This window comes from Phalacrocorax aristotelis, chromosome 11, assembly GCF_949628215.1.
Source record: "Phalacrocorax aristotelis chromosome 11, bGulAri2.1, whole genome shotgun sequence".
In the NCBI taxonomy this organism is placed as follows: Eukaryota; Metazoa; Chordata; class Aves; order Suliformes; family Phalacrocoracidae; genus Phalacrocorax; species Phalacrocorax aristotelis.
The window spans coordinates 19,117,641-19,189,729 of record NC_134286.1 but is presented as its reverse complement, the minus strand read 5'-3'; positions in this window follow the sequence as shown (position 1 = coordinate 19,189,729).

The window sequence follows — 72,089 nt, the reverse complement described above, 5'->3', positions numbered from 1 at the left end:
TTCCTGGAGCAAAACCACCCTTCACGCCTGCCGTGTACACGCATCTTTGGGCCTCCCATAGTAGGCACTTGCTATGAAATAGTTGTGTGTTACTGCCATGGGGGCTGTGTTTTCTCTGAACAGTGTGAAGACAGCTCTGCAGCAGGATAAAACTCCCCAAGGTAGTTTCCTGAGGACACCACTCCTGAAGCAAAGTAAATTGGCTTAAGAGGAGCTTTGTGCTGCTACTTTAGGTACCTAAGTATCTAGTTTGAAAGCTCGATAACTCTTCAGTGCATGACAGGTGTATTGCAGGTTTCTTCCCCACAGTGAGTTTACAGTCTGAACTGATACATGTAGAAAGTAGTTGAGAACAAATGGGAGGAATCGTGTGTCCTGTGAATTGGCTTTATTACCATTAGCTTAGATATTTTCTGGTTTGTCTTTCCATGGGCAGTGTGGCTGAGGTGATGGAGGGAGGAGAGGAAGAGAATGCTTAAGGAACCTTCCTGTTATTCATAGTAGTGATTTTTTTTAATTATTATTATTTGAAAACATTGATGGTATAATCACAAACTATCTTCTGTGTTGTAACAGGAGAGTAATGTGTTGCGTACAATCATAGTTGTGTACGAAATTCCATATGGACAGATTTTGCCTGGATTTTAATAATACATTATCATTATAATTTCAATTTTGACAGGAAAAACTATAAAGAAATCAGTTTACTTTCAGGACTGTCACTCCTGAAATGTTTGTACTTGAGTCCCTTTTCTCTCAGAGTAGCAAAGACATGAAGAGATTGTACTAGAGATAACTTCTATAAAATTAGTATTAAAGAAGAATAGAATCAAGCTCATTATCCTGTCAGGAGGAAGAATAATATTTGGCTGGTATTTGGGTCCTTTACTCTTTGACATAGAGAGTTACACAGCTTGACACTTTTCTGAGTGATGTAAGAGCCTTTGGATAACCTGACCTGTATAAATCTTCTATTTTGTATACGGCAGGAGCCTTGAAATAATTGCAGAAGTAGTCATGTGATATCTTGCTGGCTCTTAAAGAAGGTATCCTACGGGAGGCAGAGGTAGGTCATCTAGCACAACAAACCAGATGCTAGTGTTAAATGCCATTCCCAAAGGAGTAGATAAAGTTCTAGTGTAATAACAGGGCAAACACACTTGATTTTGCAGAAAATCTTGCCATATTAAAAAAGCACTTAATTTTTTTAAGCTTAGATTATGAGAATTACTGGGTTTTAATAGGTGTCCAAAAATGTGTGTTTTAATAATGTGGTTTCACCCCAGTAAAAATATAATCCCTGTAAATAAAAACTTTTTGCTTTCAGAATCTTGTGTATGACCCAATTAATCGCAAGTTTGAAACATATGAATATTCATTGGAAATTACAAGAGTAATAGCACAGTATGTTTTTACATCCCTTGCATCACGTGTTTAATTTATTTAAAAGAACTGCTCATATTCCCTCATTCCCTAGAGAATTCTGCACACTAGCAAACAGGAAACCATAGAAAATAAATATCCAAGGAACAAAACTGAACTGTTCCTTGTGAGATCTGTAGACAGCATTATTATTTGGACCAGCTAGTAGGTCTCTCTGGACCTTCTAATGCTGCATTCTCACTCAGCCAAACAGAAATTGGCTTCTCCTAAGTCACTAATGATTTCTCTTGGTTTATTTATAAAGTGTCTTCTCCATGCTTATCTTCTTTCCTTCGCTTTTCTATAAATAATATACTGCTTTCTAACATAAAAGTTGCCTGGACGCAATAGTGTCTACACAATACACTGTGTTCAAGCAACACACTAGCTGCAAATTACAGTGCCATGTTTCAGTCTTCCATCAATGTCTGTCTTAATTCTGTTGTCTATGAGTAGTTTAAACAGCTTTTCTGGTACTCGGTCTCCATTGCTTCTTTTCTATCCCAGTCCTCTTTTGCTCTCAGAGGATCATATTCAGAATGTCTGTTGTGTTCTTCCTCCTTTTTATCATTCCTGTATGCATCCTGCACAGCCAGTGAGCTCTACACCAGTTCACCGGTCTCACAATTGGTGTGAATAAAGCTTACAGAGTTCTAGCTTTAAATGTCAGATAGTAAAGCAAAACGCTGGTAATTAATAGAGCTGAGGCCTGCAAGAAAAGGGAGTTCGTAACATCCAAAGGGAATTAATTTATCAGATATGTCTAACCTTGCATTTCTGAGAATGTCATCTGAGAATAACGCTCATCTAAACTAGAACTTGAACAAAAGTTAACAATCAATCGAATTAAGGGGCACAGATTCAAAGAGAAGATCTTATCCTTTGCAAAAGATATGACAGGGTTGCCCTTGATTGTCTCTGAAAAGCTTTCAATATTCCTAATGATAAGGACTTGTTAGGAACTTAGGATGTGAATCTCTGAATTCCTGTGTTATATTTGGCCCCCTTCTCTAAAATCCATTGGAGTAAAGTACCAAAAAACCTGAAGACACTGAAGATTTGGGAATAGCTTTTTATTTCACACCTGTTCTGTGGCTTAGGTCTGTCTTCACTGAAAGCTGACACTAACGGAACAGTCTTAGACCACGTGGACTTAGAATAAAACAAGGTTCTATGAGATCTTTCAGCAGTAGCAATGTAGAGGCAAGTCCTGACACTATGGATAGGAATTGCACCCTGTTTATGCTTTGGGATTTAGAGCTAAATAATATCTACTTTCTGTCTTTTCCAGAATGAATGATAAGGGTTGTCTGTTTTGATGAACCAGCATTATCAACCTGTTTAGTGTGGTGTGGTTGGCTTTTTCTTCATATTAATTTTGATTATGGGTTCTCATATATCTATAAAGTCTAATATTTACAAGGAATGCTTTTTCATACATAGGACAGCAAATGTCAGATTGACTTAAGGGTTGTTCTTTACTAAATTTCCTTTGGGCTCTCCTTTAAGTGAGATAGATGTGAGTTGTTTCAAATGGTATTAGATCTTCATAAATCATATTCCACCGTTTTTCCTTGTCAAAAGCAACATGCTCCCACTTGTCAAAGAGACATTCCCACTTTTGAATTAGACTTTACCCCTGAGAGAGTGCGCTTTTAACAAGAAACTAGTGCAGGTATGGCTGCAATATGCAATGCAGGAGTGAACACTGGGAGCTTTAGAATAGACTTACCTTTTTTGTGCAAAGTATATGACCGGTATATACATCTCTCTAAATCACCACTACGTGAACGTTTGCTAATACCTTTGATTTATCATAGAGTATCTCCAGGTATTTTGTCTAGCTTCACCTTTTCATTTAATCTCAAAATCTTGCTGAATTTGGAAAGTCTGTTGGTTTTTTCACCATCTAGAAACACAGGATATGACACATTGCTTTCCAAAAGGATGAATGTATTCATTGCAGACATCAAGTCCTGATCAGAAGTGATGCTTTATAGTGTACTAAGAGCTGGAGGATCAGACATCAGCATGATTTTCCTCTTATTGATGCTATAGGTAAAAGAGGGCACTGTATACATAACTTCAGGGGTTAATTTCCAAGGATCATTTCGCAGTCCTTGTTGTGGGAGTGGATAGAACATAATTTCAGTGTGTGAAAAGAAGAAGGTGCTTGAGAGAATCTCAATCTTTCTGGAGAGAACTGTAAATCTGGAGAAAACCCCAGGGGAGATGACTAGGTTATACCAATGGCCTTGGAGCATTTGACTGTCAAAGGAGGAAAGAAATGTTTCACATCGGTGTTTGCACATTTGCTTCTGCTTGTGAACATGCAGATAGTAATGCCTTCCTTCTTATTTCAGAGGGGTTTCTAAGTGAAATTCTCTGTTTGCAAAAAGTACTCATGTATATGAAAATATCAGGTGAAATTCAGACACCTGAAATGTCAAAAGGACAATTGTGTTTTATTTTTCCAGTGTGGCCATTATTTTGCTCACACTTTATTAAAAAGAAAATTGTTTCAGAAGAAACATACAGAGTACAATGAGAGCTAAGGCATTATACCTTTATGTAAAACAATCTTCTATTTTCCAAATGAGAAAGATGGAGCTTTGTATCACACGTTGATTTACAGGTACTTTAACTGTAGCCTGACCACTCCAGTAAATGTTGCATGAAAATTGATAGAAATGAGTAGAACAATTACTTATGAATAAAAAGCATATATCTTTAAATTGTAAATCTCATTTATGTTTTCTCCCTTGAGATTGCAAAGAATAGCATGTGAAGTCACGAGGAAAAGATTACTTCTTTTATCCTAGAAAATTCTTTAGTAGCTATTAATTGGCAAAATCATAAGGGCGTTAGTGTCTAAGTATTTGAGCTAAATAATGTTATGGAAACTGCAAAGTTCGTTTGGCAACTGATTTTCAGTCTTGCAGAACTGCAATAAATAACTTTACATGTAATGTTTTTAATGAGCAGGAGAGTTTTAAGTGTGCTTTTTCATTGAAGTTTATGGGCATATAGTTTTAATGAACACATCAGTTAACTCTGGATTTCTACAATGATTTCTTTTTTTTTAAAACATGTACGAATGGTCAACAAATTAAATACTAATTTCATAAATTAAAATGAAAATGCTGTGTAGACTTATCCAGCACTCATTAAAGTTAGGATAATTCCTCTGTGGTCTTTGAAAGAGTGTTCAGGATGATCGCTATTTCTCAAATGACCATTTTGATTAACAAAGAAATAAAATTGAGTTCCATGTTTAGACAGTTATTGCAAAGGGATTTCAGCTGCTAATGTCTGTGACTGGGCTGGAAAAAAAAAGACGGTTTTAAAAGGACTTTCTGATGTTTTTTTCACCTAGTTGATATCCTTAAAGGCTAGATATAAAATAGGATTTACGTGAAAAGTAGAGGCCAGAATTATAAATGCTAACAGCACCACTTAGTTGCCACTCAACATGCTACCTATCCTTTTTGCTTAAGATCTTCCCATGTAGAGTTGTCTCTGGGCAAATGATCTTAATTATATGGCTTATATAAATACTCTTATCTGGCTACCCTTAATACTAGTAGCGATCTTTTAAAAGGAAAGTGCCAGTCTGTGCAGCGCTTCAAAACAGAGGGTATGGATACCACTGTTCAACTGTTGCAGCTATCGCCAGGCAGACAGAAGTGTCCTAATGCGGCTCTTAGTAAAATATTTAATAGATCGAATTTAAGATTTATTCCTCTCTTCTGGTAAGAGGAAGCTCTCATCTGGGAAGCTGTCTCCATTTTGAAGGGTCTGTGCTCTCTTGTGTTGCATAGGAGGCCGGTGCACCTATCAGGGATATGGGCTCATCCTAGAGGGCAGGAAATCAGAAGCTTTGGTGTCTGAATGCTAGAACTCTTTTATTAGATTTGGCTCTAGAAGCCAACCGTAACTAACATTATTAAATGTATTACACTTGGTAAGCTTTTTAAACAAAGATGTATAGATACTTATGTTCAACTTTAATCAAATAACCTCTTAAATAGGTTCCATAATGAAAGGTCTGAAAAGCTGAGTCTGCTTTGTAATGTATAATTCCAATTTTGCTTGTTAACAGAGAGATCTTTATTTAACTTTTCTTATTGACTAGTCACATTTACCGTGAAAAATCTTGATCGTTATTTAGCAGGCCAGTCCCAAAGCCAAATAAATAGCGTGGTTCAATTTGGCTTGTAGATGCATTCACTTAGAATTTATATACTTGAACACAAATGTCTGATCTGAAAAGCAGCATGGTTCTGTGTATTTGTTTAGAACCCAAAGCAAACAGTGAAAAAATAATAGCCAATCACTTAGTGGTTTTCTTAGCTCTGGTGGAGAAAGAAGGGCTATGATTATATCCCCACTTACAGTGAATTGTAGTAATAAATCCTCCTTGATTGCTGTGCCATTATGGCTAATAATGGGCTAGTTTTGTGTGACCAACAGACGTATTCCCTCCATTTAGTTATAAGAATAAGATAATACAGGTCAGTTTAGGAGGAAATGTTTTGTTTGGAATGAACACAGGCCTGCTTGTGGGAGTAATCAGAAAAGGTTTTCAAAACTGGAATAATTCATGAAGAGAAGGTGATGGAGTAGTTCCTTCATTTTAATTAGTAGGTAAAAACTGTATAGAGACAAGATCTAATTTTGTATATTTGAGTTGGCTGGGGTTTTTTCTTTCCTTTCCCCAGACCTTTCCACTGAACACTGTGTATCATTTTAGATGTTCTTGTCTCTCCAATACTGCCATCAGGTGCAAAGTCCCTCAGTAAAATGCACAGAAAGACTTCAATATTTCTTAAGCTAATTAGGATTTTGTTCTTGAGGCATTTGTGCTGTATTCCAGGGATCAGAACAGCAACATACTACTCAGTTTGACTGCAAGTATTGTCTGGCACTAGCAATTTAGACTTCTTTTTTAGTCAAAATATAAAGACATGCTTTTCTCCTGGATCAATGATATGTATATTTTTAATATTTTGGAGGTTATGTTGAGTTGGCTCCAATTTGCTTCATTAACATGACAACTTAGAGTTCATGACAAGGTGAAAACAGTTTTGACAAAGAACAGTTCCTGTTAAGTCTACTTCATGCTCCTCTTTTCCCTTAGTCTCATGCCTTGATATGCTTTCTCCTTGAGAATGTCAGTACTGTTGCATGAACATGTAAGCTATGATTAAAGAAATGCTTTCTGCTCATGTGTCGGAGCCATGACAGCACCCCTCTGCTAAATCTGGCTGGGGTAACTGCCCCAGTTCACCTAGGATGTTATTAACTCTCAGTACGCGCCACTTCTTGATGGGAACTACCTCCCTAATAAAGACTGCAAAACAAATCTGGTGCCTCACATGTCACTCATAGGCCTGATATTCTAGAGCAAAATCACTTATATCAGCATCTTAAGCTGTCAGGCTGTGGCTTGGGACTGCTGAGTTGTGGACAGATATCCTGTTCAGCAGTCCTGCATAGATTTAGTGGGGGACTGCTGTTTAAACCCCAAGAAATGCCAGTTATATAAACTATCAGTAAAGTTAACAATACCGCTTCATATGACTCGTTGATAGTAAGAAACACTATTGAAATTTTTAGTGTGATGGTAAAAAGGCAGGAAATCAATGAAAAGGAGGAAGAAAATTATCAGAATCAAATTACAGATTTTTTTTAAGAAAGTTGTTATTTGTTAATGCAATGCAAAATAAAGGAAATTATATAAATATTTGTTATAAATTATTCAGTGCAGTATCATTATAATTTGTGGACCCAAAGCTTGCTTCTAGTAAAATAAGTTGATGCATGCCCTGCTGTTTTCTTTGAAGAAAAATCTGACTTGGTGATCCATAGTTCTGTTCTAACTGTGTCTAGACATGTCATGAGCTAATGCTGAATCAGTCAGGAGTTTGAGGTGGTTGTAACTGGACATTTTCCTTATAATGCACTCCCCCAAAAGACAGGAAGGCTTTTAGACTTACAGTGTTTCAATAGAGATGACACAAAATGATCAGCTCAGGATGCACGGGGAATGTGAACTGTTCTCCCGTAACTGCTGTGTCTTTCCAGGTGAGTCCTTCATTCTAGGTTTGAGTTCCATGAACTTGGTGGCTTTCTGAGTTGTGGCAAACTCTGCTTCATCCCCTCTGGTCGTTAGTAAGTTATTTCCCTCACTTTTAAGGTTTGAATGCTACTTGCAGGCTTCCTGGCCCTGCCGTGACAGTTTCCTTTCATTTCTCTGCCAACACTATGTGGAAGGCTATGGATTGATCTCGCTCAGGACAGTCTCCATGTCTTTCAGGGAACTGCCCTGATGCAGTTGTGCTTAAAGAAATGTGACATACAAACCAAGAGCATTCAAAATAACTTGAAGTCCGTGTTTTTAATACTGCAATAATTTCACTTCTAGTAAATCACCACTAAAATTGATGCTTTCTTTGTCCTACTTGGAGATAAAAATGAAAATTTCAGAGAGAACTGATATCAGCTTGTCAGAAAGTATCTGATATTTTGATACTCCTTAGCATGCCAAGTTTCAGAAGGGGTCTTTGGATAGATTAAATGATTCATTCTTTCTTAAAGAGATTTTGGAAAAAAAAAAAAGGAAATGCTGCCCTTCAGATCTTTTTCCAAATTTGGCCCCCATTCTTTCTGTCTTCCTAACAAATTTTAATCTCTTTCAAGGTATTCATCTCATTTGGTCTCCCCTAGGATACTGAAATATTCCCTCTCAATTTGTGAGGAAGCACCTAAATCACTAGCTATTGCAAGCCTGCCAATTTAATTTTTGTTCTGTTTAATTTATTAATTCCCGAGATGGAAACCATAATACAAAGAACCAGTCAGGGCTGCAGCTAAGTAATAGGGAACCAGAAGTGAAAGAAAAACAGTATGAGCTATTCTTTTATTGTGACGAGACAAATCATTTAATCTATTTTCTGACATAAAAGATAAGAAAGGAAAAGGAGAGTCTAAAAAATAACACAAAGAAGAGAATAAGCAGAATGGAGTGAGAATTTTCCAAATGTCAGAGGAAATTAAGTAGTGAACTTTAAAGGAAGCAACACCTATTTTGCTCAGGGGAGCCTTCTCACAGCTGGCATGTTGGGAAAAATGGAAAAGCTCAGAAATGCATTTTAACCCTGTTGGCGTTAAAGTTTGGATTTCTTAGACCTGTTGGCAGCAGGTGTCTTCTTTTATTAATATTCATTATTCATGTAGTCCTAAAATGCATTTCAATTTGTAAATGAAGAGGTATACAAGCCCTCTGCTGCTGCATTAAATAGATGAAATATATTACTGCCTTTGAGCTCGTAATGCCATAGCTGTATTTTGAGAGTTATTTGCCTGCTACAGCTGATAGACATGAGTTGCAAATAAGTTTTATTTTGATGAATATACAGATGAATAGAGTTCTTCCATATGTCCTCATATTTTACCAGATTGTAACGTACTTTCTTATATTATTCTGAAATAGTAGGTCTCTCTTCAAATCTGAAACAAATCAGTCAAATAGAAATATGTTTCATTTCCTTTCAATATCATTTTCCACTTAAAGTAATGTGTATGGGCCTAATCCTGCTAGTTACTGAGAGATTCAGATCACACTAGGCTGGATCTTGAGGTCCTTAATCTTTGTTCAAGCCAGGTCCCACTGACTTCCGTGCAAAACCTGCATGAGCCAGGCCTGAGGTAAAACTGAACTCCCGATTCTGTTTCTCTGAAAGCAGTACAAAGTTTTTGTCACTCATCTCCATGGGAGCTGAAGCAGGACTAAATTGTACCCTTAGAATTTTAGCCGTTAACATCAATGGAATTGGAAGGTACAGCATCTTGCGATATCTTATTAATAAACAGAGCCAAAACCAGTAAGTCATTTCTCAGTGTGAAGCACTAGAGTTCAAAAGGGGCAAACTCCTCCTGGACCTGAGCTGCTGTAACTCACATGCTGAGAGATCCCTACATGAATAAGGATAACTCGAAAGATGAAAGGTTGAAGGATTAAATTCCTAAACCATTACCATAAGAGTTTTATTTATATACATCTGTCTCCATTTTATAGTCTGATAAAGAATACTAACAGGGAAAAAAGTGGCTGCAGGCTTTTAAATATGTTCAGTTTTTGGCAATTCCTGTTCCTTTGAACAAGGGGACACAGAGCATCTTCCTAAACCCTGAGTTTTGCATAGTTAGGTTTAAATCACCTTCTCCATGAGACATATTCTGAGAGCTGCTGCAGTCATTCTGAGTACTGGGCTAGGTCCTTTTTAGCCTTTTCTCCTATTAATTTGCATGGGAGTTTGGTAACATGAGGAACAGACTTCCTATATAAGCCCAAAGACTTCACTGAGAATAATAGATTTAAAGAGAGCTGGAGCAAGCTGTGCTATCAGAATAGGCATAAGAAGTTGTTGTGCTGTTTTGTGATGAGTTTATGCCAATCTAAGTTTGTGCTGGATATTTTTCTCCAAGTTATGTGTTCTTGCTGCCTACTTGAGCAGTGGTGAGGTTGTGTGTTGAGGCATATGGACCCTGACCCTACTAAAAATGTGATTAATTTTCATCCACTTTTCATCCACAGACTTTTTCCTCTCATTGGACAAATATTTGTATTGTCAAGAGAGAGGTGTCAGCGATATGGGACATTGGTCCACTCTTTTTCTGCTACTTGAAAATGAACAAGCATAGGCAAAGCTTCCAATCCATTAGTTGAGTTTTCACTTTCTGTTCCTTCTCTATAAAAACCTCAGCAGAACATATAGTGATCTTTAAGTCTCCCTAAACACAAGCTTCTGAACACACATTTAATTTCCTTAGTATCCTTCTGTGGCTTAATTTGTACAATACTTGTATAGCCCTGGGAATGCTGCATGGAAGCACAGAGCAACCGTACATCACATTCATACTCACTGTGGATCCAGTGACTGACACCCTGCATGTGGACATGAGGTTATTATATAGAGGTACTCAAACTTGTTATAGCTTGGTTTATTCAGAAATGTAAGTCCAATTCTTCAGATCTGATGAATGTCCATGAAGCAGCTCAGTAGCCGCAGTCTGTGGGCTGCTTAGTTTCAAACTGGGATGCCAGGGCACTGCCTGAGTTACATTCAGGTACAGGACAGGTAAAGATTCAGTGAACCCTTGAACATGCAATAACATTGTTTTAATATACACCACCCTTTGTCCTGTAGGTTTATTCCCATGAGTGAAATTGCCTGTGTTCAAGTGGTCGCAAGAAGTGAATCTTTTAAATGGGACCATTTTCTAGGAGAGTATGCAGTTGTGATTAGTAACTGCTTAGAGATCCTTTATGGTTCTTCTAAAGGTACCTATTAGGCAAGGTTAGACTTGCCTATCATTTCGGTGCAAAATATGAATTCTGAAATGTTAAAAGGCTTCTGAAAACAGAAATATACATATTGCAAGAGGTAGTGAAATAATAATAATAAAGACTGTGGTTAAACAGTTGTTTATTGTAAGACCAGCAAATTAGGGATTTTGAAACTTTATTTTGAGAAAACTGAAACTGTGTTTAATTTTAAGGTACTTCAAATTGCCCTAAACCTCTCTGAGCTTGGTAGACCATGCTGCTTTTGAACCCTGAGACTGCTTATCGTTGCTGCTGGTAGACTGTTGCAGAACTGAATATATCTGAGTGCTTGAACTGCTAAGTGAACTTTCCAGAAAGGAGGCAATCTTCTGTTGGACTTAATAAAAATAATTTCATTCCTATAGAAATTTCCATTGCATTAAAGCAATGCTGATTTTCAGTTCTGATTTTAAGACTGCTGAACTGACACCACTGCTAGCTGCAGTCACTATAGTAAGCGTAAGCCTTGCTCCTGAGTCACGTTGGAGTCTGGTTTTAACACATTTTTTTTTTTTATGTGGTGTGATTGCACCATTTCAACCAGAGTAATACTTGTTTCCCGCTCAGAACGAGTTGTATGGTTTCCCTGAATTAGAACTGGAGGTGACACTGTCATCTCACAAGTTCACTTTGTTCAGTTATAATTAGGGGATTGTAAAGTAGGTGGTATTATTCTGTGTGTAAGATTAAGATTTCAGTGGAAAGTTGCAAGGCTGTTCAGTAAGGTGTGATAGAGTGTATTTTATAATAAAATTCTGCTTATAATAGCTTTGATAAGTATCTTTTTTTAAGCGTTAATGACTGTTTAATGCATCTTCCATACAGTTTTAAAGAAATATTAGAAATATTTTAGTCTATTTTTTTATTACCAAAACCACAGTTATAAGTGTTCTTTTGCTGTGTACCAAATGACAGGTTTTCTACCTTGTAAAATACACAAGCAGTTGCTATCAAATCACATGATTCAGCTAGCAGTGGTTACATTCAGAATTGTTACATTCCATATTTGTATATGAAATTTAGTCTCGAGGCGAATATTGAACAGAAACATGCGGGTTCTGATGATGAATTTTTGTGATTCAGAAAACAATGTCAGAGTTACCTATAAGGAGGTGACACACTCTGCCGCATGAGTGAAATCTGTTGAGCTAGAGTGCAGGTGATGTCTTTGATGGTATAAATCTTTTGCATCTCAAAAAAGAAAAAGAGGCCGGGGTGGAGCTGGTAGGGGTGCTAATTTATTCATGGTGATGAAGGGGAAGTTGAAACATAAATACACATGAAAGTGATGTTCTCTTGCAGTGCCATTTTGGATTGATTAGAGGAATTTAAGATCTCTGTGTATTTTCTGTTCATATGGGTTTTTTCAAGTGAACAAGTGAACCTTTTATTTTAAAACTGTTGGTTTATGTTGGTATATAGCCTTTCTAGCAACCTTTAAAACCAGACAGTTTCTATAAACAGAAGAGTTGAAGCAACACAGTGAACGGCTAAACCTCATTCGTAACACTGTGAAGAAAAAATAATTAGCTCTTGGTTAGAAGACAGAAGAAGATTAATTAGTTTGCGAAATCATGATTTTGGAGAACAAATTATCATGGAGAGTTAGTTTGCAACCATTATGCCTGTGAAACCTAGTAAATAAATATGTTGCTTTAGGTATCTCAAAACATGCAGAGAACTCAATGACCCATAGTCAGCACAGATATCATCTGTCTCTGCAAAGCGATTCTGCTTTCGGAGGCACAATACAAGTCTAGTTAAGAGCATATGTTTGCATCAGAATTGTGTAAGGGCACGTGCAGAGGGCGGAGAACTTTGTTGGAGCTCATGGCTTGTGTCCCACAGACTTTTGCAATGAAGCTCTTTGTCAGGGCTAGGAATTTCTACTGCTATATCAAAGCAAACAAAAACAGGACTTACCTTTCACCAGAAAATTTAGAATGTGTCTGATGTAACTTATTTCACACTGAACATATATTAAAATGAAGTTAGATTTTTATACAAGACCTTTTATGAAATATTGTTTATCAGTAATAAAACAGACATGAACTAGAGGACTTCAAGAGTATGATTCTAAGATGTAGAATCTTAGCTAGGCCATGCTATCCTGACTAGACAAGCTAATGTTGTGATAGAGCTAATCTAGGGCACAAGCTGAGCTGGGTTTATTGAACTGTAGACGGCTGGCATTTGTTTAGTCCGTTTGTTCCCTTTTGACTTATTTGAAAAACTAGCTTTTTAGTCTGGCCTGTATTTAAAAGAAAAACACTATTTTTTTTTATTGCCTTTTTTTAAAGTTTTTCACAAACGTCATATTTTTGGGGAGGGAGGGAAGGAGGTATTTCCTCCTACCTCCAAATACAGAACTCCTTTGAGAGCCACCTCTAAATTTAATTTTTCAAAATGATATTGATTTTGTCTGTGTGCCAGGTTTCTTGCCAGTTGTCACTTCTGATACTGATGTCCCTTGGTAGAGAACATGCACTAATGTCAGGAACAGGAAGAGGCAAATAACAAAGGCTCCCTGAAACAAGGCCTTCCTTTGGTAGGACAAGCTAAATACCTGAAGCAAAAATCTAACAGCTATTCTCTTTATTTTTAACAAGTCCCTTGATAAATAATGGGGGAGCTTAAGAGTGAAATCTCCAAATGTCAGCTTGTCTGAAATAGCATCCTGAACACTTCATCACTTTTAAAAATAAAATAGTCCCTGCAGGATAAGTAAAAGAAAGCTCTCAGTCGCCAGTGGCTTGACCTCTAAGAAGTAAAGAGCCCACCCAGTTGAAGATAGGTATATGTTATACAGTACGTTTGCTAATTTAACCCCTTAGTGTCAGAGTGTGGCAATCACCTGTCAGTGAAGGCTTTTTACTCCCTAATAACTGTGTCTTGATTCTTCAGCTGTAAGCATGGCACTTTTCAGATATGGAGGCTCTTTACTTCCCTCTTGATAAAGGTGGCTCTAATGCACTCTGTTTAGAGGGAGAAACTTCAGGCAGGACTAGTAAAAAAGACTATGGTAATACAGGGGTTAAAGGCACTAAAATATTACATTGGTTGTTCCCATGATGAAGAAAGTCACATGAGAACATCAGATTCCTTGAAAACTTCCTCGTGACCGTTCTCAGAGATAAATAAAACCCAAAGAAAAGAGCAACAGAAATAGTAAAGATTAATTTATTGTACTGTACATGGATCAGTCTTTTGAGTAGTATTTGTCACAAAGCAATATCAAGGTCCTTCCTGGCCCTTCATCTGGTTTCCTGCACTACTGCAGCATCCAGACAGTGGGCTGGCCCAGCTAGGGCCTGACTAGAAAATAAGGGCTTTTTTGTCATTCATTACTTCCGCAGCCCAAACAGAAGCAGGACTAACTCAGCTCTATGTGTATCTATTCGTGTAGATGCAGTCAACATCCCGTTTTCAAAATGGGTTTAGTCTTCTAAGTCCCTTAACTTCAAATAAGGCTTATTTCCCCAAGTATAAATGTCACCTTTGCTGATTAGGCTTGCACTCCTAAGTCATTTGAAGTATATAGTCCTGGTGTCTGTAAACTTGGCAATACTGATGTGTATTTTAGCAGAAGAAATAATAAAAGCCAGTTTGCAGGCATGTTTTTACGCTAAGCTCCCCTCCCCATGTACTACCAGAGATTTATAGAAATTATCCTCATAATAATCTACCTTTGAGGGCGGAAGGAATTAATCCAAGGGATGAGAATTTAGACCAGAATGCAGGCAATTAGTCCCTTTGTGGATTTTCTGATGGTTGCACATCTGAAATAAGATGTGCAGATCTGAAATAAGAAATCTGGATGAGACAATCACGCAATATTAAATAGACTCAGTATTTGGGAAGAGCAGTCAGAAGGTAATGACTTTCTTTGAAGTGTCCGGCTTGAAGGAAGCTTTGATACTTAATGTGTCATGTCATTTATTAAGGTGATAAAGATGATGTTAGTAATTGGCTAAGTCCTGTTTGAAGTTCTGTGCTGGTTTAAGGTATCAGCCAGCAGTTAAATGGATGTGCTGCTTTCCTCTTTCACTGTACGTGACCTTACATACAGAAAGATTACCCTGGATAGGTCCGAAACTTCTTTCCAATAACGTAAGTGACTGGATGTATTCTACGATCTTTACAGCATCACATCTTATGCTGACTGTTCTCTTTATTACAGTAAGGACTAATAATCCAAAATGCTGTATGTATTTCATATATTGAAGTTGACAATACCAGCCTTCATGCTGGGGTCATTTTCATTTCCAATAGGGAAGTAGTCCCCAATCTAGTAAACACCTAAACAAGTGATTAAATGCATTTGTGGGTTTTCCAGCTGGCTTTAGTGGCACTGCTTTTATTTTATAGCTCTGTAAGCATATCTTTACAGACTGAATTAATGCAAGCTACCTCTGCTGTGCAGAGTCCTCACTGATTTAGTACTCTGTGTATGTGTGTGCATGTTTAAACTGTTTCCAGGCACCTTGAATTGTACATAGTGACTCTTCTGTAAGAAACACACATCACTAAAACTCCATGAAATTAAAAGATAGGCATATAGGTATGCTAATGTAGTACATGATGTTTTTTCCTGAATGTTGTTGTTTAGCTTCAGTGTCATTAGCCAAGCACAGCTGATACCTTGGGCTAGATGTGAAAATGTGCATCTCTGCCATCTATATTGGAAAATAAAGAGAATGGGAAGGGAGAGAGATGTGCTTAAGCATTTATATTGCTAGTGATAAAAAAGATAGAATGCTTCAACAGTTTCCTGCTTCTTGAAGATCTTTCCATGTCTGAGTTTTCTCAGGTGGTTTCAAGGCAATGATTGGGTATGTAAACACTTAGCAAAGGCCAGCAGCAAAATGAATCCTCTTTCGTAGTGAGACAATTAAAAAAAAAAGAATCAACAAGTGGTGGAGTGTGTCTGTCTACTCTAGTTCTCCAGAGGTAACCAGTCACACAGCTTGGGCGCATGGAGGGAGAAGAGCGTAATTAGGACCGGATGCTTGAGAATCAGCTTGGAAACATTGAAGTAGGAAGTTCAGTCTATATGTGAAGAAGTACTCAGCACTTGCGTTCAACATGACAGTTTAATGGTGCACGTTCAGCTATGCCCAATGCACAGTGTATTGCCTAAATTTACTAGGCGCCTTTGGTTTGGCCTGGAAGCTCCTGAGGTGCAGTGTTGGTATGCCCCGACCCCAGATCCATTCTGAGCAATTTAGTCTTTGGGGAGGTCCTGTGACCTGGGAGAAACACATGAGGGAGTCTGATGTCCCAGTTCCTGTTTCCAGGATTGCTAATGGGTTGTATATCAGTGAATTAGAAGAGGAAGGTCTACAACATGGGATGGCCACTTCCTACCTAGTCCTGGGGCAGTCTTTCTGTGTGTTCCCTTTTGGCACTGTGAGTCTGGTATTCCTTTGGATATTGTGTTACAACCTTAACAGGAGTTTTACGTAAACAGTGTGTGGTTACTTGGAGCCCCAGAAAATCTCACAGTCTAATGGTTAGGATATTCTTGGGAAGGTAATTGGTAAGGTTTTGAATCCCCTTGGGCTATGAGGGAGGATTTGAATTAAGATCTCTAACTTTTGTGAATACTCCAGTTATTAGGCTATGATAGAAAAAGTACCATTACTATGAATTCTTGCAGTCCCTAGGTAGGAGCCTAAGTTCTGGAGGTGGGTGACCATGTGTGCCTTAGTGTGGCTCAAGGATACTCTATTCTCACGATGCAGGGTTTTCCACCTCTCAGCCCAGGGATATAACCCAGGAAGATATAATTTTGGTCTTTGTATTCTAATCCTGGGATCAATAAACTAACATCCAGAGATCACAATTTTTCTTGTACTGGAGGTTGTGGCTTTTTTCTTCCTTCTTATTTTTTTGTCACTAGCCTTTTTCAATAGTAAGTAAAAGGGCCTTGTAATAGAGAGGTGTGGATCAAAGACACTGGTCTTTTCAAAATAAATATTGGTGAATGTATTTATAGTCTCATTAGAGAAATAGAATTTGAAATCGGGAGAACATGCTTGACAGAAGGGCTCTGTTGTTAGGGTTTGATTTTTGTGAGGCAAGGAAGAAGTTTTATGTAAGGAAAGATTCTTAGAGCAAACAGAGAGCTGTGGGGATGATTATCATCTCACTGGGGCTTCATGAAGATGACAATTACGGGAAAACATCTGTTAGAAGCATGCACTAGAGACCCTTGTGAGCAAGGAACAGAAGTTTCTGTGCTAGGAAGGTAAGGAGCAGCACTCACTAAAATAAATAGCAGGACAGATGTGCCTGAGAGAACCCTGTGAGAAATTAGTTTTTATCTGTCAATTCTGATTTGATATGTTCTAGAAATTCTGGTAAAAGTTAACTATGTAAAACAGGCAAGTAAGGTCACTTTATAGGCAGCTTGAGTTTAACTCTGATTCCTTCAGAAAGAAGTAACAGATGTGCAGACAAGGATAGAGTTGTCCAAGATGCAGTTCTGATCAAAGTGGCTTGCTGAAATGTGGCTATGCAAGCAAGGAAGCTGGGAAAATAATTTCAATTCTAGGCTTTGGGAAGGGAAAGGGACCACAAATGACTATTGGTACCAGATATAAAGGACATGAGTCATAATACAAAGAAAACAGAGGGTGGGATGCACTTGCCTATTCTTGTTTAGTAGGCCTAGCTGGCCTCCATCTCCTTCTCAAGAAGGGCACAGATCACTAGCTAATCTGGCTTTGGCTTCTTTTACTGTATGCAGGTTGGGAACTTTGCATCTGGGTCCTCTTATCTCGGTGTGTGGCCAAGCAGCAGCTGGAACTTATCCCATGTTTGTGTCAGTGCTTATCTGTAGATAGAGTCAGAATCCTTTTTCTTGCTCCTGACAGTGTCTGCAGCAAACAGACTGCGAAATCAAGTTTCTGCTGCATACCATCTTAAGGTGGTTTCCATAAGACTGTATTTATATTTCAGTTTGGGGAATTTTATCTAAGGAATACTTTTGATGAATTGTATTTGCCTCCTTTTGAAACTGTACTTGACCTGTAATATAAAATATTAAACAATTATTCTCAAAGGAGGAAAGAAATATGGCAGAGAGGCTCCAGTGATTACACAAAATTAAGCCACATTTTTAAAATTTGCACTGCCTTTATCCAACCACCTTCTTAATATTCACAGAATCACACTACACAAATCTCTTCATTTCAGAATCTTACTACAATGTGTTTATTTTAAGTGAAAATTAAGCTACAGAACCCCCATAAATATTGAACAAAATTTTGCATCCAGGCACTACTGTATGAATCTGAACATTAGAGGAATTATCACATATTGGGATCCAGGGTTTTTATTTGGGAATGAGCTATTGTGGACCCTATAATACACAAATTGCATGTTAATGAAGTGGTTTTTGACAGTTTCATTGACAAAAGACTGGCAGAAGAAATGGCAGCAAGGGTAACGTTTTTTAAGATTAGATCTAGAAAATATGGCAGCAAGACAATAATAATATCTGAAAATATGAAGAACTAGCACCCAGATTTTCTAATCAACATGTTAGATAAATACAACCCCAGCATATTCGGTAGAAGGACATGAAGCAATACTGATAGATGAGTTCAGAAGCCATCCTACAGCACACTCTCTGTGGCCAAGGGAAGCTGTTCTTCACTGTGCCAAAACTGGACATTGGCTGTTTTTTGCAAGTCCTCAGAACCCATGACTCCTGAGATTGAAGTTATTGTTGGAAAATAACTTTTCCAAAGTACTGCAATGAATTCTTGACTTGAACCCCAGAGTATATGGCAGTCATGCTCTAGAAACAGGGGGAGAGAGGTCTGTGTGCATGTTACAACACACAAGGATTCAGATGGGTTTAATAGACCACACTGTAAGAGACAGTCATCATTTAAACGTGAGCTGCTTTACTGATCTTCTCTCCAATGTCTTTTTTTTTGTGTGTGTGTAAACCTGTTTTGCTCATTTTGCAGAAGGGTTTCCTTTTAGTGTGTTTTAACTGCCTGACTGCACTCTGTGCCCTTGAACATACATTTATCTTTTTATTGCCTGACTGTTTAAGAAGTTCCCCCCACCCTCCGAAAAAAAGTAGTAACTAAAGCCTTGATACATTGTGTCTTCTGTAACCACTTCAAAATATTAATGAAGTTTCTTATCACTGTTATTTTGCAATTCCATAACTGATTTGGAGTATCCCTATGTTTCTTGCTCTGCTTTGTAATAAAAACAACAGTGGTACGTTAGCACCGAAAGTTTGAGAGTTTCTGTAGGAAATTGAAAATGTAATTATGAAATTGCTGTTCTCTGATAGATCAGATTTATTCACTCTTCCCTTTCTCTTGGGAGGTGGGTGGAGAAAGTTCTCTTTCATGGCAGAATTTCTCAGGTGAGCTCGATGGCCTCTCCATCACTTTACATTCTGCATAAATCTTCAAACATCATTGTATGTACAATGCTTCAACAAACAATTCAGTTATTTCTTGCATCACTCACAATGTCCCATCTGCTTAGTTTGCCCTTTGAGTCTTCTGACTTTGACTTTAAAAGGGAGAGCAGATAGATATTTCAATGGAAATGTCTAAATCCCAGGAGACTGAAAACATTTTCTTTGATTGGCATTCCTATATAACTTCTGTAGGGAATATGCACTGACCATGGAGACCTACCCTCTTCAACAGTGTGCCAATCAACTCGGAGTTTACTCTCCCTCTGTCTCTTCCAACAACATTACTGTTTTATGTCCTATTCCATTTCACTAACATATTATTCTTCAATTAGTTCAGCTTCGATTTAACTCTTTCCAGGTGTCAGTTATTCTATCTCATCTTTTCTTTTGTGACATGTGCATACCAGAGAAACTTAGAATGAGATTTTTAACCACAATTTTGCTGTTCAGCAACTACTACAGCATGACATCGCTGTCCTCTCAGACCTCAAGAACATTCTGTTCTTGGAGGGCTGCATTTTGCAGCCATAGTTTTGTTAAAGAGGAAAAGGTGTTACTGCATTTTTTAATGAGGAGATGACATTCCAGCATGCTTAGTTTAATTCCCTATTGGTTTGATAGCAGTGGAGTGAACCACTCTTGCACTTGCCATCAGCAAATCCATGAAGTTGCTAATTAAGAGAAGATTTACAGGTAGGGGTAACATCTTTAATTAGACCAAGTATAGTTGGGAAAAAAACACATAAGCTCTCAGGCACATAAGTAGTTCTTTAGGTCTCAAAGAGAAGCAGGAAACTTCAAAGCAAAATTCAAGTTGGAAGCAACTGCTCTGAGTTAATTAAAGAATGACTTACAAAATACTTTTGAAAGATAAGTCTGGAAACTCAAGTTCATAACTTAGGAAATACCAAAAACTGTGGACTCACTGGAGATACTATTTTTCTGGTCCTTCATAACCTGCAAGTCCCGTTCCACCCCCAGCCCCTCCATTAATGTCACAGCGTTCCACAAGTTATAAATTAAATGTGGCTCTTTCTCCTGGAAGGCAACCACCTCTCACCTCTCCTCCTTACTGTGTCTCTTTGAATCCCCAGGTACACCTTCCTCTTCTCCTGGATAGTCTAATACATATCTAATGAAATCCCAAGCAGTTGTTCTTAATGTCTTAATTATAAAGCGATCTGTAATTTTCTCCTTTTCTTTCAGATCTGAAAATGGACTCATGTGCCAGGAATTTTGCCCACTTTTTCCAAACCTGCCGGTCTAATAAAGTATCACCTCAATCTTAACATTTAGTTTTGACTGTATTTTTGGACCATATATCTCTAATGACCTTGCACCCTTACTCCCCCCAACCTGCAAAAACAGATCAAGGAAATATAAGGTTAATTTCCTTTTTTAGTATTCTTTATTTTGTGCACCTTCTTCCTTTATGTAGTAAAGTGGTGCTCCATCATAAGCATTACTCTACCAATTGAATGTTCCTGCACTTTAGTGTAATATGAACAATTACTGGATTAAACAGTGGTTTCACTTCTGTCTGAAATGTAGTCTGATGAATCAAAGCACATTTCAAGAGTAAAATAAGGGTTTCAGTTTTATGGTTTTACTGCATAAATCTATATACCTGTAAATGACAAACTCAATATATTGAGGTCTTCTTATTTGTGATATGCAGTTTCTTTTTTGTCATGAAGTGACAAAAAAAGAGAGGCAGAATCATAATCATATTCATTATGATAAGACATCTGACATCCTTGCGAATCTAAAAGTAGCTTCCAAAATCCTGAAGGAATTATTTCTCATTTCTTCGCATAAGAGGTACACAGCTCCTGATTTGTCTTACTGAGCAGAGTAAAAGCCCGCATGGCAGAAATGGATATAGAGGAAAACCCATCCCAACACTGTCTTCCATGGAAAGGTACACTGATTTGAAATCATGTGAATCAAATCAAAGTCTTATTTCTAATAGGAATGTGATATGAAGATGCCTGTTATGTTTTGAAGATTAATTTTTTCCAGATTAAAAACACAGGAAGCCAAGTCCTTGTAAGAGCTGTAAAGAATATAAGGCATTTTATTTTAAAAGGGTTTTTTTATACCTGAGAATATCCACTTAAAGTAAACAAGTTTTCCTAAACTGTTTACCAGCAACAGCTAGAAAACAGTACGTGAATTTAGAGTATGATTTTCAACAGTGTTATGAACTAACTTTCAAAGAACAGGTCCATTAACCTGTTTACTATGAGACACTAATACATTCATCCCAAGTGCATTTGGTTCCATTTTTCAGTATCAGTCACGTAAATGATCCAATAGCTACACTTATTGTGAATAAAACTTACCATCAAAGCTTGAGGTATTATGTATCAGGTTACAATTTACTCTTGTAAAAGAACCTGATGTTTTCTCAAATTGCTTAGTTCTGGCTCATGTCTCTGCTATCAAAATCATTGTTGCATCATCTAAGTGAGTCAACTAAATTTAATGCCATTCTGGGAAATAAGTATTTGGACTAGTCCATCTAGCAGTCAGCTGAAGTGATAAGTCTCTCATTCGTGGGGAGTTTTTTTGTTTGGTGGGTGTTTTTTTTGATTTGTGTTTCTTTCTTTTTTTTTTTAACCACTAACCTTTGGTAAGAATGGTAAGGAAAAAAGTGTATTACCGAATACTTGAAACATATATGTATATCCTTAAATTCTTATCATTTTCAGACAGATTAGAAATTAAAATAAGATAAATAATTTGGCACATGATCTACAAGATTTCAACTGAATTATTTTTGATCTGCAGCATGCTACAAAGTAGAAGAAAGTATAACAGTGTACATATACATATGTATTCCACCGTGAAGGTACAATCTTACATGCCTACAACAGAGCAAGTTTTTCAGTCAAAAGTTTCTAGAGATTATTTGTACAATGAAAACCTGTGAAGTCCATCAGCAGTCGCTACAAAAGTTAAAAAAAGTGGAAGTAAATAATGAATTAAAAAATTAAAACTGACTGTTATTTAAAACCTCTGATACAACATACAAGAAGTCCAGCAGTCCGCCTGTCTCTCATATCCTCTCAAGCTCCCTGAATGGGACTTTCTGACACAACATTCTTACCAAAGTAAAAAATGCTATTAATAATGAATGTCTCCTTACTTTCAAAAACCTGGAGGAATATTTCTCTGTAATTCTTTGTCAAAAGTAATAACTGTCTAGGAATCAGAAGCAGAGGAGAAAATAGCTTGTGGTGCAGTGAACGTTTTGATGCTTGCTTGATTCTCTAATCGAGATTCAGTGCCTAAGGACCACCATAAAAATGCATTTTTTGACCGATTTCTAAAGGGGGGATATCTATTAGTCTAAAGTCTTTATGAAATTCATTTGCTTAACCAAAACCTAAACACAATGATAGTTCAAACATAGCTATTTAACTTCCAGGGATTTTTTTTTTAACAATTCTGTGTCCTAGGATTATTACCAGGTACAGAAAATATAAAGCAGAGCACTTTTTATACACAAGTAATAAGGTGTAGCTTATTCTTTTAAAAGACAGTATAAATAATTTCTAAAATACCACTTTAAAGCTAATATGTTGGTACTGAGACAAGGGCATTGTTGAAATGAGTATGCAGCATTCTGTACTTGTATTTTCTTTAAGGAATTAGGGTGTCAGTTCGGGGTACTGATTAGATGTTGGATGAGCTATATTCTTTATTTCCCTACCTAAAGTTTCTGTCAAGAGGAGCAGCTGAGCTGTTCTTTAATTCATGTTTCTTCTCAGTAAAATGACCAGGATAAACATCTCACAGGTTTGGGATGCGCAACTTTTAGTTTCTGTAAAACAGAATGAAGCAATGGATATTCTTAAGGAAATTCAGTATAAAATCTTTTGTGTGCATTTGTGTGTATATTTTGTATGCCATGTTGTTTGCAAAACTCAGACCTCTGACTTCTGTAAGGTTTGGGATTTCAATTTGCATGTATCATCTAAGTCTGTGTTAAAATGAGTTAGAGAGGCTGGAAACTTCTCAGGTACTAGAGAAACGGGCGTACAGGCATTACTGATGGGGTGCTCAGATTTGGCCAGTGATACTCCTTTCAAATATACACAGCTGGTCCTTCCACCAGCATTGTCCTCCAGTTAATGACAGGCCAGGGGAATGCTTCCCCAGCATGCCTGTAAGCAGTTATTCCAGCTGTAGTGATTTCTCTCACATATTCGTGACCATTTTGCTGGCATCCTTTCTTTCCATACGCTCAGTCTGCTGACTTCTGTGGGATGAACAGTCTAAAGGAACACTGGTTGCAGTGTCAGGACTTCCTTCTGAAGCAGTATCATGCTGTCCTCCATCACACTGGTCATGTGTATATTTAATTGTTAAAAGGAAACGTGCGACAAGGGCTGTGAACATTTTGATGGAGAACATTTAATAACGTGTTTTGTCTTTAGTATTATCTATGCAGTTGATGAGATACTTTATTTTCCCTGCTGTGAAAGAAAATAAGATTTTTTTATTTTTATCACTGTTTCGCCCACAAAATAGGGCGTTTCAATCACAACGTATGTATTTGGTTCTTTCACTGGTTGGCCAATTTGTTATACATGACAGAGGCTTGGAAGTGTCAAAGTGTTAAGTTCTGAATACAAGCTTCTGGGTGGAAGAGAAAGACCCTATTAATATCCTAACTTATTAACCCCAAAGCTAATTAGCTTTCCTTTTATTAAACATCAGAAGCTTCACATGGAGAATAGGAAACCGGGCTTAATTAGTTCTGCTGCTTACACATCTACTTGTTTACTTCTGGTAACAAGGAAAGGAACCTTCAGGGTTAGAAAACACAATAATTTGCAGATAAAACAGGTAGGAAATTATTTGAACTAATGATAAGAAATGAATGAGGTTCTTTGTATCAGAGTGCTGTTACATTTAAAGTAATTCAGATTCAGTCAGTTTTGAAATCGGTAGGCTGGCCGTGATATTGGTTTGGGTATCTTTATATTAGTAGGCTAAGTAAATAGTTGGAGCACAGAAATAATAGAGTCCAAGGAAATCTAAGTCTGGAGTTCAGAGGTAAATTTTTTTGTGTCATTTAATATTAATGGGAAATCTATTCCAGCAAATTTATTCTAAAGGTCAGTCACATCAGAGAGTTAAATAGAAAAACAATCCAGATTTAGCCCAGCATATCCTGAATTATAAAATCTGTCATTTATGTAGTGCATGATCTAGAACATTCAGAATTCCACTGACAACTCTGTCCTTCTTTGAAAAAGCACCTGTTTATGAAGAAGTTTGAAAAATATCTCACTAATGATGTCCAGTGTATCAACTTAATTTGAGTTTAGTTTTCTTCTCTTGTAGCCGATCTTCTCTAGCCTGAAGCCTCCCTCCCTTCGTAGCCCCAGCTTCTCTTGTCAGTCACCATAATGTGAGTACCTTTCTTTCAGCCTCGAGGTTTTCAGGTTGTCCCTATTTTAGATGCTTTTGGAGGCTTATAAATACATCTCAGATAATGCAGAGCAAGCCTTGCTTAGCCTTTTCCAACTGTAAGGAAGGATTATAATTTAGGTTCTTCCTACAATAGGTATAAAATTTTTCAAAATATTAGAGTTACATGTGTGCCAGCACACAATATGTTTGATCCCATTCTATCCTAGCCCTATTGAGTTGTTTACTGGGCAAAAGGGATGTGAAATGCTTCCAGAAGCATGACAATACATTAAATTTGCATAGGCCAGATAAAATTATCACACATGATGCAAGGCATCCTGTGACGAACCCAAAGCAGACTGATAATTTCTTTTTCATCTTGAATTTGAGTTAATGTAAGGGTACTTGAAAGATTGTCATTGAATTCTTTTTGACCCTTTAGGTGTAAAATTACTGGTGGATTTAGGTTGAAGCATAATTCAAATATTAATTCACAAGACTTGCTGCGGTTCCCACTGAAACTGCTTACCAGACGTTCTATGGCTTCTCACTTAAGAAACGTTGTCATACCAAATAAAATATAGCCTGTACCTTCTGAGTGATGAGGGTAATTCAGTGAACAGGGTATTGTCTCTCTGGGCTTTGTACAGCACCTGGCACCCTGAGCTACCCTGAGAAATCATACAGGCATATTAAGCCTGACTTTTATCTGTGTGGAGGTCTGGGGGTATTTTTTTGTTTGGGGTTTTTTGTTTGGTTGGGCTCTTTTCTAAAATTTTAGTCCTGCTTTTCCTTTCTTTTCAGCATGCTTATTACTGCAGTGAGGGTTTTTTTATACTCTGTTTCTTGCTTTCATTGCCACAGTGATGCTGAGGTAGATACTACTTTATGTATGCGTGTATGTGAATAGACTAACCTATCTGCCTACATTTGGGCTCCATGTACTTAGCTTTATAAAATGTTTCTACTTCATTTTTTCATTGGATTGTGAGACTAGTGCTTCTGAAAAGTTTCTTACTGTAATAGCTTTGTGTTAGGATGGGCTTTATGACTATTGATAGCTTAGAACTTTAAGACAAAAATAGAAGTAGACCTGTGGCTCAGAGATGATGCAGTCAAGCATCTCAAATTTGTCTCATTCCTTGGTCTGAAATACTGTAAGGCCTATAATTTTCCTGTCTTCCTTCTAGGAAATATTGAGATTCTGTTTTATTCTGTAAGAAGCATTTGTTGCACTAATTCATTATTGGGAGGAGATGTGAACATTGTCCAATTATTTTTTTTTTAATAAAAGTATATTTTGCCCCCATAGACAATAGTACATACTTCAGCAACTGTGAATGGTCATTCAGATATTCTTTAAGATATATATTATCTGCATTGCTCCTCTGGCAGAGTGAAAAATGTTTAATATAGGTTTTTCAAGGCATGAAAACAGTTTGGAATTTGCTTTCCTGTGAAGGTGTCTTTGAAGAAAGCATTTAATAAAACAGTGAAATACTTGATTTCTCCTGAAAGCTTTTCTACTGTTTCTTACCAGTGAAAATGAAACTTTAAAGTTGTAACTTTTATTTTACTGTCGGACATCTGTAACCAGGTGATCTGAACAAAAAAAAAAAAAAGAAAGAAAAAGAGAGCTCTGAGTTCAGTTTTTAAGGATTCTTTCTAAGTTCTTACTGAACTTGTGCTTGGGGAATGCAGCACTTCAGTCGATACCAGCTTTTGCAGGTTGCAGGCAAAGGAGCTTTTCATTCTCCGCAGCTCTGATTTTACTGAGGCTTTTCCTAAGTGGGTACTATGGTAATCAGAGGCAGCTTGTTGGAATTGGTCTTAGATAAAAATTTCACTGTGTGCTTGAATATTTCATTTTTTCTGATTTATGATGACTTTATTAGGTAAATAAAGACAATTTTGATAATTTGAGGATTGTTTTTTTAATGACTCTTACAGTTAAATGGAATTCCTAAAAGAGGATAGAGAAGGAAACCTTCGTCTGTGCTTTTTCATATATAAATATCCATTAGCTATTTGCAATGAAATGTTGATCCAACATTTTGTTAGCAAAAAATAGGCTCTAGCACGATGCATTTTGTGGATTGTGGACATTTTACAGCACTTAAATTTATAGAAATTGTCATAATTTACTTTTATTAGTATCGGCCTATGCTCAAGCCGTAGAAGTTGGAAAATACGTGACATTAGTTCTTTGTCTCCTTGCTGCTCAAAATTGTTCTCTGGTAACATCTTAGGGCTTACATTGATACGCTTAATCATCTCCAGTTAATATACGATTAAGTTTCTGTTCCTATTTACCTTAATCTCTCCTTGTTTTTTGTATTGTCCACATTCATGTGGCTTTTTTTCCCCCTTACCTTGTGAATACATTTGTTTCCACTTTACCAAGTGATTCCTGTTCCCATGTCTGAGCACAAAGACAAAGCATAAGTAAAGGACATAAACCAGCAAATTTTGGAATTTCTTCATAATAAATTCCTCTGCTGTCTTGTTCGTATTGTCGAAGGGCATTGAACAGTGATACAACTGTGAACTAATATAGCACTGATTCTGTCTTTTAAGAATCATCTGGGGTATTTGCTTTTACTAATCCCATAATCCTATCTTATATTTTCAAATAAAGGGCGTTATATCATCAAATGGTGCTTGAACATTTATTAAATGAGTCTATTTAAAACATAATTGAATTACATTACTTTTTGTGTTGTAAATAATATCTTATTCCACATTTTTGCTCTCTGGAAGGTTAATCTCGCATCCCTCATGCCTCTGAGCAGTCATATGCACCATTAGTAGCTCATCGACTGCACGACAGGGACCATGGTGAGGTGAGTGGTTTGTCAGTGAGATGCAATTGTGGCGCTGTTGAAAACAGTTGAAGTTACGTCATTGCATTCATTGGGTCTCGAATTTCACCTAATGTGCTGCAAGAGTTTGTTCTTGAAGAAAACATTGAGTCAAAACATATTTTGAGCTTCTTTGGTTTTGGTTAATAAGGCTGGGTTTGTGGATGTTTTGCTCGTCCCTGAACATTTGTAAGTCAGGCAATCCAATCTCATGTTATTCGCTACTGTGAAGAGAGTACGACTTTCCTAAGCATTCTCACATTTCACTGCATTTGCAGTTTCTCAAAACTTCTGCTTGTCAGTTGTTATAGAAGGCACCTGGTGTGTCATTATCATTTTGCATCTGGCTGTATCTGTATCAGGAATACTGGGACCTGTGGCTGCCACAGGTGTGCATCACAGAGAGCATTGCTGGAACTGATAGTGTAGGCAGGGCTTGAGTCTGAAAATATTTGAAACAAGAGTGCTAATGGAATCACAAGTCATTTCACTGGATATCAAATTCTGCATCTTATTTTTAACACTTTTAACACATTTTTTTAAATGCTCACAGTTTTGATTATCTTTTTTTTGGAAACACCCTGCTAATGTGGCTATTTACTGAGGTTGGATGCAGTTGTCTGCTTCTGATCTTGTATTAACTTCAAACATGTTGCATAGCAATAAGTTTTTTTTCATTTGATGGTACAAAAAATTTCTACAGTTAATTACAGTTAATTTTTCTCAAGAATTGAGAATTGCCTTAAATATAAATGGGATTTTTTATGTATCAATAAAGGGATGGTGGTGAGTAAAGGTGTAATTGATCACTATAGGTCTCTTCTCCATCTGGGTTGGTAGATAGGTGGAGTAACAGTGAGATACAAATATTAAATAATGGAAAGTTTTAGTAGGCAATCTATATTTCTTCCCATTAGAGTGATTATGATATATATTTATTAACAAAGAAACCAATTAACTGTGGGGATTTCCAACCCAGAGAATAGTGGTGGCTTTGGTATTTGTTTTCTCCCGCTCAGTATGGGAATTCAAAATAACAAAAGCTTAATGGTAAATGTCAAGTTTCAAACACGTTTTATAAAAAATAGAAATATTGGATCTGCTTCTGAAATGTTCTATTTAAATGCCTTTCTGCCAGTGGTTTAACACTTTATTCAGTTTAAATTGCATAATAGTTACAATTTTAATAACATTTACTATTTTCTGAAGTTCAAAACCATAAAGGTAGATGTTGGCATTCATACAGATGGAGGATGAAAAAAAACTGTTCTTCATAGACCTGCCAGATACGTGCGTTCAGCAGGACTGCTGCACACCTGGCTGTGCTCGTGTTACCCTGCCATTGTACATACATCTCAGGAGCTTACGGTGCAGTTTTGCAACTTCTCCCTTCACAGTAACAGATGTGGCTGGTAAATCTCAGCTGTGCTACAGGCGGTGCTATCTACTGGGACCTTTAAAAGAATAACCTATTAACTACCACCTAACCTCTTCTTCTCTTCCTGTCTCTCTGGTCATTTCCCAGCATGTATGTCTGTGTACACCTGCCCTTCTCCTGTGACCCCACCATGATATAACTTCTCACCTAGTCTTGCTAGAGGAAAGGAAGAAAAGCCAAACTTGCAAATGGCAGAACTGGTGTGAGATGGGCGGTTCCCAAAAGAGTGGCGCTGGTTGGCCTGTTCGTGTTGATAAAGTTTATACTGACAGGTTGATGCTTTTATATATTTGTGTCTGTGTGTGTATAATGTATATTTATATTAGAGAAATTTCCTATTGGGTAATATTTCAGAGGTATTTTTGAGCAAAAGGAAAAAGGTCCCTGTTTTTTAGGGCTCTAACACTTGTCTAAATCAAAGATGTTTACAAGTCCACCACTTGAATCTACTTCTTGAATTTGTTCTGCACCAGCTGTCTGAGCACACACCCTTGTCCGTACCTTTCCCAGTGCTGTGGCATAGCCTCTCAGCTTCTGAATTCCCCACCTGCCACTTTCCAAATGGAAAGAAACCCTCTGAAGCCTTTGCTCCATCTCACCTCCCCAAGGTTCCTGTTCCATGGGAAGGGAAGCAGAAATGCATGTCAGGCACAGTGCGCTGTCAAGTGTAGCGGTAAGGAGACAACAACAGGAAAGGGTTTTCGATTAACTTTCACGTTTGTTACTAGGACTACAAGAAGTAAAAGCTGCAAATTAACATGGGGGTTTGGGCAATTTCATACCTGTTTCTTCAAACCTCTATGTTATTTTAAAATATTTGAAAGGAAAGAGTGATGGAGTTTTTTCTTCATGGCCAAACATGAAAAGTAATTAAATGGCAAGTGGAAAATTCACTCTTTTGAAAAAAAAAAAAAAAAGATAAAAAAAGGATTGTTCTGTATAATATGTAGAGTACTTCTGAAGATGCAATCTTACCAAAGTGGAAGGTTTATTCAAAGAAGTTTTCATAACCCCTTACAGTGATTCAGAGGCAGAAGATCATATAAGAACTGTGGTGATGTTTAGTATCTAGGGGAAAAGGCTGAGCTTTCTGCTAGATCAAACTAGAGAGAGCAGTCATGAAATTAAGGGTTGGCAGCAGGGGAACCTGCAACACCAATAGGCCTTTCAAAAGATTGCCCTTGGAATTTGGGATGCTTTCATCTGGCTGGATATTTTTAGAGCAGCCACTGCTTGTGCTGTAGTTAAATTAGGACTGCTTCTTCTGTACTACCAAGAAAGTATGGTTTTATTGAAATTAGTGGTAAAGTACCCATGTATCCAAGTTGAGATAGGATGTTACTTATTTTGTTTAAAGAAAATCGCCTCTAAACTGTCAGGCACCTTCAGTTATACATTTTGTTGCATAATTGACAGTTTTTTATAATTGATCCACGGGTAGTTTTCCAGATCAAATGTTCTGGGAAATGCCATTTCATGTGGAAGTGGTTGAAGTAGGTCAAATTGCTTCACTTAGTCATGTTTTCTTCTTGTATTTCAGCCACTAGTACATATTGACAGACTTAATTGCGACTGCTTCAAAAGCTAGAGGCTACTTATTTTGCCAAAGATTTTCCATATAAGCATGACATTAATAATGTGTGTTTTAATTAAGTTGCAGATAGCTTTTTAGTGGGCTATTTGCTGAAACTGACAAGAAGAAAATAACAATGGCTGAGCTGACAGAAACAGAATTTGTGAGAAGAATAAAGTGTTTTCCACCGTGTTTTATTTAACACAAATAATAACAGTGAAGAGCATTTCAGACTTTGGTAATAGCAATGTGTCAGTGAAGCATGTGGAGTAAGCTTTCCAAAACCAGAACTTATGGCCTTGGTTGTTAATTTTTTTCAGTGGCCAAAGATAATGAGTAGCAGATCCCAGATCCTTCCTGGGAAAGATTTCTTTTCATGGATGAAGCGGGACTTCAGTCCTGCTTCTTAGCATGTGGCTAGTGATTTTCCTACCTTCTTGTGAACGTGCACAGTCATAGTAGTCTTGACGTAACAGCTAATTTAATTTCCTAGTTCTGCCTAGCTCATGATTACCATAAACAACATTAGTACTTGCCAGTACAGTGCTAGCATACTGCCCTATCTACCACAGCAGGGCGGCTGGGCTGATCACATAGTGATTTTTATTTTCTCTACAGTAAAACACACAATGTTTGTAATGCTGTTAATCTCTCTGCTCTCATCGTGATGGATTGTTTTAGTTGGTTTTCGCCTTTCATGTAAGTTCCAAGTTGATTACCTGTGTTGGTAATGTTTTAAGGAGACATACGGACCTTTCTGATCTAAAGATCTATTGCAAGATTGCCAATTTGCAGTTTACCTCTCCAGGGAGAGGCAGTAGTTAAAGCACACAATGTGAAGGCTTAATGAATGGTTCCAGGACTAATCACTCTTCACTTTAGGTAGATAGAGGAAAAAAACGCGCCTGTATGGCTTTGTTACTTTGTAGTATCCTTCAGGCTCTGGATCAGTGTCCTGCCAGGCTTGGAAGCTCCTTTGCTTAATGGTTTCTCCTTCAGATCATGGCCTGCTCAACCTAATGAGGTTCCTTGAGTTTAGTTAGTCAGAGTTGAAAAATCAACAGAAAAACAAAAGATAGATCCTCAGCATTTAGAAATCATTACGTTTATATTTTTAAAGCTCTTTTTAACCTGCTTTAGGATTTGGACCTCTCAAAATGTGTAATGCTGTGGCAGCCCACCTACACTCTTTCTTATTTGAGGTGAACGCAAGACCTTTCTTTCCTATTTTTTCTTTCTTTTTTTCTTTATTCCCCCCCCTTTTTTTTTTTTTTTTAAAATTTACGGGAGATAAAGCTGCATATGGAGGGTGTGGGGGTTATCTCTACACTTCTTGAGGACATGAAAAGCAGTTAGGAAAGAGTGGTCCAGGACTTGGATGTCTGGGGTTTTTTCAACATGACATTCTGTGAAAGACTCATTTAAGTAATAAAGAATAAATGAGTTTGTAATTAAATACGTGCAAACTTGAAGAACTTTTGTGTGTTCATTAAGCTTCTGTCTTTTAATAGGGAATATGTATGAAATTTTACACATTGAGAAAGTTAAACAAAACATAATATGCCGAAGATATGAATTAAAGAAATCCCCAACATTTTTTCATTTGGTGGGGTAATTAACATAAAGAATTGACACTGGCAATTTTTTCACACTGTACCCTAGTGACATTGATAATGCTTTATAGTGGGGGGGAAAAAGGTATTCTCAAAAACTCTAGTATGGAGGGCCTGAATAATAAAATAGAGAACATAAACTTCTAAAATTTTTTAAAAATTAAACATAAAGGGTAATTTGTTTCCATCAGAAGATAATATTATCTATCCTTCAAGGCTGAATGGATATAATTGCCCATCATATAAATCTCTTGACAAATAGTGCCCTTAGGCAGTGTGACACTAGTAATTGTTCAATTACAGACTTGTAGCTTTTCAAATGGCCAGAGTCATTATTATGCACCTCGTTAATAGAAATAAAGGCATAGTTTAAGCGCATAGGAAAAATATTATTCTTTTGAAGATTAGTTCATCTTTACATTTAGTGTCTTTTCTAATTACCTGTAATATTTTTAATAATCATGATTGAATTTCCTTTAATAATAATTGCACTCTAATCTGATTGTTTACTGAAAAAAAGGAAGGAATTTAATATCTGAACAGTCAAATGTCAAATAAATATTAGCAATATATTTGCCTCTTTGAAAAATTTTGTTCACTCTACCTATAGAGCTTCATTGTATTTTAAATGTTTCTAACAGGTCAAATTTATTCTTTCAGCCAATGTAATCATCAAATAGTCAAGTATTATACTACTGATCTTCTGGACCTTGATTCTCAGACATGCAATTTAAAGGTACTGAAAATAGACTGAAATCGCTGATCCAATAACTCTTACAGGTTTGTAAAATTCTTGGAAGACAGAGACACAGAAAATGACAACTACTCTTTACAATGTCGTTCCTCTTTTAGTATAACATAAAGGTGTGAGAGGGAAGAAAACTAGAAAACTCTTGCTCTGAGAAAGTTTGCCTGCAGAATCACAGAATGGCAGGGCTCGAAGGGACCTCTGGAGATCATCTCATCCAACACCCTGCTTGAGCAGGGATACCCAGAGCAGGGGCACAGGACTGTGTCCAGGTGGGGTGTGAATGTCTCCAGGGAAGGGACCCCACAGCCTCTCTGGGCAGCGTGTGCCCCTGCTCTGGCACCCGCACAGGGAAGGAGTTTTTTCTTATATTGTAGTGGAACTTCCTGTGCTCCAACTTGCACCCATTGACCCTTGGCCTGTCGTTGGGCACTATTGAAATGAGTCCAGACACCCACCCTCTAGATATTTCTAGGTATTGATGAAATCCCCCCTCAGCCTTCTCTTCTCCAGGCTGAACAAATCCAGGTCTCTCAGCCTTTCCTTGTAAGGAAGATGCTTCAGCCCCCTCATCATTTAGGTAGCTCTCCAATAGACTTGCTCAAGCCATTCCCTGTCCTCCTTAAACTGGGGGGCCCAAAACTGGACACAATACTCTGGATGTGGTCTCACTAGGGCAGAGTAGACAGGGAGGATAACCTCTCTCATTCTGCAGCCCAAGATATTGTTGGCCGCCTTGGCCACAAGGGCACATTTGTTGGCTCATGGTCAACTTGTCCACCAGCGCTCCCAGGTCCTTCTCAACAGAGCCACTTGCCAGTAGTTCAGCCCCCAGCCTGTACCGGTGTCTGGGGTTGTTCCTCCCCAGGTGCAGGACCTTGCACTTGCTCTTGTTGAATTTCATGAGGTTCCCCTCAGCGCAGCTCTCCAGCCTGTCCAGGTCTCGCTGGATGGCAGCGCAGCCTTCTGGTGTATCAGCCACTCCTCCCAGCTGGATATTGTGAGCGAATTTGCTGAGGTTACACTCTATCCCATCATCCAGGTCATTGATGGATATGTTGAACAGGACTGGACCCAGCACAGAGCCCTGGGGAACACCACTAGTGACAGGCCTCCATCCAGGCTCTGCTCCGTTGACCACAACCCTCTGAGTTCTGTTTTTGAGCCAGTTTTCTGTCTACCTCACCGTCCACTCATCCAACCCACACTTGCCTAGGTTGCCTATGAGGATGTTATGGGAGACGGTGTCAAATGCCTTACTGAAGACAAGATAGACAACATCCACTGCTCTCCCTTCATCAACCCAGCCAGTCACGCCATCATAGAAGGCTATCAGGTTGGTCAAGCATGATCTTCCCTTGGTAAATCCATGTTGACTATTTCTGATAACCTTCTTGTCCTCTACATGCTTGGAGATGACCTCCAGGATGAACTGCTCCATCACCTTTCTGGGGATGGAGGTGAGTCTGACTGGCCTATAGTTTCCCAGGTCCTCCTTCTTGCCCTTTTTTGAAGATTGGAGTGATGTTTTCTTTCCTCCAGTCCTCGTGCACCTCTCCTGTCCCCCACGACGTTTCAATGATGATGGAGAGTGGCTCAGCAAGAACCTCTGCCAGCTCCCTCAGCACTCGCAGCTGCATCCCATGGGGGGCCATGGATTTGTGAGCATCCAGTTTGCCTAGGTGATCTCTGACCCAGTCATTCTTGACCAAGGAGAGGTCTTCCTTTCTCCAGATTTTACCTTTGTCTTCTGGGGGCTGAGATGCCTGAGGGCCAGCTTTAGCAGTAAGGACCAAGGCAAGGAAGGCATTCAGTAATTCTGCCTTCTCTGCATCCTGCATTGCCAGGGCCCCTTCCTTGTTCAGCAGTGGGCCCACTGTACCCTATGTTTTCCTTTTACTGCTGATGCATTTAAAGAAGTCCTTCTTGTTATCTTTGACATCCCTTGCCAGATTTAATTCCAAGTGGGCCTTGGCCTTCCTTGTTGCATCTCTGCATACCCTGACAACATTCCTATATCCTCCCAAGTGGCCAGTCCCTTTTTCCATGAACTGTGAACTTCCCTTTTCCATTTGAGTTGTTCTAGAAGCTCTTTGCTCACCTGTGTGGGTATCCTGACTCCTCTGCCTGACGACTTCCTCCTGGGGACGCACCGATCTTGAGCTCGGAGGAAGTGGTCCTTGAATACTCTCCAGCTCTCTTGGATGCTCCTGCCTTCCAGAGCCCTAGCCCATGGGATTCGTCCTAGCTGGTCTTTGAAGAGGCCAAAGTCAGGCCTCTTGAAGTCCAAGGTTGTAATCCGGGTTGTTGCCCTGCTTCTACCACACAGTATCCTGAACTCGACCATCTCATGGTCACTGCAGCCAAGGCTACCCCCAACCCTCACATCCTCAACCAGCCCGTCCTTGTTTGTTAGGATAAGGTCGAACAGCGCATCTCACCTTGTTGGGTCTTCCACCACCTGCATCAAAAAGTTGTCCTCAATGCTCTGTGGGAACCTTCTGGATCGGGAGAAGCCAGGAGACTCAGCATTACCCAAATTGCCAGCCGCAGTCATGTTTCGCTCCTTGCAAATACCACCCACCCTCAGTGTCATTCATGCTATTTCACTCTATTATTTATAATGTGTTACTGTGTTTAGATCACCATAAACATAGATAACATCTATCGTCAAATGAAAGAAAATGCCCTGCTTCTGGAGAGTTTAGAGTCTAATGATTTCAACTGTAACTACATACTGTTTTCCCTACTGCATGCCTCTTAAGATTTCCCAAGTACTTTATTAGCACCTAGTCACAAGGTAAACCAACATTTTTTTTAAATGAATATACTGGTGTCTCAATGTTCTGGTTGACGTTATCACTACTGAAATAGGCTTATCTGAGAGAAGTTCGAGGAATTGTTTCCTAAAATTGTCTATTGCCAATGTGTTTGAAAACAAAGTACGATTGATTTCCGAACGGTCTGACATGGGCAATTGGGAACAAGGTCAGATCAATTTTTTCTCACGATTAAGCCTAGACCGCCGTTTTTCTTGTGAGGATAATTGCCTTTTTGTATATTTCTTTATTTAAGATATCTATGAATTTTGACCTGGTACACTTCTTCACTGTATAGGTAAATTTTGGAAGATTTAGTGCACTTTCAGGTGAACTTCCCTGATTCTTGTGAAAGGTTCAGGGCTCAGGGTGGGAACACCAGATTACGGAAAATTACATTCTCCAGCCTAGGGCAATACCCATGTAGTATTTTACAGTAATAGCTAAAAGAAACAAGGATCTTGGTAAGATTACATCTACGCATGGATATACTTGAGTTTCACTTGGAAATTCTCTGTTTTATTCTATTTCTGACTCTGTTGATTTAAAATTCCTGTAACTGTCATACATCTTTAACCTAGACATAAGCATAGGAACTAGAGTTTATTAAATGCTTCCCTTGAAAGCTAGACACAATATTTGGTTTTCTCTGGATATCACTGAAAATACAAAATGTACATTTGATCTGTTGCAAGACTTACTAAAGCTTTGTTGTGTGTGAACCTGAATGGAACTGGTTTTTTTTAATTAGATTTTAATAAGATTTGAGCCTGATACAGAGAATTCATTCACATAGACAGAAATAAAAATAAAACATAGGCATGAATCTTTGAAAGAGGAAATACAGTAACGCACTGGTTAGGTTGCAGACTGGCTGGCTATTGCTGTGGTACTCATAGTCTAGGTTTAGGAGAATACCTTCTTTCCAACATCAGTATGTATTAGAAAGAAAATAACAATATTGGGTGATAACTAGATAATGAGGCTGTGCATGTATTTCTTAATACATTGGTCTAGAACGCTTCTAAACGAGCATGGCCATATAGCAAGGTGGCTGGCACTAGTTATACAGGAATGCATTCCTGCTTTCAAAACCAGGCAGTCATACAGGCACGTTAAGAGTTAAGAATAAGTCTGCCCACAGCTGGCGATGCAGCACTGGGAACTCTGTATAATATTAGAGCTTGCTTAAAAAGATTTGAGATCTACTTTGAAACAGGGTGTAATTTACAAACCTTTTCAAAATCAATACAGCCATCTCAACTTCATCTAACTTTCAAATTTTTGCATTTTTGACATATTTTCAAAATTATCTCCTAACCCTTTTGTAATAATTCGCATTGATTGCACGCACTTGATCAGAGTCAAGGCAATAAAATGCAGACTTCAGGGCTGCTACAGTCAGCATATACAGTAATTATAGCTTCATCTGGTCTTTTTGCTTTTAAGACACATTTCACTTTTGAAATGAGAATTTTTCTCAGCTGTCTTGAACTTTGAGAACTCCTTAAAGTTAGAAATAGGGCTGAGTTCCACACTAGCAAAATTACCTGAGATGCTAAAAAAAGGTGTTACATGGATGAGTATTTATTTCACAACACCTTGCAAAAAGCATTTGTACAGTTGTGCTTGCATGTTTTACTTTTGAAAGTGGGACTTGATTCCAGTTTTCCATACGTAAGATGTCTTTAGAGAGAAGGTAGTTTTGTTCTTACACTCTGGACATAATGTAGGTTTTATCACCAATTGTTTGTCTGTATCGTTTGATAAGAGCAAAGGTTGAGCCAGTATCTTGTTCAGAGCATTTGAATGTGACTATGTCCTTGCGGAGCCCAAGGACTGAGACTATGACCAGCCCTTTTACAGGAATGCAGGAAAATGAGGAGAGGGTGTTTGGCTATAGCTCTTCCTAGGCACTTGCTCATCCATGCCATTGTCCCAACTCTGCCTGGAAATTTGCGTGCATGTGTGCCTTGTCAGTGACAACAAAAGCGTTCATTTAGTTTATTAAATATAAAAGAATACTCTCAGGTTCTTATGTTACCTGCCTCAAGTTTCTCACGGGTACTACATTAGTTTTACTTTGCCAGTTTATAAAATTTGAGCCTCAACCTTACCCATTTCTATTTCCTTTCAAGCCCAATTGATATTTACAATAATTTTCATGTAAAGACCTGATTATGAATATGATTACATTTCAGAAAAGGATTCAGTTAATCATTCTAGGTTTTTTCCCCATGTACATCAACAGGAAGGTCAATAACCATGAATAGACACAGGGCATGGCTGTTTCACGGTAGAACTCAGAGGTTGGCATCCTTTTTTCTTTGCAAATCCTAGTGGGAGTTGTATTGATGATAGTGTAGCTGACTTTTGGTCCTTTACTTGGTAAAATCTGCAGTGAACTGAAACTGCCTGATTATTTGAATACTTTGACATATATTTTGTTACGAGAAATCTGTACATCTGCTGTGTCTGAGAGCCACTACAGCATGGCACTCACGTTCCTCAGGAGATCTAACCCTCAATGCTCACATAGAAGGTGTTGCCACTACAAAAGACATGCTGTCCTTTCATGCCACCTGATCCTCTTTGTCAGTTACTTGTGCCCTGAGGATGTTTTTGTACATTGTAGTGTTGGAACTGACTTCATAGTACCTTCCCCTATAAAACAGCTTTTACATTACAGGAATAACTGCACCATGTGAGTTTTTTAGAGTAGAATGAGGTATAAGAACACGATTTAAAGTGGTAGCTACGTTCTGGCATTATTAGGCCATCAGAGTAATTATGCAGTTATGTTTTTAAAGCTGGGACATTGTTAGTAATTGTGAAGAAAGAAACAGGAGTGAAATGTTAAGCACTTACTCTGTAATCAACACGGATTAAAAAGAACAAAAGAAGGTAAATACAGCTGTTCTCTTGTGAGCTGCTGACATGAAAAATCAATGGGAACCATTAGTAGTTAACAGCTAGTTGAAGAGTTGTGAGAATATTAGAAGAAACCAAACAAGTTTACGCAGACTGAGAAGTGTATGGATGGCATTGAAAAGTGGTATCATATGGCATTTAGCTGTTCCTTTAGCTAAATCTCACAGTCTACCAATATGCCTGGAAACATCACAGTTCTGTGTTTGCTGGAACTGAAACTTTATTGGTTCAGAAAATTGTCTCTAAATACTGTTATTAGATCCATTTTAAACATGTCATTTAATATACACTACTAATGGTCAGCATTTGAAATCACGCATTCTGTGGTTGTCATGTTTAAATCATATCTTAAGTATCAACATTCAAAATCACTTAAAAATAGTATTACTGTATTCTGCAACAAACTTCCCAGTGGTCCTCAGGACTTGCCTGAAGGCAACTTTGTAGGACATGCTAGGTACATTGTTATAACTATAATAGAAAGCATTCTTTTTTTTGAGAATAGCTTCAGAGAAACACTGCTGTGCCAACGCATCTGAGTTCTGTGATTGAAGTGGAATGCCACCAGACCCTGGAGAACAGAGAATCAGCAAAGGCTACCCGACCCTCCTTACCTTGAATCTGATGGGGGCTTAAAACAGTCCAGTCCTTCATAGACGGAACAAGAGCAGTTAGTGCTGGTTGGAATAACTGTATCTGTGGGTGCACTAGAGTGCCATCATCATATTTTTCTTTTTCCCACTCATTCAATCTTAGTTAATCTTCTAGTAGGAGAACGATGCTGTGCGTATGTACGTGTGCTACTGCTAAAGAAGCTTTGTGAGTGACTTTAGGCTTGGCATCTTGCAGTAGCTTGTTGAGGCAAGAATCAACTTGCAGCTCTCTGTGCTGGATACTCTCCAGAGGCTGCTGTAGTAAGGACTGAATTCATGGCACTTTGCACTTGTTTTAGAAGCAAAGGCTGGGCAAGTCCCTGAATTGCCAAGTTGAGAGCTTTAATAAAGGAGAATCTGAGAAGCATCCTGCAGTAAATATGGACATGTAATGCAGTGGAGAAGTGGTTTATTTGCTATCTTGCCCTATGTTACTGTGTCCTGGTTTCAGCTGGGATAGAGTTAATTTTCTTTGTAGCACCTGCTATAGTCCTGCATTTGGATTTAGGATGAGAATAATGTTGATAACACACTGATATTTTTGTTCCTGCTGAGCGGGGCTTGCACAGAGCGAAGGCCTTTCTGCCCCTCACCCCACCCCACCAGCGAGGGGCTGGGGGGGCACAAGGAGCTGGGAGGGGACACGGCCGGGACAGTGACCCCAGTGACCCCAGGGATGTCCCACACCGTACGGCGTCACGTTCAGCATATAGAGCTGGGGGAAGGAGGAGGAAGGTGGGGATGTTTGTAGTGATGGCGTTTGTCTTCCCAAGTCACAGTTACGCATGATGGAGCCCTGATCTCCTGGGGATGGCTGAGCACCCGCCTGCCTGTGGGAAGGAGGGAATGAGTGCCTTGGTTTGCTTTGCTTGTGTGTGTGGCTTTTGCTTTTCCTATTGAACTGTCTTTATCTCAACCCACAATTTTCTCACTCTTCCGATTCTCTCCCCCACCCCACTGTGGGGGAGTGAGCGAGTGGCTGTGTGGGGCTGAGTTGCCAGCTGGGGTTACACATGATGGACCGCTTGAGTCTACCCCTGTGTTATTTAAAACATATCTACGCAGATGTCACTTTCTTGCTGCCCTTCCTACAACTAATTCAAAAAGATCTCTTTAAGCAGTTAGAGAATTTTGTTTAAAAAAATGCAAAATTTTATGATACAATGGAAACCTCTTGTTTGAACAGATAATGGTGCCTCATTCTGCAACGTGTTGCTCATTGAAAAGTCTCAGCACTTGCTTCCTTCTCTCTGCACAGTGATCTTTTATAGCACTAATTATATCATCCTAGAATATTCCTTTTAATTCTGATATGCTGTTGACTTGGTCTGTCATACATCTAATTTGTAGATGGTTTTCTTCACAAAATACTCTGTTACACATGCACTTTCTGCAGTCCTCTTTTGATGTTCATTGTATAACAGAAGCTGTTTCATTGTTTTTCAAGGCTGCAGCGAAAACCAGATTTGCTTCACACTCCTTGTTGCCTTGTGCAGAACTATGTGCAAGGGAAGCAGAGTTTGACCTTAGATTAGAGCAGCCTGAGTGAAACATACACCGTTAGGGTTTAGATAAAGCTGTATTCCACATGGCAGGTTTCTACACATAGTATATACTTTTTAAAGCCAGAGTGTAGAGTATGAAGACAGATAAAGAATTGGATTTTAAAATAGTAGGAACAGAGTACTTGAGAATGGACTCCATATGGTATGTTTAAGCACAGAGAGAATTAAGTGTGTTCTTGTAGGATTTAGTTGTTCGTCCTATTTCTAAGCTATATAAACGGCTCAGGCAATGGAATTCAAGCATGAAGCAGCAAATCTGCTGATCGTTCCAAGTTTGAGGGAGTAATGAATGCAAAGTTTACCAAAGGTGAGATGCAAAAGAACTGTGAATCACTTTTTTATTAGGCTTATGAGGTTTCAAAATACTACCCTTGGTTAATGAGAAGTAATATACAGTGTGAAAATAATAAACAGGTACTCCAAGAATGGTGAGAGAAGTTTGAAAGGGGTTGGCAGGGTAGGGAAAAGCTTTCTCCTTACGTGCATCTAATGACTTGCTGGGAGTCTGCTCTTGTTTTTAAAACACTTGACATAATTCAGTGCTTTAACAAATTTTGAGTTATATTTTCAAAAGTCATCTAGGCTCCTAATCATCAGTATCTAAACCTTTCTGAAAGTCACTTAGGTGCCTAGAGGGTTTTCTGCACACCAGTGTAGTGCGGCACAGAGGTATCCCAGACAGGTTAAGAGAAGAGGAGCAGCGCTTTGCTTAGCCTGCTTCACTCTGCTGGGGAATGCTGAGCTGCCAAAGTTGCGGTGTGCCTTTACCATAGCCTTGTATTTAGGGCTAGCTTGGCTACCTACCCAGCCTTGCACTGTGGTGTTAAGATGTATTTTAAAGTAAACTGAAGTGGAATTTGATCTGAAATCCAAAGGCGTTTTTGAGTAGCTCACCTTTAAAAGCGCTGGGCAAAATAGTGAAGATTAACCATACCAAAGACAAATCTCGCCAGACATTGTTTTAAAAATGTAGAAAGTTATATAGTCAGCGCAGACATTTTGCTTTCTTAAGTTAAATTGATTTCTCATTTTAAAGATGTCTGTTGTAATGGTTTTAAATGTACCTTTAAAAAAAACCCCTTTACTTCTGAGAATACGGATAAGAATTTATTCCTTTATACCTTAAACCCGATATGTGTTAATTTTGTAAATTGTGCTTTTTCATTCTTGAGTTTAAGAGTGAAAAAATACTAAACTGCAATGAATTGAAAAATGGTGACCGTGACACTTTGGCATCTAGATGTGAACAACCTGTTTGTTACATGAAACAAGGGAGGTAGGAATTGTATTTGCTTAATTTACTGTAAAATACAGGAAGCATGCTTTTTCACTTTCAGTATTTCAGGCCAGCAGGAAGGACATAATGTTGCAGAGGTGGCTTCCTTATGTCTTGTTAAGGAAGCAGAAGGACAGTCCTTATCCACAGTAGTCATGCTGAGCAGCTGGGTAGGAGACACAAAGCCTGTGGGGTTTGGTTTTTTTTCAACTAGTGTCTTTTCAGGTGGTGTCTGTCCTTGGCAAAAGGCTGACGTGTTCAGACAGGGAGTAAAGAAAGTGGGAATGAAAGGGGAAACAAAGATAAAGAGGAAAAATCTTTGTTCATGTTGCCTGTGGCTTTTATCACTAAGAATGGGGGGGTGGTGGGGGTGGTTTGTTTTTTTTTCTTTTTCTTCTTTTTCTGCATGAATGCACATAGTGACAGACTTGCTGATATCCTTTTTGTGGTATCATAGATATCAGTCAAAAGTACTTGTTTTCTTGAGACTTTTGATAACTTTTCAAGCTGACTTAGTTAAAGGTATTTTGACATTAAAAGAAGGGAAATTTTTTGTGTCATTTCAAACAATTCTGACTTAGATCTTTTTAAAAAGTCAAAACACTATTAGAAACTCTGGGACCAGAACTTTGGTTGACATAACTGTTCAGTGAACATAGTCTGGTATATGCTAGATCTTCAGCTGGTGATTTTGTAATATTTTAATTCCATATTTCTTTATTTTATGTAATTGGTTTCAGAAATTTATTAAATGCAAATACTCTCTGTGAAGGTATTTCTGTGAGTCTGCAAGTTCTGTCACATGAGTTTGTGATAGCTGTGTCTATGAGTAGCAGTTAATAGTAATTGCATATTTGTGCTGTCATGCTGGAATTGGTTGTTGGGTGCATTGAGTGGCATCTGCAGTGAGCACTAGGATGAGCTTGTATGGATGTGAGGCAGGACACAATGGGTAACTACTGCGAGTCAAGGATGAGGAACACTGAGGCTGTTGTCAGAAGTTCACTGAGGACGTGGCTACCACAGTCTGAGGCTTTCCCCACCTAATTACTACTAGGATTGTGGAGCGTTATATGAACTCTTCATCAGCTTTAGAGGAAAGACAGTAGTTTAATTTAGACAGCTTTCCTTACTGATTTGAATTAACACAGTTGACAGATGTCCTACAGTACATGGTTTGTTCTGCTAGTTCTGTTGTGTGGGTTCATTACTTCTCCAACAGACTGACAGTAGCTATAAAGAATATTTGTAAGATTTTACACTGTCCCCCCAAAAAATTTCATAGGAAGACATGTCTATGTGTAAGTTCCATTTACACTTTCTTCAGTGTCTACTATTTTAGACTATTTGGGCTTGCTTTCACTAACAAACAATATTTTTTATTTTTTTATAAAAATGCTAGCATCTTCAAATGAATAAAAAGGGTGAAGGAAGTATGTGGTATTGATGAGGTAGGCTGTAATGAAGTGTATGCTAGCTGGTCAAGTTGAAGCCTGGAAGGAAAAAAGAAAATCAGCAAGCTTATATTCACTTCTTCATGTCTGTCTTCCCCCTGCCTTGCCAAATACACTACACAAAGAGAAGCAGGCAAACAAATAAGCAAATCAACGTGTACACAAAAAAAAATAAGGCTGACCCCAACCAGCCTGAATTCCTTTTGCTATGCTGTGCGCTGCTGGCGGAGAATTCGGTTCCTTTGCTGAAAGCTGGAGCAGCCCTGTCTGCCTTCTTGTCAACTCGCCTTCTTCATGCTGCTTCTGAGCCTATAAATTGCTGTCCTGTGTATTTTCTGCACAGGGAAACTGGAATTTAAGACAGTAAAAAATAATTAATGATGAATATCCTTATTCCTGCCTGAATTATTCTCATTACTACCTAAATAGGAATAGCTCTTTGAAGACCAGGTAGGAGCAATATCCTTGACTAGCCAAATGGTGAGAGCATATGACAATGCATCAGTCAGCTAGCAGTTGTTTTGAGTACACTGGTTTGCAGAACTGAACTACTAGTGGATCCTTGTTCTGGGTAATGAATTTGAAGAGATAATTTTAAGCTTTGAAACGAGCTACAGAAAGCTGGTGGACATTTGAAATATCTGTTGTATCATTGTGTTAAAAATAAAGCAAAGGAAAACATAGATGTCTGCTGACCATACATATCTGCTATCTGCAATGCCAAAAAATAATTTAGTTAAATATTTCATGATCAGGTTGAAACCTGGAAGAAACTCATGAAAAAATTAAATTTGTCATAATGTTGAACATTTTCACAGTAAAAACAACCTTGATATAAGTTCACGCTCTGTAGGTTGAATCAGACAAATATTCAAACAAAGCATTTTCATGTGCTCACCAGCCCTTTGGCTTTTGATGAATAAGATTAAAAGGGACTTCCTTTTCAGAAAAGACCTTTCAAACCAGCTCTCTTGAACATATATTTTCATCCCTTAATATCTTCCAATGACATGCTCACTTATCTGATAATATATACTTAGGAAACCTTATTCTGATAGTTAGCACTACGTTCACATTACATGGATATTAATAGCAGCATCAAGTCATATGCATCATTATAAGAACTTCATCTTGGAAGCATCTTAAAAAACATTAACACTGAGTGACTCCACAAATGTCTTATCAGAACATTTGAAGTTCAAATATCCTCATTACCTCAGATACCAACACTTCAAGCTAGCAAATTAATGCTCTACACTATTAATTACTTTAAATATGCTATTAGAAAACACATTCTATCATTTTGCTAAAAGTTGAACCATTCCAGCTTTATATACACTTATGTCTGTTACAGAAATAAGTTTTTTTAGCTAGACCTGGCAGATTTATGCACACATGTGCAAACACCACAAAAGAGAAATTAATTCTAAAACCTATAAAAATAAAAATATAAGGAACTGGCTGAAAAGCTTGATTTTTTTCAGAATAACACAAAGTCATTAAGGTTATGAGAATTGATATATGGTAGGATAATTGGTTTGTGCTTAGCTCCAGGATGTGCAAAATCTCTTTGCTATGATGTTAAGATTGAGGGTAGGGATGTGTTAAAGATTAGGGTTGGAGACTATAGAGTGACAACAGATACATTTGCTTCTGGATCTTGTAGGATTTAATGTGGAGAAGATGGTTTAGGTGGGAATGAAAGGCTTATGGTGAGGGTAAGAAACAGAAAATTTATTTTTAGGGTACATGTAGAATTAATGATAAAATGGGGACTGGTATTTGAGAAAGAAGTGTTCGAGCAGCTAAGTTTATTCCTGGATTCAGAAGACTTACAAGTATAGAAGCATGCAGTAAATTGAGATCCTCAACCTCTGTTTCCCAAATCACCTTTAATTCTAGAAGTAATGGCAGTCTAGCAGATATATATCTGCTTGAAGCTAAGTGTAAACTGGATGGCCCACCTCGCACCAGCATTCATTCTACTTCTGACTGCCTTTTGAGATAGAGCAATAAATGTTTGTTCTCCGTAGTGAATTCAAACCTATTTCAAACTCTAGCCATAAGCATTTCTCAGCCTTCTGAGAAATAACCAATAACATATTTTTTCACTGCTGCCACACAGTCCATGTTAGTCCCACAGCCTTGAAGATCATGTAATAAATCAAGATCATCTGCTGTTTCTTTCCTGAGCCCTAGATCAAAGACTAGTCCTAAGAATACCTTGTGGAATCCTTTGAAAGGGAAGAACAGATAATCCTTGTCCTGGCCTACATCTTAGGTCAGAAATAAGATTAAATCCTGGAATGATACTGATGGAAAACTTATGGTTCATGGTTAGGTAAAGATCCTTAAGGTTAAATAAAACTTAGGGTTCTCAGATTCGTTTGAGGATTAACGGTTGTGGCGTGCCACCCAGCGATGTAGGGGAAAGGCCTGTTTCATATTTACAGTGACATTAGGGTTTGAGATGGACAAGGTGAAGGACTAGGGTAACGGTGACAGACCTTGGGGCTAAGATCAAAACTGGTGCTGACATCACTAGTGGTTCTTGACTGGTTCTAGTGACAAAAATGGTTCTCTGGGTTTAGGGCTTTGAATTGCAGGGCAAAAGTTTCATCACTCTGTCCTGCAAGGTCCACAAGCCTGGAATAATGCCTTGTGGAATGCATTGCCTTGGTGTGAACCTAGGGTTAGGATTTGGAACAAAGAACCAGATGTCCTGGTATAAACCTCAGGTATGTATCTAACGTTATTGTCAAGGATTGCAGGGCCTGACCAGGAAGTTTTAGAGATTGTTTTGTAGGATGCCTTGAATTGATTTAGGTGTTGGGATAGTGTTGGGGCTGTAAGATAGTGCAGATGCTGAGTATATTTTGATTGTAACAATCCACAGGTGGTTTTTTGGGGGGGATTCTGGAAGTCTTGCTGGGGTTAAATGCCAGCAGGGAAGAACAGTTTATCAGTAGTGTCAGACCAGGTTATGATTAGATTTAGGGTATATCTCAGGTAATCTCATGGCTCAGAAAGTCTTATTGGTTTTCAGTGAGGGAGAATATTGTTAACAGTGAAGGGTTATGGTAACTTCTGGGTAAGTACGGTTTTCTGGGCTTGCCTGGGGGTGAAGGATTCTGTATTGTTAGAGCCAAAGATGAAAGCTTATTGCTAAGTCATACAAGTCTTATGCAGTAAAGAAAAAGGGTAAGTGGCTTGGTCTTAGATCAATTAGAAGTTCCTGGTTTCATTTAGGATGTGACCAGCTCTTGGGTTAGAATTTGGGACTCCAGGGACAGAAAAATTAAATATAGTGTTATATGCCTGCAAGATCAAGCATACTGGGATGAGGACCGGTGCTCAGGGGCAGATTGTGGCGTATAGATAAAATGGCCATCAACTTAGCTGACAGAAAAGACACCAAAATCTGGATTTATACATATATATAGGAAGTTAAAGGTATAAACTGTCATACATTAAAACAAAGTTTCCCAATAGGATCTGTAATAGTCATATTCTTTGTCAACCAGGCACAGAAATGGCTGATACAATAAATTACCATCTATTAAAAAATAATCAGTGATTTATAAAGTATTGCTGTAACAGATGATTCTACTGTAGTAATATTAACTAGAAAACTAGTAGCATTAATAGAAAACTAGAAATGGAGAACAGAAGGAAGAACATTCCCAGTTTATCTGGTAAATTGGCTGACTCAAGTCCTTACAGCTTCAAATGGAAAGTTGTGATAAACTGAGTTGATTTTTCATCTTTTTTTTGTCCTTTTTTTAGCTCTCAATTTTCTTGGTGTATCCATTATACATCTCACAAATAAGATATGTACTACTCGACGAGCTGCAATAATATTGCTGGCTGAACTGTTCATGCCGGGGGGGGATGGGGGAAGAAAGAAAGAATACCGTTGCAGTGGTTGAATCAAGTTTTAGTGTGTAATTCCAAACACATGAAAACAGAAATGACTTTTTAGTCACCTGCCAGCCTTTCTTCAGTTCTGTTAACTAGTCACACTAAGATGTGTTTAATAACACATTTAACACCCCTCCCTTTTTTTTTTTTAGCAATGGTAATAAAAGAGGCAAACAAATTATTTTTGCTCTTGAAGTTCATATTCCAGCATAACTACTCTGTGTACTGTCTGATATCTGTCTGATAATTTAACATCCTTCAGCTCTGGGACTTTAAAAATCTTCTTATCTCAGTTGAATGTTTAGAGGCTGTGTTTGGTGGTCTAAACTTTGCATATTAATACCCAATTTCACACTTTTCTAGCGAGTATTGCTCCAGGAAATGCTACCACTCAGTCATAAAGCTAAAGTGAATTTTAGAGTTAGCCAAAACACTTCATAGATGAACCCTTTCTAGTTTTGCAACAGAGTAGGTAATTGCAAAACCTATGTTACCAAAATTAGTATTAGCAATTTTAATTAATATTTAAAGGATTGTGTAAATACACTTTTTAAATAAAAGCTTTCATTTAGATTTTGTGCTCTAGTTCACGTTTATTCATTTTATGTTTACATATATATTATTAAATTAAGATTTCGCCTACCACCCAACCAACATACTGCTATAACGGTAGTTTTTTTATTGCCTGGGAAATATATTTTACTACTTTATAGAGCTACTAATGAGAAAATATTTTTCACGCTTTGTATTGGTAAAAAAAATACTTTGTGATAACTGAAAGAATACAGTACAATAAAGAAAATATTAGTGTTCCTGTTCTCCTAATGCAAAGCTCTCTGGAGTAGCTGTGTAGCTCTTATTTACAAGGGTTGGTAACAACAGTAGTAATAACGATAATATAAGCCTGATTGTAGTATTTAGCAGAGTATTTAATCATAAGCTTGCATCTCAGCTGAAGACTGTGGAGAATCCTGTACCTGCTTAGTGGTACGTATTTAAAGTAGATTTTAAATTGCTCTGTTGAAGCTGTTGAAAGTACATCTGCAGTAACCGCATGGTAATGTAAGGTGCTGACAATCAAATATTAAGTAGTGGACCATTTTCCCTGGAGTTGTAAAGCTCAGCATTTCTGAAAAATCAGGCTATGATTTAGGAGCTAAGTGTTAGTGTGGTCTGCAGGTCACATTAGAAGTGCAGCAAGAATAAATAACGCAAGCAGGAATATACAAGAAAGCAGGAACTACATGTAATTGGCTAATAACTGCTGGCATATTCAGCTGTGAACCACACTCAGCTAAGGGAGACTGACTGCAAAAGATATCAAACAGATGTAAAGTAATTTTTAAAATTCTAGAGAAGTAGCATTAATCCCAAAACAGTGTAGTGAGGATTCCCGTATGACTACTTTGCATAGCGCTCATCAGTGAAAGCCATATCTTCTCATAAAATGATAGTTTGTTCAGCCTCATATGTGATTTTTCTTTCAGCTGTGTCCAACAAGCTATTACTAAATACATTTCACTTGTAATGATTTGTGCAAGGGAGTGGGAATGATTTTCCAATCAGCCGAGGAAAAAAGTTTTTGAAAACTATAGCATTTTGAAATGAGAAAAGATTTTTTTATTCAGCCCTTGATACAGCTGTTGTTGTCAGCAGATGCAGCTGTTGCATGATTGCACTGCCTAGACTCTTCTGCTGAAAGCAACAGCCAGGGATTTTCCATATAAAACAAAAGCAGCTTCTTTTGCTTATTTATGCAAGTGGCAAAAGGAGAATCCTGGGACATATTTGCCTTTAGAAGTTAAAAATGTTTATTTTCAACAAAGCATTTTCTTGATTGTTATAGCAATATTGTTTTGCATTTACTATGGAATTTATAGATGAGGTAATTGAGACACGGAGAAGTTGAGCAGTGTCTACAGGGTCAAGCAGCACTAAGTACAAGAGTTACAAAGAGAGCCTGGTAGTTTGCTTGCAGCAAATACTGAGTGATAATGTCTCTCCTGCAATGGCACGTGTTGTCTTAAAAATGATGATATTCCCATTTTTCAGCTGCATTTGTTGTTGTTTGATCTTGGATATCTACCCTTATACAAGTAGCTTTTTAATAAATAAAAGGAAGGGTCCCATTCATTAACATCTCACCTTTAATAGCTGAAGACATGAAATTACTCATTTTTGATATGGTGTGACTGAAAGGATGACGTACTAAACAGTTGAGGATGCTGAGCTCTCTTGCTCACCTAAAGGTCTGCAGATTAGACATTGGGGCAAGCGCCTTCTCCACTTTGGGTTTCACATTTTCAGTCTGGTCTCTTTTTTTCTGTTTTTAAAAGCACACAACTTTCTTTCTCTCTTGCTTGCTCCTGCTCTCTCACTGTCCACTGCAGGAGCAGGGATTTGTAACTGTACAAATAATTCTACAACTTTCAAAATGTAGGCGTGGGGTTGCATGCTTTCAGGATAAACAAAACCTCAGAAACACTTGCCGCGCTTATGAGATCAATGGCAGTGAACCACTTGCTTTTGAGAGTTATTCATTTCCTTGATTTGGATTTTCATTGTATCTCACTTCTTTTGCACCTCTGGTAGCCACAAATATAGTAATATTTTATATTCCTTTTTCTTTCTATTTCTGAAGTGACTTACTTAAACAGCTTACTTTAATCTATCAGATAATGAGTAAGCCATAAAGAACTTTGCCATGTATCACCCTCATTTTTTAATTTTTTTTAATTGCACGTTGTTCGTCTTGCCAGGGTTTTTTTTGTTCTATCTGTAGATCATACTTAGATGACCCGTAGCTTTAATTACTGCAACTTATTTTATTTTGGACAGCAGCAGTATTATCTGAAAAAGACAGAATGCTACAAAGATACAACAACTTATCTTCAAAGTAATGCTGCTGATAAAACATCACTCAACAGCTACATTCAGTGTGTTGTCCGGCACTGAATATAACCCACTCACTGTTTCCATCTACTGTTTAAAGTTTTTCCAGACAAATGCCAGTGAAAAACAAATACTAGGAGAGAAGGAATGAAACGGTTGACCAGCAGGGAACATTCATAATGTCTTTCTTGAGAGGAGGACATAGTTTGTAAAAGACGCTCCCACAAGATAAGAATGGCCTCTTCTCTTCTTTTAAGCAAGGCTAGCAAGAAAACTGATTTCTCTGCAGTCGTGTCCTTTTGTTCTACTGCTTATCCTCAACCCTCCCTAACCCCCTGCCAGGTGTTCAGTAGCAGAGGCTCCTGGGCCAGCCCCACAGCCCATGCCACTCCAGGTGATTCCCTATCAGCCACTCTTTACATGTCTATGCAAAGTCAGGTCGTTTAGAAGGTCTTTTAAGAAAAACCGAGCCAGCAGATCAAAACAGGGACGAGAAATAAGGCTGCACTGGAGACTGCATTCTCTTCTGCCTCATGAAAGGGAGGCTGTTAAGCAAGCTCTCCTCTTCCGCAAAATGGTAAAGGTCATTTACTGTAAAATGAAGTTATATCAGTAAAAACTGTTGGACTGCAATTAACTAGAATTTCTAACTTCTGATTTACCCACACCTACATTCTTTTATTTCTTTAAGATTTTGCTAAATGCTGTTTCTTGGCTGAATTATTGGTCTTATATATAATGTTTGAAGAAACTAGAACCTGGATGAGTAGCTCATTATCTATTAAAAAAAAAGTACTGACAGTGCAGGTTTTGGGTCACAGAGTTGAAAGGAGGAATGAGGAGCAAATTGTGGAATGACATCTGTTTTTTCAGCTGATTTCTCTGTGCATGTATCTGTAATGGTAGATGCATGTTTGAGAAGCGTTCAGGTTCACCTTTCGGTAGAATAAAGCTAACAAACACAGCTCACTGCTTAGCAGAAAATAGATTATCAACTCCAAAAAGTAAATGGATATAAAATTATTTAAGTCACTTGAGTAAAAAGGATATAGAGGATACTGATATGGCAACAGTTATGAAAAAGACCTTCAGAAGTCATGCTTTTTGACATGTTAAGTATGGACTTTTACGGTACAAAAGGAAATGTATTGTCCTCCCTTTGGGTGAAATGACATTCACTTAATTGATAGCCATTGTGGGGGTGGGGAGAGAGAATAGAACCAAATAAAATAGCCTTTAGGAACACCTTTTTGCAATGGACGCTCAGGACTGCCTTGCTTTCTATCATAAGGTTCAGAACATGCATTAGTGCTGTGAAACTTGCATTGCAACACAGCTGCAGAATCTGCAAAAGGCACTTTGCAGCAGTGCAATGTAGTGTTGAGAAATGGTGTGTGCAAAGCAACCAGCAAATGTCAGTTATCTCCCCCCACGCCTCCCAATGTCTCACCAAAATTGATTTAACTGAAAGGAACTGATTATTGTTTAACCTGCTCAAACATATGAGTTTTAAACTGTCAGATTTTTAGACTGTAGGAGCCTGGATCCTGTTGTAATCTGGATAAAATTTAGGAATCTTTAAGGGTCTGCCACTCATAGCGGTGGACTCCATACTGCTCCACTGATAATGTCCGCACAATCCATTCATCTGCCTAAATCCCCGCTACCCAGGGCTTGTAACTGAGCAGAACCAACCGTGCCGGCTCCACAGTGGCTGGAAGCAAAGTCAGTCCCACATGCTCCAAGTGCTTTTTTGAGAGTCAGAAATGTTAGCATGCCTTTGAATAACTCCAGCAAAGTAGTAACGCGTTCACAGTGACAATCGCTCACAGGTTGGTTGGTTGGTTTCTTGGGGTTTTTGGTTTTTTTTTTTTTTTTGCTTTTAAGGTTTAACTCCTAGATTGTCATCTGGCACCTACGGTTTTATCTATGAAACTGGTTACAGATAAAAGTGACAGCACTTAGCTGTACAAACACATAGTGCACTGTTGCAATCAGGTGATTAGGACCTAAATGAAATAATTGTGTTTACAATTAATTGCCTTCTTGATTGATCATACAACACATTGACAGGAGACTTTATAAAACTTTCGGTGTGGTTTCAGCCTAATAACAGAACTTCAGACTCCAGTCAAAAAGAGCAGTAAGAGTAAATATGTGGCCTGATAACTATGGAGGAGAATAAGAAAGAAGACAAGTTTATATTTCTATTTTCTGCAGGCTTTTCAGTGGTAATGGATAATATAACCTGTGGTTTTAGTGAAAAATAGTGTTATTTAAAAGGAAAACTTAATACAAAATGTCAACACAATCTTTTCAGACTTCTCCTGAAGGGTTCAGTGGAGTATGAAAAGACACTTTGCATGCTTTCCTGTAGGAAGCTGGTCTTCCTTATGTGGTTTATATTCATCCTTAGCCATCAGTGAGTATCTCGGAGGAGTATTATGGCTGGGTCTAGACAGATGTGCTGTACGTCTCAAACTGGTTTTCAGTTTTCAAGCCATGCTGAATTTGCAGCCATCCCATGCACCTTATCATACAGTCATCCCGTCAACATGAAAAGCTATTTTCTAGTGCTAACAGGCTGGATTTAGTATCACACTGGACTCATCAGTTAGGTATAAAATTCCTATCCGTATTGCTTTTGCCAAAAAACAGGGAAAAACGTTTCCATGGCTGTTCTGCCTCATCAGCTCTCCTAACTATTCCAAACGCTCAGACGTGACAACGTTTTGACTATATTTATGTGAAATTTATTTTGTTTCATGTGTACTTCGTTGCATGTATGATGTTACTTTTCTACCGTGTTCTGGGGGCTTCCTGGTTGTAATATCACGGTGCCTAACCAGCTTCAGGAGCAGCACTCCTGAAATTTATGAAGACAGCAGGCTTCTGCCTTCTCTGTGGTTTTATGTGCCACTGCGAGACAGCACACAGGTGCTGGTCATTAGCATTCTTCTCTGGTAGGCAGAAGAAAATCAAAGAATTGTCGAGCGACGTAAACCTGGTAAGTGTCTGACAAATTGGCAGATCTCTAACATCTTCTGGAACAAAGCTGAGCTTCTGGATCACGAATACCCTGCATTGCAGTCCTGGGAAAGACAAAGCAGGTGGGAAAGATCACTGAGTTGTTCTACTCTTAAGCAGAGTGGATGAAATACTTTGTTTACACGCATGTAGCTTTTGGGTGGCTGCGCATGTGTTGAGCTGACTTTGCTCAGGGTTCAAATTTTGGCTGCTTTTGTACGCTTATGAGTCATCATGTAGTGTTTTAAAGGTTCCCAGCAACCAGGGGTTGTGTTTTAGTATCAATTCTTTAAATTAAACATGGCCTGATACTGCTTGATCAAAAATAGATGAAGGAATTCTTTCCAGTTGGATGGTTAAGCTGTGCACGTAGATGTAATCAATGTATGTTCAGTATTTCCTTTGCCAGTTCTATGCTTTTGACTTTTGGTTGGAAACTCTCCACATAAATATGAAACTGTTACATAGAGTAAGCTGTTGCTTTTGTTCCCATTTAATTGATTTAGTTAGAATAATTAGCTGTGGTCCACTTGATTCATAATTTCTTTATATAGACACTAAATTATCTTTTTCCTGGTTTGTGGCTTAATGTTTTCTCCCTATTTTGATCTTGTTAGAATACATATTGTACTCTCTGTTTCAGAATGTTGGTATAATCTGGTTGCATCCAGGACTTGGAATATTTTCCACAGTATTAAAACACTGGAGTCACTGGGAATGTAAAAGGCTTCAATAATTTCTATATAGTATTTTAAATGATGGTTACTAATCACTAAAGCACTCCGTTTGTAAACATGCTTTGTTTCCTTCGGTGGGAAATACAAACACAGCCAAATGACGAACAGCATTTTGAAAAAAAGGAGATCCAGGGGATATGGGGTCAGCAGTTTTCTTCCCTATATGTTGAAATGAGTATCAGTTGCGTATTCTGTAATAGTAATACATAATAAAATGCTGTGAAAATAATTTATATTGCACACTAACACCAAATCCTCTATTCCATTGCATCTTGTTTGCAAATAGTATTATATAATTAATACATGAATGTATAAATAGTATATTAGTATTCACCTTGTTTCTCCCTACGGCAGATTTCTTTCATTATGAAAGTATTAAAGTTGTGTTAGTACTCTGACTGCAGAGCATCTCTGCACCTAACTGCCAGTGGATTTTCTATATACATATATAAAATAAAATCAGTGTTAGCATATTTATGAAACAGGGTTAGAGGATTGTTCGCTTTTTCTGTATATATAGACACACACACTCCCACCGTCACCTCCCCAATAATACTAGTTGCCTAGAACCAAATTCTCATAGCTGTCACGCCACAAAGAGACTGAAAAGTCTGGGAGATGGTGGGTAACTCCCCTCAGGCCTAATCCCTAATATATGGACAACTTGTATAGTTAACACTGTTTTGCGAGAGCGTTTTGCCGGGAGCGTGGCTTGCTGGAATAGTAGATAATTCCAGGAACAAATGAATGTGTGGTGTCTGAAAGCTAAACTGTGTTCTAACGGTTTAGGGAATTTAAGATAAATACCTTTATTTTGTTATTCCTTTTTAAGGAAGAGCAATTTCTTCTGATTTCTCTTCCTGAAGAGGTGCAGAGTGCCTGCAGATAAGCTTGGGGAGGTGGTCGGAGCTTGGTTGAGGAGCAGCTGAGCTGTTAGCCTCGTGGAAGGCATTTTTAGCTTGATGGGCTAGCATTGATTATGTACTCCGCTGAAGCTGATCTTGAGTTTTTGCTGCGCTGTCCTACGGCCTGTGGAGCACAGCCTGTATCTTCCCATATCTCTCAGCTGTGAGGATATTTTTATTGTGTTGGAAGTGCCTAATTTATTTTATTGGATCCCAAATGTACAACCCCACTGAGCATGGTAGATCCTAAGTCTTTTACTCTGGCTTGGGAAAAGTGTCTTGGCAGAACCAAAGTGGAAAATCCATGAAAAATACTGCGTGATGGAAAGAAATATGTTGTGGGATATAACCACTCCAAATCACTGTTTGGAAGGTGACACTGAAGGATGTCATCACCTCCTTCTTAGCAAGCAGCCAACTAAACCAGCTGCTCTGGGGGATGGCAGCCTGAGCAAAATGGGAGCGGTAGGTAGAGAGAGACGGGGGCTACAGGGTGGAATAAGTGATAGAGAAACAGCTGCATTGGAAAGTGGCATTAGAAAAGAACAATTTCCATCATAGGAAAAGCAGTGATCTTGAAGGAAAATCCTCATCTGTGTAGCCAGCAAGGCTCAGGAATGCTGGAAGAACTGCAAAGTCTGGCAAAGAGCATAGACAATGCTGATATAAGCCTGTAGAAGAGGGTTTTTTGCTGGGATGAGAAAGTTTGAAATTATATGATAGCGAAGTGATGAATTAATGTCAAATTTGGGCCCCAAAGATTATGTTAAAATAAAATGCTATTTTGATAATTTCATGACTCTGCTGTTCCTGTCTTTAATGCAATACAACATGCTTTGGTATGGTACAAAGGAAAAGGGAGGGAAAATCTCCACTGAAGGATAGGTGATTAATTTCTTAAGGAAGAGAACTCAAATACTATCAGACAGAAACCACATCTTTATACTTGCTAATACATTGTAAGACTCCCTTTGTTTTTTTTTAGTAGTTTTCTGGCAAGTATATTTTACTTAAATATGGCTATAAACCCTAAATGCTTTCCACAATCAACTGATTGTTGAATATTCAAACAACATTGCACTAAATCTAAATTACATGTTTACTCAGACATGGCAGGACTCGATTCATCAATATTTCATAGATAAATATACATTTTTGTTGTTTTAAAAGAGCTCTGGAAATACCTAGAGGACACTCTTCTGCCATCACGGAATTAGATGGCATTAGACTAGATCCTTTCATGTAGATTTTGTTGAAAAAAGCTTCATATAAAGGCAGCATGTCTCATTGATTTGCCTCGTTCTATAAAGGCTATACATTGTACAGGGTCCAAATACAGTTCAGCAGAGAAACCTCCTGCAGCACAGCGAGCATTGCATTTCCCCAGCGTTGCAGTGGCTGCCACAAGGGGTATCTGCAAAGCCCTCGTGTGCAGTGCAGCATCTGAGCATATTGGCCGCTTGGCTGGAGATAGACAATTGGATGCTCTCTGCAGGCTTTATGAGCCGTTTTGCTGCATTGTATGAGACTCTTCTACCTACGCTGCCAAATGTCCTGTGTTTCACTCGGTTGCTAGTGGGATTTATCCCTGTTTGCAGAGCTCTGAGTATGGAGAGACCATCGCAAATTCAAAGGCAAGACCAAAGCATTTCCCAAGACTCAAAACTGCCGCCTTGTGCACCAGCTACACAGACTGCATATAAAATGTTCTCTGTATTTCATGGAAGCTATGAGCTAAATGCCTTGTTTGGCCAGAGTCCAGCCATTCTTTCAACTGGGGTGTCAGTTTGGCCCTTAAAAAAAAAAAAAGGCGGGGGCAGGGTTGGTGGTGGGGAGGAAGGAAGACATGTATAACAGTCTCTTTCAGGCTAAACTCTTTACTTCAGATACCTGATTATTGGCAGGCTTTTATGAGAATTGTAATTTCCTACAGATTTACTGCCTTTTTTTTTCCTAGCATCTTTCTGAAAGTGTCTGACTGTCCTATGAGCAATTCTGCAGGGGAACGTGATAAAACACAGGCTACATGTATCAGAAATGCATGCCGCTGTAATATTTTTGGGAGTATGTGCCTCAGAATTCCTAAATTATAATTTGCTTGGGTAAATAACTGCAGTAAACAACATCAGCAGTAACAAACAGAACATTGCAGTTCATTTTTTAGTCAATGTTTTCTTTTGATTTTCTATCTGCTACAATAGCAAATCTGTTGCTGCCAACAAGTATTTTCTGGCTTTTACTGGAAAAAATGTAGAGCTCTTATTGCTTTGTTAATACAAGCTGCTTTCATATGTTTCCTTTCTACTTCGCAAAAACATGGCACTTACCTCTTGATATTTCCCAGCTAATTTATGTCTAATATTTATGCATGCATAAAAGGTGCTATATGTAACACACTTTTTGCTAAGGCAAGTAGCAGTAAATATTTGGCTTCTGTGGCCATATGCAAAAATCACTTGTTGATACCCTATACAACACCAGAATATAGAAAAGGTTTATAATTATTGAAAAACTAAGGCCAACTGGAGAAAAATTTGTGCGTGTGTATATAAAGTCAGTGGAAACTTCAGCCAGAACAGCTGTATGGTGTTTGCCTTTATTGATGCTTGTGGCAAACTTTAGATCCTTAATGTTATTCTAACTATGTATGTATTAATTGAGTTTTCATATAGTTTTACATTTATGTGGTGCCTTTCATTGGAAATGTTGTGGTTCTCTTCCTGAAAATAAAAACCCAGCTTGTGCGTAGCAGATCGATATGATAGTGTGACATCAACGTGTCTCGTACGGACATAACGGAGTTGTATTGCTGCCACAGTTGTAGGACGTTCGTACAAAGCCCGTGAAGACCTCCTGAGCTTGGGACAGCCAGGCTCTGTCTGGGCTGTAACAGCAAACGGTGCCAGGGGCTGGCGAGTGCTCGTCTCTGTTAGTGCGTTCCCTGGGCGCAGTTTTGGCCTGCAGCAAGGCCACTACACGAGGGTATGGCTCGAGGGGTTGTGTGGGGTCTGCTCCCAGCTGGCTGAGTGGGAAAGGCCACCCGCTTTGGGGACGGGGCAGGACTTTGCCATGCTGTTGTTGGCGTGGAGGCTGAAATAAATGCTGTAGCTCCCTGGAGAAAGGACTACGGGCAGGGGGAGGTAGCGAGGAGGAGAAGGGGATTTAAATGTTCCTGTTGTGAAACCCTTGGTCCGCAGCCACAGTGGGACCCATGTTTGCTCCATGAAGTATAGAGATCAAATCTGCAAAAAGTCTATTGAAGGAGTGATGTAGACAGCCTAGAGATTTCTCATGCCCCATTTCAGAGTGAGAACCGATTTCTTTTTCAGCCCTTTATATGTGAAGGGAGAACTTCTAATTTATGGATTCAAAAAAAGAAAATACAGCTAACTAGGTCAATTAAAAATACCGCATATAGATTTTCTGAGTAATTTCTGTGTTGCTGAACTCCAGCAAGAGCTCTTTACAGATGTATGTAACCTTGTCCCTTCCCTGCTGACTTCTTAAGTTGTGTAAGACGTTAAAAAACTGTCATTTCTCTTCTGCTGCAGTGCCTAAACATTGTATCACCTTTCACGGTAGCCAGGACTGGACAGTGATTGAATGTCATCTGGCGCTTATTAATATGAATGTTGTCATTTGTCATCCCAGTCATCACTGTCACTTTGTCATTTCAGTTTGTGTTATATTGGCTCACCGTGTTGGTACCTTTCTGTCCTTCATCTCATGTGAATTCATGAATTGTGTAAGTCAGTATACCTGAAGACTATCCCTAAGCAAAAAAATCCATGGCTAAAAATTACACTTACTCTGTGTACACCCTATTGCAAGTGGTACATGCTTTTTAGGGAAGAAGAGTATCTGGTTTATCTTAGACAATGGAGCATAGCGTATTTCTCTTCCCTTTATGTTCCTTCTGTAACAGAATAAAAGCTATAAAATGTCATTGCATGAGAAAGAAAAAGCCTTTGGTCTTCCTATTTAATTGGGTTATTTTGGCATAGCCAGGAGAATATGTTCTTTCTGAAACGTATTTACATTTTTACTTGTATCTCCAGAAAGCTGAAGGGCGATACTAATAACCAAAATAATCTCATGCTCCCATTATCCAGAATGAAGGTAAATTAGGTTCACAAAACCCAGGGATTTATTCCACAGCTGAAATAAACTGGAATATCTGTTTGAATAATAGAGAGTGCTGGAGAGAGGATGAAACATCACTGAGAAAAGAAGTATTAAAAAAAAAAAGCTATCTAATATTGTTGGGTTTTCATAGAACTTGCCACACCGTCAGGCACTGTTTTTCAGAATGGAGACACCCTGACATCGGTTGAAATAGTTGAACTTTTTAAATTGGAACTTAGTTTATACCTGTCAAAACTTAAATTGTTTTGAGTACATGCCAGCTGAATACTAGACATATATTTAGCAAAGAGTATCAGCAGTATATTGTAGACACGTGCTGCTTGCGCAGTGAGACCTGCCACTGTACAGGGTACACACGTGCCTTATATTGCATGGGCTACTCTTCTGGGGTGTGACTGTACTGATACGTACAGTGAAGGAGCCCAGTCTCTCTGCTTGTTTCTGTCTCCAGCTTGCACAGACATTCCAAAGAGAACCAAAGCCATCAACATATGTTGCAGGGAAATCAAATTGCTGAGGTCTTAATTAAAGAGAAGAAATTCGTTTATTAATTAGGTAGAATATAGAAAGAGCTTGCCAGGGAACACCTACTGACTTCTTCAGGAGTTTCAGAAAGCAAATTTGTGTCCACTGAATGACCCCATTCTCTAGCTGGAAGTATTAGGTTCTAATGCAAAAGTGCAAAACCAGGTCGAGTAAAGAAACAACAGGCCGCTGAAATTGGGGCAATACATGAGCTCAGAAAAAAATCACGACTCGGAGCACTATGGTAATGTAGTTTTCCCAAGTAATGGGAAATCCAGGAAAGCTATCTTGTAAAATGCAATATTAATATTATAGATATGAAGCATATTATAAAAGGGAATGTGAAGCTGAAAAATCTGCTCACCTGTACGTAAATGGAAAGCTGTATAAATGTTATGCATGCATTAATATTTTTAGACCATATGGGGGTTATGTATTTTGGGTTTCAGGGTTTTTTTATCATCATCATCACTTGTGGGTTTTGTGAATGTCTCTCTTGGGGAATAAAGGCTTGAAGAAATGCTGATGGCAAGGGAATCTGCTGTAATGTTAATTTTCATTTTCTTCCCAGAACTGCTTTATAATATGCAGTAATCCATATTCATTCTGCTGAGGAAAAATATTATCCGCTTTTTCTTTCTTTTTTTCCCCTCCTCTTTTTACTTCAGATAAAGAAATTACTAGACCACTTTCCTAATTTCTGTCATGCAGGAAGGAATTGCCTTTTCTGTCTTTGTCTAGTCAACTCTCTTGCTTTAGCATCTTTCAAAACATCTTCCCATAACTTAATTAAAATTCAGGCTTATTGCTAAATCACCTTCATTTTATTGCTGTACTTTTGTAGTTTGCTACATTGTTTACTAAATAATGCAATAAAGCAGTGGAATTTCATTACAGTATCCAATAAATAATCAGGTAAAGTGCAAAATGCAGCAATAAAAATGATCGATAGAAAAATAATTAAATTATTATGACTAGCATATATATTTAACTATCTAAAGTTCATTTTCCTTTGAAATTAAGCATCTGAATAGTTTGGCAAAGATTTTGGGGAGTATAAATTCATGTTTTTGACTCTAGGTATGCATATAAATCCAGAGAAAAGGGAAAATGAGAGGTTTCAAAAAATAATCTGATCTGATTTACCTCCCCATTGGAAAAAAAGGCAGGGGGGTGGGGGGGAAATCTCTTTTTTTCAGTGTTGCCTTTGGTTTCTTTGGCGACTTGGGATGATTTTTTTTTGGTGTTTTTAATCTGACTGTCCAGTCAGGGAATACACAGTATGAAATTTCTCTTATCAAAAATATTCTAAAAAAATCACAAGGCATTTGAAAATAATCGCATCAAGCATTGTTAATGTCCTGACTAAATCAAGGTTTTGATCAGAGTTTACAGTGTAACAGCCAACAGCTAATCCATGAAACTTGAACTGAGGAGGGGCTTCTGTAGCGTTCAGCAAGGCAAAAACTTTGAAGAGTTCTCTTTTCTAGGTGTTATTTCTTTGACTTCTCATGAAAGAAACATTGGTGTTGCAAGCCGATTGCAATTCATTATAGAAATCAGTCCACAATTAGGTACAAATCTATTAAAAACACTGACTTCTTTTGCTTGTGATATTCATGCAAATATTTGTAGAATTATGGTGTGTTGTCAGTGGAGGTGTGATTACTGGTTGTTCGAAATTTAATCTACCTGTCTTCGATCTAGTTGTCTTACAGGGGATGATGATGTGGGCCAGGGTTCACGTGGGCTGATGTAGCCGTAGCTGCATACCATGATAGGTATGATAAAGCGGTCATTAGTGACATGACGATGTTGCAATCACACATATAGTTTTGACATGTATAATAGTGTTTTGTTTAGGTGAATATACCTCCTAAGAAGGCATAAGATGATTACGGATCATGTGCCAGACGGAACTAAAGCCAAAAATAAGCTACCAAATCTGGTTTGGGTATAGGCAGGGTCAGTCAGGGATTTTCCACCACATTCCCCAAATTAGGGTTATGAGGAAGCAAAGTGTAGGTATCTTGCAGTGGTGAGTGGAGTCAGTGAGGTGTAGCAGGTTTTATTAGTTCAGTCTGCTGATTGATCTTGTCTGGACTAAGTTGAACCAGAGAAATGATGAGAAGTGGCAGCAGCTCAGCTACAGCTTCAGGAAGGGCAATCTTGAGAATAGCAGGGAGAGCAAAAAGCTAAGCCCAAAGAATGAAGAATTTTTCCTTTTTTTTTTTTTTAAAGTAACATTTCACTAGAAAAGAGTGAGAATAAATAGTCCAAAATGACTGCTTTGAGACATACTGTAAAACCACATAAGTCTTTCTACAAATCCCTAAAACAGAAGCACTTAAAAAAAAAAATTGTTTTAAAAAAGTCATTACACCATTTAGAGAATTTGGAGGTTTACAGGTAAAACTGCATTACGTGTGCTGAATTACATGTAATTCACTGTTTTACCTCTTTTTTTTTTTTAAGCATGTAATAGAACAACATGGCTAGTTTGCACAGAATGATACTTTAGATGCATTGTGCTTTTTTCACCTTAATTCTGCAGCTAACTTCTTCAGGGCTGGGATTCAAAAAAATATATATATATTCCAGTTCCGGGGTGGTTTTATACTGTGTTCAAGTACTAGGTAATTTGTATTTGTTGACTTTTTTTTATTTATTTAAGCCTTTTGTAGACCTAGTTAAATCTTCCTTCAGATGCTGGGGTTTGTTTGTTTGTGGGTTTTTTCCCCCCTTTCTGGTGATATATTTTTGTGATGGTTTGGATGCTTCTACACCGAGGATTTTGTCTTGCTGTGATCTAATGCTTTCGCTGAGCCAAGTCTCAGCTATGGGTGACCTCATGGGCTGCAACAGATATATGAGGACTTAGAATGTACCTGTACTTCAAATAAATTGTTGAGGGTTTTTGTTTCTGCTTTGTTTTCTATAATTTCATCTTCCTTTCTATAGGGAGTAAACACTTAACTATTTTATCTGTAATGATGATGTATTTTGAATGTGAGATCAGGTGCTACCTGCTTGGGAGGGCTTATGTTTTTTCTATTAATTCTATATTTTCATATATACACGCTCTTTAAAAACAGAAATAGATACATGTAAGTGTGTGTTTTGTCAGCTTTCTCAACCTGATTATCGGGCAGCCTGGGATGCTTATTAAAGAGTACAAAATCCTGAAATATATGACATATTTAAATGTAATTCAGTTGACTTTTCCAGAAAGCAGACATAAACACCTGTATTAGATGACCTCAGTATGCATGAATACTTTTACTGAGGAAAAGAAACTTAGGAAGCTGCAGAGCTTTAAAATTAACTCTCTCTTTCAGGCAGGGAAGCAAACTCATTGCTGAAATGCATGAGACAACTTTCTTCCCTTCCCTCTGGGAGATGTGTCAAACCTAAGAAATGGTAATTTAGAAATCCCAGCTGTATTAAACTTGGCTTGAGAAATAAACTTGGTTGTTTTAACTTTCAAAGAAGCATGAGGAGAGGAAGTATTGCTCATTCTTATTTATATGAGTTTTATATTCTTTGTATGAAAATCTTCCTGTGGTTTTGGCTTAGACTTTAATTCAGGCTAGCCTAAGCATAAGATCTATACTATTCAAGGGAGATGATGCTTTAAATAAAGAATTTGGCCATACTGTTGTGCATATAAAATGTCTGTTTCATTTAGATAATATTATTGCTTTAATATGATAAACCATCATGGTTTTGAGTTATTTAAAATGCAATGGCAAGCATTTTAACATAATTAAGTTTGTATGGGTATGTCTCTTGTCTGAAAATAAAACTGATACAAGTGAAATTTTAAATATCAAGAAACAAAATGTTAGTTCTCCTGTGTCAGAACCAGCCAGCACAAGAAATAAGTATTGGAAGTAACTGTATAGCACAAATACTGAAGGATTACCTGAAACAAGATGGCAGAGTTGTGGTTACTAAATATGACAGGACTGGTGGACCAAGTCCTATTTTCTTGCTTCCACCTGCTCAAAAGGAGGTGGTATGTATGGCCCCATCAGGCCTTATTTCAGGTCTGCACGTGGTAGACTGCGTCAGCAGCAAGGATGGTTTTGTGGTAGTTGTCAGCAGTTACCTTGCCATGAGCGTAGCTCTGAGATCTGATTTTGGGCAACTAAAAGGGAACAGTGAGATAGTATCATATGCTTAAGGGTGAAGAGTTTTAGAAAAGAATACTAGGCTTCTAAAATTTGGCAAATGCTAAATTATATTTGTGGAGTAGAAAGATGATATAATATTTTAATTAGTACCTTTCAAAAGCTATTTGTGTATTAGGGTCACTTGGTAGCAGAAAGCTAAGACAGAATTAAGAAATATACTCACTAAACTGGACTTGAATTTGAGTAAACTTGGTGGTTTGGAAGGGATGAAGATCTTCCCTGGCACACTGATGATGATGTTATTGAATTCTCCAGGACTTTTTTAAAGGAAAAGATATTTTTCCGCAGAAATTTCCAGGTTTACTGTGCAGACGTTCTTTGAAGGTGAAAGATATTACAAGAGTCTTTTTTTCTTTTCATATCACATGCATTGTTATAGTTTGAAGTGTTCAGAGCTACTAACAGGGCTGCTGAGAGAAATCACCATATTGGGACTTAGTGTCCCAGTAACTTAGCAGTTTTATTATGCAACGGTTACAGTAACCTTTAAGCACATGAGAAAAGACTGATGTACACTATACTGGATGTCTCAGTCATGCAGGTGGAAAATATGGGCCCCTTTCTTCATATCCAGTTCTCCCTTCATCTCATTTAATTGAGCTATTAACATTTTAGAAACCATTAATGCCTAACAAGTCTTGCACTTTTGGCTGCAAGTAGTATTGTGTGTGTCTGCATGAAAGGAGCCTTTCTTTCAGAAAAACTTCCCTAAATGCATATCTTCTCATGGGGTTGCGTGTGTAGATCTAAGAGCTATTTCCTCATGCAGAGGAGATAGAAATCTCTCCAGATTAGTGCTCTGTGGAGACAGCAGAGACAGACTCATCCATACCGCTGCGGAGAACATACCTGGTCCTGTGCAGTGATGTTTGCTCATATTTACAGCATTTAGTTCCTTATTCCATAATTTGTTGGATGTTAATCTGTAAAAGGAATTTTTATTGTTTGGACTTGATGAGGCAAAGGTTTTCTGACTAAACCCCTTTTGGGTCTAGTAAGAGCTATGTTGGGGTTTCTTAAGCTTAACACCTCATGCCCCCAGTAGAACCCTGTCCTAAAATAAATTTTGTTTTTAAGAAGGTAGATAATACTATCTGGGGACTTAATGGCTTGCACAACTCTGGTATTAAAATCCAATCCTCATACAATAGGTCAAACACCAAGGAAATCTGAGTAATGCTGTGAATTTTATATTATTTGGAGGACATTTTAAGAGGAACAGCCTCCTTGTCTCAATGGTAGGGTCTTAGCTGAAGGAAATAAACCAGTTTAAGTGAAACAAGATCTTTTAAATGAAATTAACTGTTCCATTCAGCTGTGTGTGTATTCTCCAAATTCCCCGGGTCCTGTCAGCGTATAAGAATGTTCAACACCCCAGTCTTGCTGTTAGGTGCCTGCAGCATGTAGTAAGGATGCAGGTGGTATAGCCAGCTTGCAGGTAGTAATGCTCCCTCGCTCTTCCTTTGGCTCTTCTAAATCATCGTCTCCTGGGAAGTATTCTGAGTGCAATTGGTTTTTTATAGTTTGAATACTTTCTTTTTCTCGCAATTCCTAAAAAATAAAGCTTACCTAATGAAGCCTTTCCATTTAAATCTTTCTGGTCAAGTATTTTTGTTTTATATGGTCAATATAGAGGAAATTAGAGTAAAATGCTGGATGTGCATCTTCTTCCCACCCCAAGTGAAAAAAAAGTTGTCAAATCACAGATGATTATATGATTATAAATTTAGCCTAAGAAGTACAAACAAGGGTGAAGGATTATTCATGAGACTTTATCTTACAGCGCTGAATGCCTATTATGATTTCTTAAAATTGAAATTCCTTAAAGGAAATGTTAGGCCTCTTATGTGTGAATGTATTAACAACTCTAATTTTATGGGTTATTTTACTTTCTCTGGGATGTAATTTGCTCAAACAGATAAAGAAATCCTTTTCATTAATGAACAAAATGATGAAAAAGGCAAGAAACTTGAACATGAACCTAATAGTGAAAACAGAGAAACCTGAAAGCAGCAATCTCATTTTATACAGATGCAATCAGTTTGTGTTCTGTGAACAATGTTTTTTTCTCCTATTGCAAGCTGATTAAATCAGCAAGGAGTGGTGTGTTGTAGACATGTAAGGGAAACAAGTGGGGGGGAGAAAATTGTCAGACAGAAAGTCAGAAAACTTGCTTGATTCTACAGCTCTCGTCTATGGTGTGATTCTCCAGAGTCCACTTAGGAAAAAAATCAAGATTTGCATTGAGGAGTGAGGAGGTTAAATGTTTTCTGCTTTGTCACTTCTTAGGACAAAACTCCAGTGCATTTCCAGTCCTTATCTGATGTGACCTTTTCTTCATTTGTTATTTGTACTTTCATAAATCAAATGCAAAGCACGTAGTTGGAACGTTAAAAAAGAAAAGAGAAAAAAAAAAAGAAAAAATGAAAGCCTATGAGACTGATTGTTGCTGGGAAATAAAGTGCTGCAAATACTAAATCTAAATCTCTTCTCTCTGGACTTGAGAGAGTTGTTAACATTTTGGCAAATTTAGGAAGCTCAAAGAAAAAATTAACACTATTCTTAAAAACCTGAATTCAAGATTTCAAGCCCTGAACAACAGCAAAAGCCTATAGATTATTTTTTTTTAATATATTAAGCTATAGCTAACATTTTAAACATGCATCATCTTTAATCAATCTTGAATGCAGCACTTTTAAAATATAATTTATTAAAATAAGATTCTTAGTTTAAAAGAAAATGTTTTTCACTATTTAATTTTTGAAAGCAATGTTTTAAATAGTTCATTCTCCTTTAATGATTTTTAGGCTATTTCTTCTTTACAGTGATATCTAACAGCTGTATGAAATAGAATCTATCTTCTATACTTGCTTAATACTTGTTTTACAGTACATTTAAATCTAAGTAAGACTGTTGCTTATGGAAGCACTACGTTACTGTATTAAAAATTGGGCATTTATACTAACACAGGTGGATATACTATAAACATATTTAGGATAAACGAGTGTCAGAACATGTGATGAGGGGTCAGGAAATCAGTGTGAAGTGTCACTATGTCCTGTATTTGAGAACTCCTTTTACTTCCAGCCAGGTTTTGGAGGTAATGCATGGAGATCGGACCTGAAATGTTCTGCCAGCCAAAAAGGGTAGCCTAGGTTATTTCTACAAAGAAAAGGCCTAGGAGTACAAAAATATGAATAGGATTATTCCCTATCTTCTGTCCAAAGGAGCTGTACTAGTTCAAGACCATAAATCTCAGTTAAGAGGCGAAGAAAGAGTGTATTCCCTGCTAACACTTTAATTTTTAAGGTTTTGCCTTCTTGACCTTTCGCTAGATTCAAAGTATGTTCTATGAAATGATCTTTTAGGTTTATCGCCAATTAAGCAAACTAACCTCCCTTAACCTACAAGTGAGCTTTATAACCATATATCCAAATGCTCAGAAAATTAATAAGAATCCTGTAAATTTTCTGGAAGTATCCTTATAAAGATCTTAGCCCTTTGTAAAATTTAAACACAAATTTTAGTTTAAGTTTCAGCAGTGTAATTAGAAACAGTAACTCTATGCACACACTTGTTTAGTTGCCTGCTTCCCTGAAGACCCTAAATGGACTTTCTAGTGAAGGCAGAGCAGTAGCACGTGATCAACCCTCCTGAAGAATCTAAACAAAAGCAATGTTATACAAAACTATTTTTGGCTCTCCTTAATTTCATGTTGAATAATCCTTCATGGGAAAGTTAATCTTGTTGACTATAGGTAGAAAACTTTGTTCCAAGAAGAACAAGAGATCAGATCATTACAGTGCTTGTGAACATTGTAGAGTAGCAAAAGAAGCAATACTTATTGAATCACTAGATTATATATTTCAAACATATTTATCATTCTTCTTTCCTTCTAAGTAGAATATTGATTCTTGTTTTAATAGTATCATATAATTACTTATAGGTATTTGTTTTTCTAGCTGCTTATATCCTCAAAGCATTGAGCACACGGACAGAAGAAACAAACATTAACGCTGCAATTTAAAGACATTGGGTTATATGAATGAGCTACAGAAGTTCCCACGACTAATTTGTGCCTGCTTGGCCTGTCCCCTTCACTCCTGTTGGGAAAGATTGTAAGTGGGCACTAGTTCACTGATTTGGGTAGTAGACTCTATGATGCAGGTAGGACTCCCATGTGGTCTTTCATGTCAGAAATAATACCGGGTTTTAGAACTGTAATTTTACTAATCCTGGGTCCAAGTGAGGCATAACTCAGAAAGCCAGAGTAGTTTCAAAAATAAATAGCATGATTATATTAAAAAAAGCCCAAGACCAACAACCAACCACCTACCTGACTTTTTTCTACCTTTTCAACAGAAAATATGAAGATTCTTAGAAATGTTTAATGAACTTCAAGGTCTCACAGGTATTTTGTATCTTTGGAGTTGATGGAGAGGTTTTTTTAATTTTTTTTTAGTTTTCACAAGATTTCAGATTTCTGTAATAGTTTTATCACATTTTCTATCACTAACTGGAAATGCTGTAATGCATCAGGTTCACAAACCTCAAGTTTACAGAATCTTGAGAGATTTTTTACATGGAATTAATTGCTACAATAAGAATATATGAAGTATAAGACCAAGTATCCTATATATTTTTAAACTGTCATCTGAAGCTTTTAGAAAGGGTTAAATAAATTATACCTTTTCAAAACTTTGCTGATATTCTGATGCTATTTAGAGAATCTTCATGTTGAGAAAGGGTCTAGGAACAAAATTTAGATGGGATATCTGAGTGTATAACCAAAAAGGCTTTTTAAATCTTGTATGTTAAATCCTTTTGGAGTCCCAAAAAGCAAAGACAGACTCTCTTTATCAGTTGTATTCACAAAGGAAATCAGGTGGTTTTTCCATCCTCCATGCAATGCTGTGGAATTGAAGTAAATTACATAAAAAGAGAAAACAACTTTAAGATTAATTTTGAAATTTTTCTTATGCTCTAAGCACATGCCTGTAAAATGCTTATTGTTCTTACTGTGGTAATATTGAACCAGAGTAAGCTTTTGTATTAAAAGCCCTCAAAGTACTTCAAGAAAATCATGTCAAGGAATTCCTTCATAGAGTTTACATGCGTTATTCTTGTTGGGATGGTGCAGATTTATACATGTGATATATTTCCCATCTATCCCTAGAAGAACATTCTTCAAGTTTAGTTGCAAGGCCTTTCCAATATAATAACTATCTGGAGAAAGTATATTAGGAGGCACATCTACTCAAGATCCATGGGCGGAGGAAGGTTCCATGTCAAAGCTAAGACGTGCCGTTTGTGTCATTTTCCAATATGGTGCCAGAGGGCCAAAGAAAAGATCATTTTGCTTTCATATCTTTCTTTACACTTTAATACTAATCAGCAATGATTGGATGCTTCGGAAAGTGTTTTGTTCTGTCTATGACTGGGAGAGCCTGATGGAACAGGTTGCCCAGTGGGATTGTGGAGTCTCTTTCCTTGGAGATGTTCAGAAGCTGTATGGACGTGGGGCTGTGCAACCAGCTCTAGGTGGCCTTGCTTGAGCAGGGGGGTTGGACCAGACAACCTCCAAAGGTCCCTTCCAGCCTCAACCATTTTGTGATTCTGTGATAAAGCACACAACCTACACGTGAATGGGATAAATGAAAAAGTACCTCAGTTCTGTGGGGAAAAAAATTATTTTGGGCAGACAGAAAGAAATGGTCTGTTCTTTATTCTGAAAGCAACCAAAGGTTAAAATATGTTAGAACTTCATGCACAAGTTAAAGTGATACCTCCCCTCTTGTGTTGGACAAAAGGGCCCTTCCACCCAGTACAGTTCAGTGCACGGGTACACAAAAATTTGTCAAGTGTTTTATTACACCTACCCACTGAGGGAAGCCTTGCTCTAAAGCGAAAACATAGGAATGAAAAGGAGCTATGCATTACCACCAGAATATCAGAGGAACTGCAGGAATAATGTATAAGGGGTTATTTCATAGCTAATTATCAAAAAGTTGATGTAAGAAGGGGATTAAAGCCAACAACTTTTGGATATGTGGATTGAAGGAATTAGTAAAAATGTTACTATCAGCAAATGGTTTCCATCATTATTTCCCATGTGTATCTGTTGCAATTGTTCAAGTTGTTTCAATAATACCTAAATCTTCTTTCTGGGTGGTGGGCGGAACTGAAAGTGTCCTACTAATACCAATATGAGCAATATATTTTTTTTTTTTTGTAAAAGGTAGAAGTTGTTTATATCCTAATATCTTGATAAAATATTCAAGGTTGTTTTGGGCCCTGTGGGACAATAATAAAGGCTTCTACTTTAACACTTGGATTAAAGACCCTTTAGAAGTCCTTGAGTTTCTGTAATGAAATAGAGCGGTGGTCTGTTGAATCTGGGATCTCTGACATGGGTCATTCTAAACCAGTCTGTCAAATAATCTGGCTCTATAAAGAACAGCATAAATTCATCAGCAAAATGCCTATTCGTACACTGAAAAATGTGGCTTTACTTTCCTAGCATTTTAATTATTTAATGAGATCATCTCGTGATAAAATGGTTGCTGTATTTTAAATCAAGCTATGTGTTAATTTATATGCACTCTCAGCATCCAGAAATTTGGTGCAATTAAAGACTGTTTCTGTTGCACTACAAACTTATACACAGTAACACGCGTTCCCTGCAATTTAAAGCCTTAAAAAAATCAACCATTTTATCCTATGGTGCATTCTGGTTCAAATTAGTCAACTTGTGGTTAGATTTTGCCTTAAATGTTGCAAATACTTTCTTTAACAGGACGTTGTGATGTACCTTCTTGCTCTGCAAATGAGCTCTTTGAGCTGATTTTCTTTTCTTTTGATAATGTGTGAGAATTTTGTAGACATCAGGGAAGCTCAGCTTTCTTTTAGAGAACCATGTTATCTTTTCTTACGCATCTAAGCACTGTGTAATAAAAGATGTGAATATGTGTTTTGGGAATGTTACAAATGTGTCTGTTAGGGTAATGTCCTAACTAGGATGAGTAGTATACGTAGTGCTGGGGATTCCTCAGAGCCTGGCCACCTGACACCGATATTATGTGTGGTTTGGCCTCCCTCCTGGATTCTTACTCTTGAGAGAGAGTAAGAGGGTGAGAGAGAACCCTCTTCACGTTCTTACTTGCATCTAGAAGTAAAAATGGAAAAGTTGTCCTATCAAAAACTTTGGTGTTTATGTTGCACTTCCGTTCACCTCCAATTACAGAGTAGTCGTTTTGTGTGGGAAATATGTATTTTGGCTTGTGAAGTATTTTAGAAAGGCAAATGGAGCATAGATTAGACTGTGCATAGTTATTTAATAATGGCTGTTCCTAGACCCCTACCTACATGGACAGGTTTCTCTAAAACTACAGTTTCTTACAATCTAGAAAAGTATTTTTAAAAGCACTTTATGCCTTTCAGTTGAACGTATAACTTTCAATATGCAGAGTTTGTTGTTATACATATTTATTTTTGAACAGGAAACCTGTACTTCTGCTGGAATTTAAATTTTTTAAAACTAGAATAGAATGCCACATTTTAGGTTATATGGATGCCTGATTATTGGGAATGCCTGTTAGGAAAGGAAAAAGTTTTTACAGATGAATGTGTGTTGTTTCTTACTGACCTTCTTATCTTAAAAATTACTGAATACTGAATAATGAATATTCACTCCAGTGAATAACTGGTTATTCACATGAGTAATCCACTGAACTCAGTAAATGTTCCAACGCTCTGGTTTTTATGATTTTTTACTGTTACAAGAATGATCTGTGGTATTTTACAATTACATGAAACAAATAAAGTAGATTCAGCAACCCTATATTAATTTTCTCTTTGGTTTCTGTCACTTCCTTCCAACTTAATGAACCATTATCTGAGATGCTCATACACGATACACATCTGCATTTGTGTCATGTGCGTACATAAATATTATTTTGTGATATTTCTGAAAAATAGTTCCTGGAACCTGGTCACTGTTGTTTTGTGCTAGAAATGTATGAAGGGCAAGCCAATACTTGTGCCCTTCAGGAGAACTGACACAATGACTGTGAAATAAAAGATGACAGAAGCCAGACAGTTGTAAATATAGAAAT